This window comes from Vigna unguiculata, chromosome 7 (genome assembly GCF_004118075.2).
Source record: "Vigna unguiculata cultivar IT97K-499-35 chromosome 7, ASM411807v1, whole genome shotgun sequence".
Lineage (NCBI taxonomy): Eukaryota > Viridiplantae > Streptophyta > Magnoliopsida > Fabales > Fabaceae > Vigna > Vigna unguiculata.
Window position 1 is genome coordinate 7,365,542 of NC_040285.1, and position 62,614 is coordinate 7,428,155.

Here is a 62,614-nt window from a genome sequence, read left to right on the forward strand (position 1 = left end):
TCTTACCAAATAATCGTTTATAGTAAATATAAAAAGTAAATGTAATTTTATTTTATTGAGCCTGATTTAATATAAATTTAAACTAAAATTGAACCAAGTTTAATTTCCTTGTGCTATTAAAGAAATTAAAAAAAAGTATTGAATATTTTTAAAATTTTGTAGAAGATATATTTTTACAAAAAAAGAAATGTAAAAAGTTGTTAAATATTTTACAATAAAATCTTATTACATAAAAAAGTATATTGTTATTCTTTTTTATAATTATTTTTATTTTATAATTTTAATTTTATTTCCTATTCTTTAATAAACTACATAATTTTACAATTGAAAATTACATTTTATATTTGTTATCATTAAAAACTACATAAATACTAATTAAAATATACTTAAATTGCAAAACAACTATATATTAATATTTGTTAATTGATAATTAACCCTAAATATATAATATTATATTTAAAAATAATAAATATTTTAGTTCAATTCTGATTGGTTCCTTTTTTCAATCTAAAGTAAATTAATAATTTAGAAAATAGATAATTTTTAAAATAAAATCAACTTTTTCGTGGTTTAGATTGATCTTCGTGAGTTCCTAATTACTTTACAGGTCTTAATTTTTTAAAATCATTTCAATCAATTATCTTCCAAGTAATAATGGGAACTAGAAATATAAATAATACAATTGTTCATAAATTTACCAACAAATTTTTAAACAAATTAATTATCAACCAATCTACCAATCAATTTAAAAAAAAAAAAAATCTGACAGATTTATGATGAATTTTAGCACGATATAGTCAAAACTAAAACAAGAATTTTGTTGTCTATTTTATTTATGAAATATATCGACAAAAATATTCATTTGGAATAAAATTCTAAATTATTAATAAATTTACCGACATATTTATGATATATTCATTATTAACAAATATTTTTGTCAATAATTAAAATCATAAAATTCGTTAAAATTTTTATTTTATCAACAATTTTTTTTTCATCAGTTAAAGTCTATCAAAAATATGGTATTTTTTTGTAACAAGTATTAATTTGTTGGCTTAATATCTCTTTTGATTCTAATATTTATAATAATTATTCGATGTTTTCCTCAATTTTGTTTATTCAATATAGTTATAATATTTATTATAAGGATCCAATATAATCATTTTTATTATATTAATATTAGAGAGTGATGATTCAATAGAGTAACACATTTATATGCAAGAAAAGTCATTATATTTTTCTGCAAAGAAAATACATAGCTTTTATACAAGAAAAACACATGAATGAATTTTAGTACATGAGTTTCACATGCACATTTAACAAAACCTTTTAATAGAGTAATACATTTATATGCAAGAAAAGTACTTATATTTTTCTGCCAAACAAAATACACTAGCTTTTATATAAGAAAAACACATGAATGAATTTTAGTACATTAATTTCACATGCACATTTAACAAAACCTTTAATTAAAGAAATTTTAAATGTGAAAACCTTTAATTCAACATAAAACATGTGAAAAAATTAATTCAGTTAAATTTTGTAGCATCTTTATAATTAATTAAAAATTAAAATATTTTTAAATAATAACAATCATAGTAGTTTTAAAACCACACTAGCAAATTTTGTAGCATCTTTATAATTAATTAAAATATAAATTGAAATAAAAAACAATATTAAGGTATGATGTAATAAAATTGTTGGGTCTTTCGAGAGAAGATCATCGAGGAGATACAACACCAAATGAACATGAGTCCAACTAAAGCGGTAGGTTTATGGACCTTGATCCGTATATGGTGTTTAACTTTTTCATTTTTACTTAATATGAGACTTAGATTCCCAACAATCTCTCCCTTAGGTGTGAGTCCCTTCACATTGGTACTTCCCTTAGCTGACATCGAGGAGATACAACACTAATGAACATGAGTTCAACTCACATACAAGAGATTGACACCACTCTTAACCCAAAACTTTAAGACGATGGGTTTATGAGCCTTGATCCTTATGGTACTCAACTTTCTCATTTTTTCAGTGTAGGACTTAGACTCACTTGAATTCTCAACAAAAATATCAATACAAATATATTTAAAAATTTAAAACAAAATTTAAATAAAATTCAATATAAAGTATAAATTTAAATAAACTTAATTTTGTTAAAAATATTTAATAAAAATATCAATTTTAATAAAAATATTAATATAACATTTATATAAAAATTAAATTTAATCTCAATTTGGAGAGAGACGAAATTCCTCTATTTAAAAATAATTTAAGATTGAATTGAATCAAAATAATAATTATATTGACTAAATTACAATTTTTCACATGACACTTAACATTACTTGCTATTGCCACATTACATTGTCTTTACACATGATTGAATGCTCACTTAAAAACATAACATAACTTTAAAAAAAAAAAATACAATAAAAATTTAAAAATTTAAAAAAATAAGAAAAATAACGAACCGACACATAATACATGAATTAACGTCATTAATAAGATTATCAAAAGAAGTCAAATTGCATCATATATTAAAATATAAAATCCCAATTGAAACCGATAAAAATCAAAATATAAGAAGCTACTTAAAATTTTCGAAACAATACAAAAACCAACCAAATATTTTAACTAAAAGTGAAATTACATATCTAATACTTTGTCACGTATATATTAATCATCACTTAACATTAATTAATAATGAAGGTAAGACTAAAAAGAGTATGAAACATCAGGTCAAAGCATTTTCTTTCTTGAGAAACTAATTAATGCAAGCTGTAAAACAATAAAAAACACTTTTTCATGTCTATATATTCATCTATATGCATATTTACTTGGTCTTTTTTGGAAAAGATTGTCAAAACAAATTAAACCTAAAATATCAACTCCTTAATCCGTCTAAATGAATTAAATTTTATTGCACGATTATCATTCTGTTAATATAATTTATTTGTATTTCTTCTGTGACTAACATATACAATAATGGTTTACAGTTTTTTTAGTTTTTATTTAGTATATGGATTAATTATGGATAATCGATTTAACCATATTTCCCCTTGTAAAATATTAGTAAAGAAGAGAATAGCATGGTTGATTATGTGAAAGGAATGCGACTTATGCGGGTAAGGTATGAAGCCAACGCTTGGAATCCAAACAAAGAAAGAAAAGTGATTCCCATTGTCATGAATGCTTATAAAATATTGCGGTCAAGACGTGCTTTACTTCCTATTCTTACTAATTTTCATGCTTCTACCGTTTGTTAAGCGTCGCACATTTCGCGTTACGAAGTTCAAGAACGTGATTCAATCGCTAAAAGCCAATACAAACAGAAAAAGGTGAAGGAAAATTTTCATTTCCAAACATTCCAATCTGTTTCTATCTCTTCGGAAAGAAAAAATTGGTTTGGTTACTTTTTCGTTTTGTTTAATTTAGACTTTCTATTAAAAAAATATTTAAGCAAGTTTTTCAATTTTAAAAATGAAATAATGTAACTCTTTCAAGGTTTAATCAGGTTCTTCAATTTTTTAAAACGGAAAAAAATTTAACTCTTTCCCGTTTTCAAATTGACATTATTAGTTTTATAAATGGATACTATTAGAAAATATGGTTCTTCATGACTGAATCTGTGATGAAACTGGCAACGTTCAACAGCGTGATAAAAAGGTACATGAGTGAAAGCAGAGAAAAGAGAAAAACAGAGAGCTTGTTATTGATACTTTGGAAACTGTAAAGTAACGTACATAGAAAAAGGGGATGGAACACCTTTTTATAAAGCAAAACAAAAAAGGAAACAGAAGAAGGTGCGAGAAACAGAAAAGGTGTGGCACGTGTGGCTCATGTGAAACTCCGTGTGGCTCTAAGACACTCCCCCCCCGCAAGCGGGCAATATATATTGTGACTGCCAAGCTTGGAATTAATTTGAGAAAACACCCCAGGAGGAAGAGCTTTTGTTAAGATGTCAGCCAACTGATGGTTTGTTCTAATAGGAAGAAGCTTGATGAAACCTTGTTGGATCTTTTCACGAATGGTGTGGCAGTCAACTTCAATGTGCTTTGTACGCTCATGAAAGACAGGATTGTTGGCAATCTTGATGGCAGAAGTATTATCATAGTAGACAGAGGCATGTTGTGCTATGGGGAGATTGAGATCATGCATGAGCTGTGCCAGCCATTGTATTTCACAAACAGTTAGAGCCAAGGCTCTGTATTCTGCTTCACAAGAACTACGAGACACTGTGGTCTGTTTCTTAGATCTCCAAGTGATGAGAGTATTACCTAGATAAACAAGGAAACCAGTCACAGATTTCCTAGTGTCAGCACAGCCTGCCCAGTCAGAATCACTATATGCTTTAATGTGAAATTTGCTCTTTGCATCAATGAAGATCCCTTGCCCAATTGTCCCTTTGAGATATCTCAGAATTCTGAAGACAACTTGATAATGCTCTTTAGTTGGGGAAGACACGTATTGGCTAAGGTGATTGACGACATAGGTGATGTCGGGACGCGAGTTCGTCAGGTATATGAGCTTGCCAATAACCTTGCGATATGAAGGGGGATCAGGGAGCAATTCTCCATCTGCATGAAACTTAGTAGAGAAATTCATAGGTGTGCTTACAGGAGATGAATCAAGCATTCCAGTATCAGTAAGTAAGTCAATGGTATATTTTCTTTGAGAAAGATTGATGCCTTCCTTGTTACGGGCAATCTCAAATCCTAGGAAATAGGTTAAGCCTCCTAGGTTTTTAAGCTTGAATCTTTGATCAAGTAATTGAGTTATATGATTTATGTTTTGAGGGTTATTGCCCGTGACAATTATGTTATCTACATAAATAAGGAGAATAGTGATATCATCATGATTATTGTGTATAACTAAGGAGTGATCTGCATGAGATTGTTTAAAACCATGAAGGAGAAGAAATGATGAAAGTTGTGCATACCATTGCCTACTAGCTTGACGTAAGCCATGAAGAGATTTGTGGAGGAGACATACCTGGCTAGGTTTAGAATTTACCATTCCAGAAGGAATGTCCATGTAAATAACCTCATCTAACTCACCATGTAAGAACGCATTGTTGACATCTAATTGTACTAATTGTACTGGTGCGAAGGTATCATGGAAGTCCATCCCTTCAAGCTGAGTGAATCCCTTTGCCACCAAACATGCTTTATGTCTTTCTATGGTTCCATCAGCTTTATGTTTTAATTTGTAGACCCATTTGCATCCTATAACAGAGCAATTGGAAGGAGGATTGACGATGCTCCATGTCTGATTTTGCTCAAGAGCTGTTAATTTTGCATTCATCGCCTCTTTCCAATTGGGGTCTTGTATGGCCTCTTTGAAATTCTTTAGTTCCCGGTTGTTTTCAATACTGAGAGTGACCTATTGAAAATGAGCCGATAATCTAGATAGAGAAACATATGACTGAATAGGGTATTTAGTGGTCTTGATATGTATATTAGCAAGATTGGTTTCATAATCTTTCAAGTATGCAGGTCTATTTCTAATTCCTACCAGATTTTCTATGAACATCAGAATTATGAACATCAGAATTATGAGCAGGATTATCATATTCATTACTATTAATATCATCATTCTGTTCTTTGTCAATGTTCTCAATAGTAGGTTTAGAAGAATGATCATCATTTGCAAAAATAGAATCAAAGGATTGATTGACAGGAAGGCAAACATCATTATTGAAATCATGGTTGTTGTCTATGTTATAGCAACTGGGAAAAATATCCTCATGAAATAAAACATTTCGAGAGATTTTAATATCATGATTCTTCAGATCAAAAACAATGTAGCCTTTTGTATGCATGGGAAAACCAAGAAAAACACAAGATTTGGCACGTGGCTCAAACTTAGAACGATTGGCAGATAAGGTTTGTATAGAACATAAACATCCAAAGACCTTGAGATTTTTGTAATCATAAGCATTACCATAAAGATTTTCATGAGGGGTGCAATTTTTTAGAAGAGCAGTGGGAGTTATATTGATCAAAAACACAACATGAGTTAGAGCATATGACCAAAAGCAAGTGGAAATTTTTGATTGGAAAATTAAAGATAGTGACATTCAATAAGTGTTGATGCTTTCTTTCAGCGACCCCATTTTGTTCAAGGGTTTCAACACAACTAGTTTGGTGAATTATACCCTTTGAATTGAAGAAATCATCATTTTAAATTCATGCCCATTATCACTTCTAGTCACTTTCACTTTAGTCTCAAATTGGTTTTCAACAAGATTGACAAAGTTAATAACATGGTTTCTAGTATCAGATTTGTTTTTCATTAGATAAACCCAGCAATATCTACTATGATCATCAATGATAGTGAGAAAATAACGATGGCCATGCAAAGAGGGAGTGGGTGAAGGTCCCCATATATCAGTATGTATAACATCAAAACATTTTACAGCATGAGATTCACTAACAGAGAAGGGTAACTTTCTTTGTTTAGACATATGACAAATATCACAGTATTCATTGCCAAAATCAATGTAATTGTATTTATTGTGTAGCACATGTAATCTTTTATCAGATAAATGGCCAAGTCTCTTGTGCCAAACTATGCTACTAACAGAATTGACAAAGCTAACATTACTAGACATATCAGACATGGTGTAAAGACCCTCATGGAGGCTAACTGAACCAATCATCCTTCTGCTCAATTGATCCTGAAGGAAACATCCTTTGTTAGTGAATGTATTATGGACGTGAGAATCCATAATCAATCCAGAAGTGGATATCAAATTATAGTTAAAATTAGGTATGAATAATATGTTATGTAGAGTAATGTTGTCATTCAGTTTTATAGTCCCTTTATGTGTAGCATTAACACATGTTCCATTGGGCAAATTTACTTTAATGTTCCTAATTTTATTATAGGATGCAAAGCATTCAAGACACATGGCAACGTGATCAGTTGCTCCAGAGTCTAAAATCCACTTTTGCTTACTATGAAAAGAGTTGGTGCATGAAAAGATGTTACCTGCATCATGGCCTTTTGTCGTTAAGCTCCCAATGTGACTACCTTTGTTGCCTATTTCAGAATCCTCTCCATGTTTAATGAGAGCCATTAAAGCTTGGAATTGCTGGAGAGTAAGTTTCATATCTTCTTCTTCTTCGTCAGCTTTGGTATCACCATTCTTAGTCTTTGCATTGAAGGTCTTGGGTGGAAAACCATGCTTCTTTTAACATACATCCACAGTATGTCCAGTCTTCCCACAATGAGTGCAAATACGTTTTCCCTTGTTGTTAGGGAAGCCATTCTTCTTATAGCAAACGACCTCAGTGTGGCCACTTTTTTCGCAGAACGAACATGTTGATGGATTCATGACTGCAACAATCTTGTTGTCCGAATGGGGAACAATGTTGCTTCCATTCAACTGTCGTTCTTGCTGTAAAACATATGAAAAAAATTTCGAGATAGGGGGTAAGGGTTCCATCAAAAGAACGTGTGATTTCACATTACCATATTGTTCATTCAACCCTCATAGGAACTGCATCGCACGATCTTCTGCTTTTCTTTGTGCGGTTAATTCTGAAGTTTTGTAAGAACCATTGCAGCATATAGGATCGGGTCTGAAGTTCTCTAATTCATCCCAAATAATTCTCATCTTTGTAAAATATTCACTAACCGTTTGTTCTCCCTGTTTCAATTGCGCACATCTATCTGAAGATCGAATATGCGGAGTAAATCACCTTGAAAGAAACGAACCCTAAGATCCTTCCATATCTCTTCAACATTTTCCATCCATAATATGCTCTTCCTGATCTGTGGAGACACCGAGTGAACGATCCACGAGACAACCATATCATTGCTTCTTGTCTAAGCATTGTGGATAGAATCATCCTTGTCAGGTTCTACGACAGACCCATTTACGAACTGAAGCTTGTTCTTCGCGCTTAGAGCGATAAGCATGGATCTGCTCCATGAGTGGTAATTGGTGGAATCCAGGACGGGAGAAACAACAGAAACGGTTGGGCTCTCCCCAGGATGTAGATACAGATAGCTCTCACTTGTAATTGGAGGCTTTTCATTCTTTACTTCTTTAGCTATGATACGGTCAATCAACAAGAAGATAGAAAGATTATGCAAGAAGATGAAAAAGAAAAGATAAAAGAATCAGAGTAATGAACTAGGCGTAGCAGACCTCTTCAAACAAAGAGCTCTGATACCATATTAGAAAATATGGCTCTTCATGACTGAATCTTTGATGAAACTGGCAACGTTCAGCAGCGTGATAAAAAGGTGCATGAGTGAAAGCAGAGAAAAGAGAAAAACAGAGAGCTTGTTATTGATACTTTGGAAATTGTAAAGTAACGTACATAGAAAAAGGGGATGGAACACCCTTTTATAAAGCAAAACAAAAAAGGAAACAGAAGAAGGTGCGAGAAACAGAAAAGGTGTGGCACGTGTGGCTCATGTGAAGCTCTGTGTGGCTCTAAGAGATATTGTGCTTTAATTAAAAATTATATTATGTGTAAAATAAGATGGTCAATGTTGTTTGTTGACAATTTTAATGTTAAATTAATGGAAATTGATCATACTAGTGTAAAATATAAATTATGTTGTAGAGTTTCTTTGGTCCTATTATCAAAAAGGATGTGACTATATTTTTGCAATTAAGAGTGATTGAGATTTAGGCTATGTTATTTATATAAAGAGTTTTGATAATAATAAATAATGAATGAGATATATTCATGTTATTTTATATTGACCTTTTAATATGTTTCTGTGTAAGTTTTAGTTTACCACAGTATTTAGTGGTTAATTTCAAATGTTAGATGCTAAATCAATTCATATATTTTTAATGATAAAATGAGACATGTAACAAAGTTGTAATCACAATTTGTTGGTATATTTAAAATAAAACATTGATCGGTAAATTTGCGTTATTAAAAAAGCTATAAATGAGTAAGCACGTAAAGTGCAACATCTATATAAATTTGCATTATTAAAAAAACTTCTAATTTTTGTTTGATATCGTTAGTATCTAAGAAGTTTGGTTCTAGAGGGTAAGTTTTTTTTTTTTTTTTTTATCGACAATGTTAGTTGTTAGTGAGGAAATTTGAACTTACAACCTCTCTCACCCTCCCTTCCAACTTTACAACTAAGTCATCCTTATATCCCCTGATTCTAGAGTGAGTATTTTATACATACAACCTATGTAGTTTATGCATATCATTAATTAACCAACTTTCACACTTCTTAAATATTTATCTCATCTTAAGCCTCTCTGGTCTTAATAGTTTTATGAAAAATGTACAAATATCAAGGTGATCATATTACCGAATATAACTTGCATGATCTCACTACCCTCCAATAATTAGGATAAAGCCTTTCATCGAGAGTGGCCAACAAAGCTAGTTGTTTCTCCTCACTTACTAAGTAAGCCAAAGTAAGAGATCCACCATTTGCCAATCCCCAAGGTCTCCATAAACCTTCATAGCCTCATCCCTAGTGTATCATTGTCCAATGTTCACTTTTATTACACCTCTCAATGTACTTTCATGACTCTAAATCATCGATCTTTCTCTTCAAACTTATTTTCTAAAGTTAATATCTCTTTGAAAATAATCCCCATATCATGTGTCACATATTTTGCCCATTCAAATAGAATTATGATGTTAAATCCTTGATACTACCATGATGCTTTAGATGGTACTACTACCTTTCCCTAATTCTACCAAAAGTTTGGTTGCATAACAACTATAGTTTCCAATGGTAAATAAACTGAAACAAACAACACATTGGGGTTTGGTCAATCTTAGTCTCAATCACAACGTGTATAGCCAAAATGACATTATAATCATATAATTATTCACACATCACAAGTAATTTTCTTAGAATCCACACCTTAAAGTGCCAAGAATTGTCTCTTAAAATTCAATATATTGAAAGTGTTTTACAAAAAAGGAAGAATGACAATTTATAGGAGAAGTCATCTTCAAATATAAATGTGTATATAAGAAACCAACAATAGTTACAACAACAATATTAACAACAACAAAACAATGGACTCCAACAAGAACATAAAATACAACAATCACAATCACAATACAATGCAACAATAATAATAACAACGATAACAAAAACACCAGCACTAACAACACCAAAACAAGAGCAACAACAACAATATTGATGTTCAGTGTCATTCTTGTAATCAAAGGTTATAAGTTTTATGTAAAATATGCAATACAAAGTACAACTTAGGTTGATTCTCAAAGGACGCATATTGATTATATTTCATTTTTAATATTATTCATGTACAAATTAATTTAGGGGTTTGGAAATTGAAAAATGTAGAACACAAATTGATAAACACAATAGGAAAAAAAATAAAAAATTAAGATATGTAAAATGATTAATCCACATACTCACAAAGCAAGTAATTCATCTTATCATAGTTCTCTAAAGATTTAAATCAAAGTTTACACAATTAATTGATTCAATTAAATCAATCATCTGAATCAAATCAAAATATCATTCAATGTAATATCAAATCGATATTCAATTGATTCCTAATTTGATTTTTCAAGTCAAAAAAGCAAATTATAATCACAAAGTGAAAAATCAAAATCTGAGAAAAGGACAACGAACTCAGAGTGTTACAAAACTAAATTTGAGTTGTTTCGTTTTTTATTTTTTATCCTTAAGAATTAGTTATTTATTGACAGAAAATAGAAAACAAAATTGAGAGAAGAAAAGAAAAATTCAAAACACAATTTAAAGAAGAAGAAAAAGAAAAGAGAGAAAAGGAGATAAAGAGAGAATTCCTTAATGCGAAAAATAAGCAAATAATTTGTGTGTATGTTTACAGCACATTTACAATAAAGTAAAGATGAGCCTCAATGTGGGCTCTAATTAGATCTATAAGTCTAATTACAAAAGTCCAAACTAAAATAAGAAAATTTTAATCTGTATAACTTTTATAAAAAAAAAAAATTAGCAAATTTGTCTCAACTTAAAAGAATCAGAAAAAATAGTTGAGAAATAGTTTACTTTTTTAACATCTCTTTAAAACATTATTATTAAATTAATATTCAATTATAAGGATTAAATTAATTAAGAAATTATTAAATATTACCCAGGAATAAAACTTGTAAAGTTTATTAAGCATACCAAATCAAGGTAAAACTCACTTAAAATAAAATAGAATTTTGAAAATGTTTGTTATAACACCGTTATATTGAAAATATTATTTAAGTACTTTCTAAAAATAGTAGAAGTACCCATATCAGTATTTAATGTCAACGTTGACTAAAATTTTCCTTTAGATGACACGACGTTTAATCACGATCAGGAAAGTAATTTTGAATTAGTTCGGCAGATGATTTTTTAATTCAATTTTTTAAATGATTTAAAAAACACATTTTATTAATATGTATTTTAGTTAAAAAATAGTAATTTTCTTAGAATATTTACATATAATTTTACAAACAGTAAATTAAACAATTTAGTGAATTTATTTTATAAGGGTATTTTAGTAACCAGCCATTTAATACACATTTAAAAGCAATGCACTCTTTTAAATTTACATGTCAGCATATTAGTTTATCAAACTGAACTAAGAAATCTCAATAAGTGCTACCTGAAAATTAACCGATGCCATAATTGCTTAAAACTTCACCTACGGTCACATTGGTCTTTTAAATTAAGAAAAAATTGAGTAGATTTTCAGACATTTTATTTCACTCTAAGATATTAATTTATTTTTCATTTTGACTCCAATTCAGAGACGAGTGTACTAATAATAATATAAGTTTACGGATAAAATGAAAAAAAAAAATATATATATATATATATATATATATATATATTAATGAATATACCTGACCCAAAATGTATTATTATTGTCAAGTCGAAAATAGTCTAATATGAGATTATTTAAGTGTGAGATATATATGAAATATTAATAATAAAAGAAAAAGATTATAGTTATATCTTGAATTTATTTTATTTTTTGTCATATTAACGGACCCATGGAAACATATAAATATCTTGATGACACGACTAATCTAACTTAATACTCATCTTATATTCAAATATTTGTTACAATCTTTTCCCTCTTTTTTACAATAATCACAAGTTTTGGTATACCCTGGCAGCAAACTTTTTTCACCTCGGATCAATAATGAAAATTTTTTATAGGAAAATGATACTATAACAAAATTTTATTTGAGAAACTTTGACAAACAACTATTTTTGATAAAAAAAAATATAAAATTTTATTACTTTATTTTGAAACATCTATAAAAAAAATTACTATATTTAATAACTTTGTCAACTTTATTAAAAATTTGTTTACCAAAAAATCATTTTTATTTCGGATAAGAACAATTAATTTCAGGATCTTAAAAAAATACAACTTACTTTAATAATAAAATACAATTTCGAGCTATATAATAATGTTTTGTAAATCATATTTTTTTTCCAAATGAGCGACAAAAATTCGAAAGAGAAAAATAAATGATTTAAAATATATATATATATATATATATATATATATATATATATATATATATATATATATATATATATAAAAGAAAGAGAGAAGAATAAATCTTTGTTCCACGATAGTGACAACGACAAAGCGCAACGCGTAGCGGAAGTCATAAGAAAAAGAGACATTAATTTCAGAGCTCCCAACCAAAAACAGCGCAAAACCTCGTTGGTTCCGAAGCTTGAAACAGAACCATGTCCACTAGATTCCGGTAACCCTCCTTGTTTTCAGATATGATTCTTTGCTTTTATTGTTTCTTTTAATTGATTCATCATTCATGTGATGTTTTAGGGGATCACAGGAACACCAACATGGTTCTTCTTCCACCACCCATGATGGACCTGTTGCTACTTTGAAGAATAAAAGGTCTTCAACAAACGTCATATCATTTCTTCTGTTTTCGAAATTTTAATTTTTGTTATGTAACAGTGCATTGACTTTATGAATAATTTGATCTTGTTAAATGAGAGTTTAATAGACATGCAATCTCACTTACAAATCACATGTTTTTTGTACGGTTTTCAAGGTATTTATTGTAAAAATCAACGAATTATTACATAAACCAGTTTATGATAAGATTACGCTGTTACAGTTCGATGTCTTTTAAATATTAGCAATATTAATAATTCCTTATTCTGTTTTTATGAACTTGGCAGTGTTGATGAGTTGCGGAAGCTTTTGTCTAACAAAGACGCATATCAGCAGTTTTTACATTCACTGGAGGAGGTCAAGATTCAAAATCATGTAAGATATGCAGTGATCATGATGATTATTATTCTGAGAATTTCTAGAGTTCCCTTTTTGGTCACTTTTTTCATATTAATTTCATTGTGTTGCTTGTAATATTTTGCCACGGTCTTTGAGGTAATAGAGTATGCAATTTTTTTTCTGGTATCGTGTTGGATACAATGGAGAAGAATTGGGGATATGCATATGAACTTATACGTCAGAATTTCTCCTAGTTGAACGTATTTCTTGATCTGTCATGCTTTATAGATGAAATTGTTGTTTTCGCTGAATTAAGAAAAACAGAAGAAATTGTTGAGGCATGTCAGTGCTATGCATAAAATGGTTGATTGGTTGTAACATACCCTTTCAAAACAAAATGTTTTTGTTAAATTTTCGTTTTCCCTTCGCAATGAGTGAGGCATATTAAGGTCATGTTTGGACACATTTCTCTATAAACTCCTTTTAAGAAAAGAGAGAGAGAGAGAGAGAGAGAGAAATGTTGAATTAATTTCTCCTTAAACTAAAATTAGTGTATACAAAAGTAAAAGTTAGCTTGGATAGCCTTTCTAAATTTTTATTTTTAACTAGTGCATAAGCTAGTTTTGGCTTATGGATAGAAGTTTCACCGTTAGCATAAGCTATTTTCGGTAGTGGCAGGTGGTTGATCCTACAGGTTGAGTTTAAATCCCTGATGTTACAGTAGGGGAGATTGTTAGCCTAATTATGTTAACCTCAATTATTGTTGAGTTTAATGTCCAGAGTCTCGATCCGTAGTGCTTATATTGGGTGCAACACCTCGTTGTTCGATCCATCTTTTGGAATCAAAATGAGGAAATGAAAGTTCCATCCTCAATAGCCTACTTAAACTTTCCTAGAAAGGTTTCTCCTAGCTGTCATTTACTAGTTTTTCAATTTGCATAGTTGCGAAATTGAAGTGTCAGTGTCAGTGTCAGAATTCTGCATTTGTACTACAAGATCCAAACAATTGGCATGTTTTTTAGTAGCACATCTCATAAACTCACTGGGGGTTCCTATCAGACCCAAAATTCAGAGCATTTCTGCAGAAGTTTTTAAATGCTGTGGTTAACTGATGCTTTTAGATGGACATTACTCGATTTTAATGTCCCACCCTCACACCACCACCACCACCAAAGTAAATAAATACCGAAAACTATTGTTCTAATGTTTTTTATTTTTATTATTGTTAGTATTTTGTTAATGGGATGAGTTGAACCAAAAATTTCTTTCACCCTCTCTTCTGACTTTAGCACTAAGTCACTTTATAACTCCTTTATTGCTCGTATTTTAACACGTTTTTACCCCCAATGATTTGATCAGGTGAATGATGAACTTTGCAAGGAGAATCTGCAGCTTGCTGGTGAGTTATTGAATTCTTTTCGTTGTGACGATGCCATCAGATGGCTAGCTGCCAGCTGAATATTTTAGATCATCTCAAACACTTTATTTTAAATTCAGAGGAAAATCTACGAAAAGAACCTCGCATTGTGGAACTCAGGAACCAGGTATGATCATAATCCTAATATTTGTTTGATTATATTCTAAAGTGAGCACGAATTTGACCCCTTTCATATGGAAACAGTATAGAATAATTTGTACGACTGAGTTAGCTGCTGCTCAAGAGAAATTAAACGAGCTTTACAGGGAGAAAGAAAAAATAATTAAGTTGAATTCCCCACTGTACCTTCTCCAAAGGATTCAAGGTATGAATTGACACGGTGACTTTCTCTCATAAACATAACTACTGTAATCACGAAAATTTATCTTTATGACCTGCTTGGTTTCGTAATATCTTATAATGATTCTGCAGATGCTATGAATAAGACAGATGAGGAATCCGAAAATCTGCACCATCAATTCCTTGACAGAGAGATTGAACTTGGAGCCTTTTTGCAGAAATACAAAAAACTACGTAGCGCTTACCACAGGAAAAGTCTAATAAATCTTGCAGCTAAAACATCAAATATCTGAACATCACATAAGAATATCCAGAATTAGGAATGTAACTTGTTTGTAGAGCCTCTAATTGATTTTCTGTTCGTTCTTGCCAATACAGTAGTCATATATGTCAATATTTAAGTAGTTTCAGACCATCTGAAAAATAGTACACAATCTTCTCTTATTTGGCTCCTGCGTTATTTTCATCAATAAGATTTTCCAAAGGCTATGTGTTGTATTGTAATTATCATCGCTATTATAGGATCCAACTTGTGTTTGAAGTGTCTGGACATGTGAAAATAATGCGTTGTGCTTTTTCATAAAGGAAAGTTAAATTTCATCTCTCTGAAAAAAATGGTCTAGATAAGATAATATCATCAATATTGCATTTTTTATTTTGTACTGTAACTTACAGTCCACATCATCAGCAGTCATCTGATGAGGGTTCTTATAATGTTAATCTCCCACTAAAAGACGAACAAGGATTTGGGTACGTGAATCTTAATGATCATGCCCGAGAGATAAAAGGCAAAAGCACTGTATTGCACTGCCATTGAAAAAGCACTATTCCAGTCATCTAGATGGTACAACAAATATCCAGTATATTGAAGCGGGAACAACAGGAATCGTTGTCTCGTACATTTCACTATTTTTTTTTTTTTGGTTTCCTTAGGTTGTACATAGAAAACAGAAGAGGTACACATATCGGGGGTTATGAACCGTATACATATAGCTATAAGCCTGAAAGAGGCATCATAATATCTAAACTAACAGTATCAAGGGCTGACCAGACTAAAACCATTGCTACGAAATTGAAGTAATCAACAATAGTCGAACAGAATAATATCGACCAGTTGATCCTTACCTGCCATGGCCGCCCTCAGGAAAATAAATAGGATCTTTATCTTCTACTATGCGAACCAACTGGCTCAAATTTAAGTAACCACACCAAGTTTCATTTTTCTTCCAAGTAACCTAGCTCTTTCTCCCACTTAAGGCCAAACATTTGGCGACCAAAAGGCACAATGAGGTTATACCGGAAAACCTGCCAAGAAAATGTAGAACCATTACATGAGCATTACAATTATGACTGGAATTAAAAATTTAAAAGGACCAAGAATTCAATTATCCCTTCCATTTCCCAGGAAACATTATGGCAGATGACCTCACCTTATCATTGATTTCTCGTAACTGCAGTTTCAAATTCTCTGAACTTTCGACCCACTCAGAGTGATCTCCTCCACATTTAGTAGCCCAAGCTTTCTTCAAGGACATCCTCCATTCAGATATTTTAGATCTTATTTCTTTGTTAAGCTCAACCCACTCTGGTGCACATCCATTTTTTGACAAGATTCGGTACAGGGTGTCTTCAGCTGGATCTGCATGAGGATTTGTGTCAAGCTTAAGGGGCTTGCCTTTGCCTGGCAAGTTCTCAAACTGGCCCTCTTCCATGGAATGCCATATCCTTTGCTCAACAACGTTAATAATATCAGTCTCTGACCTGTCCAACGCCCGGTTTGTGTTAAACACAAGATGGAGTAAACCAACATAATCTCGCCAAAAGTATTAGACTCAAAATCAATATTGGTAGCACTATCAATCGTACCACTAGTGCACCAGTGCCCCCTCGTCCTGAGGGCAACTTAACTGGCCATTGGGAGATGTTAAAACCAATGATACATATACTATATACAAGGAATGCTGATAGCAAACTGTATAACACTTTCTAATACTTTCTCTTTCATTGGTTGAAAATCACATGTATTCCACTCATTTTGGAAATGAGAATCCCATATTTAATGAGAATTATTCAAATTTCACTCATTAGGACAAAATAGACCAGGAATGTTTTTTTACAACATCTGCAATACAAGTTGCTTATAGCATTATTAAACTAAAGAACCAATTCTTATGCAGTCTCCCCATTATAACAATTGAGATGATCGTGTTTAAATTAGAACTAAAGAACAGTTATTTATACCATCATTGATTCTTAATTGCTCTTAAGAGTGGCGAGACAATTGTAGAACCGGTTTCCAGTTCTTAAATACTGCACCATCAGACAAAAAACTTGTTTAAATTCTTAAATTCACAAGGCATTGTAGAGCCTACTATAAGTGAGTTTAGTAACTCCACCATGGTTAGACGATTAAAAATGTTCTTAAACGTATATTAGTATCATTTCTAATCTACCAGAGGGCACAGTTTTATGCATATGCTTTTAATTCCATTTGCTACATCCAAGACAAGAATGAAAGTTCCACTTCTTTATGTTTCTATTTCAAATGTATAATTTCGTATTAAACTCATGTATTCACCACGTAAGAGAAGATTAATGAGTTACACTCAATTAAATATCAAATAAATACACTCAAACAGCTAAACAATTTACTATAGTGCAGAAGTTTTATCTTAATTTTAACCATTCAAAGAGCTGAATCTATCAATTTAATATTCACTGACATTTTAAACCTAAGGCAATGAAAGTGCCGAGATATAGAGATATATCCGAAAAAGATACAGCCGAACTTTGTTATCGTTGCTTGCTCTGCCGTAAAAGATTCAGAACAGAAAAATTCAATCTCACGAATACACGCACGCGAGCGCGCGTAATCGTGAAGAATTTCGAAAAGTATATTGAAATCAGATTACAGGAATAGCGGCCTTTTCAAACATGTGGACGTGCGTTATTACTACCTGACATTGTTGCGCTGGCCGCGTAGCTCCGGCGGTAGTTTGCGATCATGAACGGCGTCGATAACGGCCGTAAGACGATCCATGAGCTTCTTCCCCGTTTTAGGCTTACCGGAGGACGATGACGACGATGAAGAGGAAGAAGATGAGGAGGAGAATCTAGCGGTGGAAACGAAGAGATCGCGCGAATTGATACTCGTAAATCCCCTTAGGCGAAGACACGTTGCCATGCTTCCTCTCTCACACCACACCACCCTCTCGATTTCTGCCTCTCTCCCTTTCTCCTTCTGCAATAACTTCCATTCACTCCTGTTCACAAATCTAAAATTATAATTTAAATTTATTTATTTAATTGTAAATAAGTTGTATCACCCATAAAATGTTGCGATTGAGTTTCATATTCTTTTAGCATTGATTGGTATTTTGGTAGCATTATTCATTGGATTAATTCAATGTAATTTTGTAATCTTTAATTTAGTCGGTTTTATTTAAAAGATAAGATGTGGTTCCAAAATTAGTGTTAATACAATTTTTGGGAAGTGATTACATGTTATTTTTTGTTATTTTAGTTTATTTTCCTCTCACCACCTTATGTTATGACCTCTTTTTCCTTTGCACATCCCACTCAATGCATTAATAAAACTATTTTTCTTCCGGCAGCATCTCATCGACAATTTCATTAGTTTCTTGATTCTTTGGCTTGCTATTTATGATTCGTATATGTTATAGATGGACAAGTAAAATGATGGGCAAAATTTTCTACTTAATTTTACCTTATGATTTATTATACTAAAAATAATTTTGCATCAATTTTGCATGTTTCTTTGAGAAGATCAAGATCATACAATCTTTAGAAGATAAAGATATTTTTCTTTGAGTAAATAATTTCTATTCTAAGGTACTAATTTTCCTAAGTCCTTAATTTTAAGTTGTCTAAAAAGACTTTCTTTTAAGATTTGTTTCTCGTGTTTATTATTTCTTACAACAATCACATCATCAACATAGATCATGGGTAGAATAAGTTTTCTTTCTAGAGAATTAACGAGTTATGAATAGAGTATGGACACTTTGACTTTATTGATACCCAATAGAGATAATAACTTGAGTGAGTCTACCAAACTAAGCACGAGGTGACTCTTTGAGTTTGTACAAGATTTTCTTCGATCTCCATACTTTATACCTTTTTTTAGTATGTCTAAAACTAGGAGGAATTTCCATGTAGACTTCTTCCTCTAATTGTCCATGCCATAAAGCATTTTTCGTGTCAATTTTTTGTAATTCCCAACCAAAATAAGTTGCCAATGACAGAATAATTATAACAGTATTCATTTTTATCGCTATAGCAAATGTATCCTCATAATCAACACCATAAGTCTTAGTAAATTCTTTAGCAACTAAACTTGCTTTATAACGTTCTAATAAACCACGGGTTTATACTTCACATTATAAACCTATTTGCATCTTACTACCTTTTTATCTCGTGGTCTGTTAATAATTTTCTATGTTTGGTTTTATTATAGGGCACTCATATCTTCATTCATGGTTTGAACCCAATTCTCATCCTTTAATGCTTCTTGAACTAAAGTAGGGACTTTGAGTGCATCAATGGCAAAGAGGAAACTTTGATGCTGCATAGATAGGTTTTTAGTAGTTACAAAATAAGAAATATGATACTTGGTACAAGACCAAGTTTCTTTTCTCAAAAAGCAATGGGTAAGTCATCAAGGTTAGGTTCACAACCAAGGAATTGTCCAAATGTTCAAGGGTGGGAGAAAGAGGAGCATTTAACCTCGGGTTAGATGATTAATGTTCTTTCTGGATCATATTAGTTTGCTTTTGTTCCCTATGATATTGTATATAGAAGAAATTATTTAGACGACTAATTTTTGGAGTTGTCCCTAACTCAGGAATAGAGATGCCCTTATTAGGAGCAACTTAAAAAATATGCTTAATTTATGGAGTTGACCCTAACTCGGGAATAAAAAAATCCTTTATTAGAAGCAACTTCAAAGATATCCAAACGAGAGTGTCAAGAGAAGTATTAGGAGTACTAAGAGTTGTATGAGACAATTCTTGTATGAAATGGGCAAAAGATGACTCGAGAGATTCAAAAGACTCACCTTCCAAAAACATTCTCCTTCTAAGGACATTCATAAAAAAGATTTAGTTTCATCAAAGTGACATTCATGGAGGTAAAAAATATGCATTTAACAACTCTAGGATCTAACTTTCCACAAAACCAACAATGGATATGGACAAATGCGACACATCTAAACACATGACTATGATGACTAGATAAAAAAGGATCAAATGGAAAGAAGGAAGACATGAACTTAATGGGACTTAGACCATCTAGAACTTGAGAGGGTAATCAGTTAATAAGATAGGCAACAATGAGGATAACTTATCTCCAATAAGATTTAGGGACATTCATTTGGAAAATAAGTGTTTATCTCACCTTAAGAAGATGCCTATTTTTCTTTCAACAAGGTCATTTAATGGTGTTGCTGAAAGGAATTTAGATATGTCATGATTTACATATTCTCTCCAATTATCATAACATAAATGTTTAATTCACTTTCCTAATTGTGTTTTTACCATATTGAAGAATTTGACAAATAAAGTAAAAATTTAGATTTTTCTTTCATGAGATAAATTGATGTAACACAGGTACAGTCATTAATAAACGTAACATACATCACATTTGAATTACTATGAGGATATGTGGCACGATAGTGTTTCGCAAGTTAACATACATCATCATATTTAAGTGACTTAACATACTCTAGAAAATAAAGAAGGAACGTGGACTTTAGAACAAAAAAGGAGAGATGTACTAGATGGTTGTGGACAAGCCAATTTTAAGAGGACTCAAAAGTAATGCAAGATTGGAGACATAGGTATTTGTGTGTATTTTTAGTTCCCAAGTTGTTAAAACAACATAACTGGTAGTGGAAAACGACAAGTGCACTGGTTGCACATAATAAGTAATAAATATTGTTCTCTCGGTAGGAATTTGTGTAACACATGACAACTCTTGCAAACTCTATTAGGTATTCAATTTCAGTTCTAGGTTCAAAAGACATTTTTCAACACCTCATGAACCACAAACATGCCATGGATGATCAAGCCACAAAATCATTAAGCACAAAAATCAAATACTAACTTGAATTGAAAAATCATACATATATTAATAACACAAATTACATAAGAATTTAGTTCATTACATTTAATATCAACAAATAGGTTTAGCTCTCCATGGTGGAGAACCTTGGGTTTACAAATTGAAGAAATGAGGAAGAAAATGAAACCAAAGTGAGATGCACGTTCTTTCTTAAGGTTCTTAGCAGCTGCTCCATTCTCCAATTGCACCTACCCTTCGCATCAACACCTCCAATTCGTAGATAATATCCATCATCAACCCCAAAAGGGGGGAAAACACCATAAATGAAAATTGAAACCTTGATGAGGAAATGGGAAAGCTTCCCAGCACCCCAAATAACCTTTAAGGGCCTTTCATGGTCTCTCAAGGTGGAGAGAAAGTGTGGATGGAAGAGAAATTGTCAAACCCTTGCAAAAAACCTAAATAAATACCCTATTTTGACTACTCAACGCCGTTATCGCTCGGCTCCATCTCAGCATCGTTGGATGTTATCAGTTAAAACGCAAAATAGTAGTTTTTGTGAAGCCACTACCCGACCACTACTAGGTCCTGTCAATTAAATTTGTTCTTTGACTTTGTACCGCTGGACCCGATTTCTATGGCGCTCGGCACAAGTATTTGCCTCAACATCAATATTTTCTTATCCAATCAAAGTAAAAGTTAGGAATAGTTGACTTTATTCACTAAAACAAACATACTAAAACACTTAAAAATCAATGTTATCAACAACCCCATATTCCTTAATAGTTCCAATTGTCCTCCCCATGACAAGATTTTGGAAAACACAATGAATTGGAAAGAATTATAGAACACTTTAGGTCATGGATAAGTCTTTTAAAGAAAATAAGATTATTAGAAAGGCTAGGAATATAAAGCACATATTTAAGGTTGATGGATGACAAAGGAGAAACATTACCACATCCAATTATTGAGACACTAGTCCCATTGGCAATAGTATTGTGGTTACCAAAAAGAGAAACATATGATATTAAAAGATATGAATGATGGGTCATATGGTTTATCGCACCAAAGTCAAGAACCCAAGAATCATTACATAAAGTTTTAGAAACATTAAAAGAAGAATTGAAGTTTTTACCACTCATTGTGTGACAACAAGTACAAAAAAATGACTTATTGATAAACTCCATGACATATTTCAATTGTTCAATTTTAGCACATAATGTATGTATCACCGAAGTTAGAAGTTCAACATTGTTTTGTGGAGTTGTCATGCTTTAATAAATAATAGGGATTTCTTAGTCACCTCTTAATTGAAAGCAGGATAATAAGACAAAAATAAATAGTGGCAATGACATTAACAATGACAATTGTAATGGCGGAAGCTTCAAGAAAAAGGTCTGACGATGACTTCAACTAAGATTCGGTGACAACTTTGATTAGGGTCCGACAACAAGTCCTATGATGGTCCAACAATAGGTTTGACGAGGGTCCAATGATAACTCTGACGAGGGTCCAATGACAACTCCAACGAGGGTCTGGTGATAGCTTTGACAAGGGTTTGGTGACAACTTCGACGAAGGTACGAAGACAACTTTGATGAAGGTTTGACAACCAATCCAACTATGGCTTTAGTGGCAAATCTAATGAAGGTCTGGTGGTGGCTTTACGACGGCTCTGGTAGACAACAAACAAAATGTGGCAGTGGCAACAGAACTACAACTCTGGTGCACTTCAAACAATCCAAATATTTAAAGGAAACTAGTGCACTTCAGACAATCTTATAAAAAATTGTAACTAAGATGACAAAGAAAAAGGCAGAAGTCTAACTCGTAAGGTCAAGAGCTTTGATATCAACTTAAAATAATTAATATGAAAGAAAAAAGATTTTTATTCAAATTAATTCATTTAGAATAGTACACCAACATCTATATGTATACATTTATGACCCTAAAATAATAATTACAAAAGTATCTCTAAAACATTTTCCCAACTTCTAACAACCACTATTATAACATTTAAAATCCTACTAACAACAAATAAACTACCTACAATATTTAATAACAAATGAACTACATGCAATATTTACGAGATTATGTCACTAAAAACCTATGATGCACAAATATGATATATGTATCGGATACAACACGTAACTGATACGCTGATATGCTAATTTTGAAAATAATAGGACACGACACGTGATATATGCATATTGAAAAATATACAATTTTTTTAAGAAAAAATGAGAAATATATGATTATTCTTGTGTGAATCCAAATTAAAATCAAATGTATTAAATATTTTTAACATTAAAATTTGGTTAAATTATGCCTTTGGTCCACATTTTTGTAGCAAAATATTGATTTGGTCCTTCTATTTTTTTTTATCTCAATTTAGTCCATGTTTTGGGAAATTTGATGCAATTAAGTCTTTTCCATTATTGGTGCAGTAACGACGTTAAAGGGGTGTAACGTGTCAATTCCTAGATTTTTTAATTTTTTAAAAATTTAAAAATTTGTCACGTGTCAAGCTGATGTTTGTACCACATGGCAGTGACAAAGTGATGTGGCAGTGACAATGCCACGTGCCACTATTATGTTAGATGTCATTTCTTCATTATCAATTTGGTCCCTGTATTTTAATTTTTGTCTCCATTTAGTCCTAATTTTTTGTAAAAATTGTGCAATTTTGTCCCTCTCGAAATTGAAACAAAAATTAATTTTTATATAAATGTTATACAAATATTTTTATTAAATTTGATATTTTTATTCAAATTGATATTTTTATTATATATTTTTAACAAAACTAAGTTTATTTAAATTTGTGTTTCACACTCAACTTTACTTAAAATTGTTTTCAAATTTTAAATTTACTTCAACTTTTACATAAACTAGATAAAATTATTTTTAAAATTCATATAATTGTTATCTTTACACCAACTCAAACATTTATATAGAAATTATTTAACTTTATACATTTTAAAAATATACAATTATTTAAAATATAAATTTAAATAAAAAACAATATAAAAGTATGATATAATAAAATATCAATATAATTTATAATTTTTTTTCTATTAGCATTATTTTCTATTAAAAACTTTAAAACAATTTTAAATAAAGTTCAATGTAAAATATAAATATAAATAAATTTAATTTTGTTAAAAATATTTACTTGAAATATTAATTTTGATAGAAATATTTGTGTACATTTATATAGAAATTAAATTTAGTTTCAATTTGGAGAGAAATAAAATTGCTCAATTTTTTACAAATATTAGAACTAAATCGAGACAAAAATTAAAATATATGAACCAAACTGAATATGAGAAAATGACATCAGGCATAATAGTGACACGTGACACTATCACTGTTACATCAAAGTTAAAACATAAAAGAAAAATCTCCTAAGTTCATTCAAGTATTTCATAAAATAAAATAGAAAGGAAAAAATCATGTTATTAAACATGAATTCAAAATAATAAGATCAAGTTAAAATATCATAATTGGGTGATAAGTTTTTACAATTATAAGAAATTAAAATATATAATATTTTAATTGTTTGTAACTGATTTTTTTCAATTTTTAAATATTTTTTCTGTTAGAGTATTTAAAATAATTTATATTTCAATTTTTTATTAAGTAATTTAATTTTTCTTTTAAGATAAAATTTCATCTTAAAAATATTTACTTTTAAATATAAATTTTAAAATTAAACTTTAAAATTATATCAATTCAATTTAAATATTTGAATAATATTTAACAATTTATATATATATATATATATATATATATATATATATATATATATATATATATATACACGAAAAAAAGGTGATCAATTGTGAATTTTCAATTTCTATCTTATTTTAGTAACTTTTTAATTATTTGAAACACCTATTAAATTTTTTTAAAAATTTTAACTTTCTTTTAACGTTTTTTTCAAACAAATCATTTTACTATTAAAGAAATTAAAATTCATGAAATAAAATTAGCTTATCCTACCAATTTATCCTAATAATAAATAAATACACAATTCACATCCACTAAAATTCGATAAAAAAAAATAAAAAGCACCATTTTTTCATGTGCTTTTTAATATTATCTGTGATGTGAAATAAAATTATGAATGTGAATTGAATATACTGAAATCATTGTCTACTAATTTGTTGTCTCTTTCAACTCCCTATCATTGAAGCAAATCACTGTATCTGCTCACTAAACGTTGTTGCAATTTTCAATCGGAGTTCGTGTAATAAGGTCCCATAATCTGTTCTGGAAAGATAAATTATATATATAAGTAATGTGACAAGTACAGTGTTATATTCTCCCTAAGTTCCACCATATGATATGATATTTGATCCATATATCATGTTTTTGGTTCATACAACAAACTATACAATAATGAAAAAATAACACCCAAGCGTTAAAGGGTCGCTTTTCATATAGATGTATGGATCTCACCAATATCTTTCTCTCACTCTTTTCTTTTTCTTTTTTTATTATTTACCCCCTTAGTTTTTTTCCTATTAGTAGCCGTCAACACCGTATTTACAAATGGAGGTTCGCAAATGAAATAAAGTAATTTCATTTATATGAACTATACTTTATTTAATGCTACTTAGAAACCAAAACTTTAATAATTATATGGAATCTTCAATCCCTTTCATTTGAAAAGTTTGAGAGGCTAAAGCATTGTGTCAGCGTACTAACTTCCCACTAGTTTTTATTTAGCTTTATTCCATTCTTAGTTTTCCTATTTTTATTGGTAATTTGTTTTAGTGGAAATAAAGCTTTTTTCTATTATTATTTTTTATTTTAATGAAACAGTACTAAGATATTTTATTACATTTCAGGTGGAGGAGATATTTTATTGACAAGTTATTCGTTTAAATGGTAACTCAATTATTTTAAGTTTTAAATTTAAATATTATAAATAAAAAATATAGTAATAAATTAACGTAATGATTAGATTCCTACTGTCAGAATATAAAAAATATATTATATAACGGATGGTATATGTTAAATACGGAAATACCACATAAAGATATATATATATATATATATATATATATATATATATATATATATATATATAAAATTATATAGTTTTTTAGTTTTTTTAATTGAAAATTATGACAGTAAATACAGTTAGTAAACCAAATATTCAGGATATTGATAATAATTTTGAAATTGAAGTATAATTAAAATTTGATAAATGAATTTAACATATTTTGACGGTGTGTGTTGTTATTATATGTATTTAAAGACATTAGAAAAACCCAAGTCACAGTGTTGCCCTGTGAGTTAATTAATAAGCAACATGAATTGAGCTGATTTTCCATAATCAGCAAAGAAAAATCTGTGACAAACTTTTCATTTCAATTTTCCTCTGTTCTCTGCGTTTCAACTTTCAATGAACCGAGTCCATCGCCATTCCCATTATTAGACAAAACAAAACCCAAAACCACACGCAATTTAAAAACACTAACAATAATGCGGTGTTGCATTCCTATGCTGTTGGCGGTGATAGCCGTGCTGGTGTCGGCGGTGCACGGCGCTTTCCTCCCTCTGGAGCGGAGCATTCCTCTGAGCCACCGCGCGGAGGTGGCGGAGCTGAGGGCTCGTGACAGAGCCCGCCACGCCCGAATGTTGAGCGGCATAGTCGACTTTGCAGTCCAAGGAACCTCCGATCCAAACACGGCTGGGTACGGGTAATCCATCGAAGTTTCTTTTTCTAAAATGCGTTTATTATTACATGTGGAACACAAAGATACGTTTATATACTTTAGTGCTAAGTTTTGTTTATTTATTTATTTAATTGACTTATTGAGAGTGATATTATTCAATATGGTGGTGATTTTTGTTTGTTTTTGTTCAGGTTGTATTATACCAAAGTGAAGATGGGAACACCTCCTAAAGAATTTAACGTTCAGATTGATACGGGGAGTGATATATTGTGGGTGAATTGCAATACTTGCAGTAATTGTCCTCAGTCTAGTCAACTAGGGGTGAGGATTTTGAATTTGATTTTGATTTTGGTGTTTAATTTGTTGAGTTGAGCTTCTTGTTATCATGCATACTTACTTTATGGTGCTTTGGTGGGAACCAAGATTTTTTATTTGGAGATTAATGTGTTGAGGATTTTGTTGGTTGTGTTTTGTGGAGTGCAGATTGAGCTTAATTTCTTTGACACGGTTGGGTCGTCCACCGCTGCGTTGGTTTCCTGCACGGACCCGATATGCACTACTGGGGTTCAAGGTGCTTCTGCTGAGTGCTCCACGAGGGCTAATCAATGCAGCTACTCCTTTAAGTATGGAGATGGGAGTGGGACCTCAGGTTATTATGTTTCGGATGCATTGTATTTTAACTTGATCGTGGGACAGCCTCCACTTCCACCGGTTAACTCTTCGGCTACCGTTGTTTTTGGGTGAGTCATTATGCTTGTCTATTATTGTGAATAAAGGTGTGTACACTTAATATGAGATTTGGAATATATGAAGAGTAGAACTGAATGTGGGATATGCTTTGTAAGAATGAAAAACGGAGGAGATGGGAAGATGGAGGTTAAATTGGCATTGTAAGATTTGTCAATAGGTTGATTTTTTTTAATAAACTGGGAGAAAAGGTTAATGAATAGGCCTTGCTTAAGTTGATGTTGTTCATTCTTTTTCCTGTGGCTTCTCTTCTGGTTTAATTTGCATATAGTTCCCTGTTTATGCTAATATTTGATATGGATTTTCCCATTTTTGTTTTAAATGGGACTGTTTTGGTTGATTGTATTGGAAATAGGTGTAGCATCTATCAGTCTGGAGATCTAACTAAGGCAGAGAAAGCAGTTGATGGAATTTTTGGGTTTGGCCCTGGTGCTCTATCTGTTGTATCGCAGTTGTCATCACGCGGAATAACACCCAAAGTCTTCTCTCATTGCTTGAAAGGAGATGGTGATGGAGGAGGCATTCTAGTTCTTGGCGAGATAAAGGAGTCAAGTATTGTTTATAGTCCGCTTGTTCCATCACAGTATTTCTCTTCTCTTCTTTTCTCATTTTCTTTCCCTGCTATGTTAATAACTTACCCCAGTATGACAATTTTTAGTAGATTGAGATTTTGTCATTTTTGAACCTAAACTGTTAATTTCTGATGCGTTAATTTGATTTTATTTTATTGCATTTATTCTAATCTTGATTTAGGTTAGTGTTCTTATTATATAATACATATTAATGATCCTGGAAGATCGTAACACATATGGGTTCATGCATCTCACGGGGAAGAAACATCGTTTCGGTTTCTGAAGATAATATTGTCTTGAAGACATCCATGGATCTATCACATGCTCTCCTGTCAAAATCCCTTTAGTTTCTCATCCTGTTTCACTTACACAAGCACAAAGTTTGAATCAACCTAGTGGTAGTATAGACCATTTTAAAATATTTTTTCAGAAGGCAAATATCTATAAATGAATATAATTGAAAAGATAAAATGCATTGTTTCAATTTAATGAAGCTAGTTTTATTCGTAATTTAGCAGAAAAAAAAAAGATATTCAAACTGACAGGAAAAATAGGGAAGAAAAAAAATATTCAAATGGGTAGAAAATAATAGGCGAGAAAATGGTTGAGATGAATCTTCAATTGGAATATATTAACAATCAGATATTTTGTTATATTTTTCAAATCTTTTTATTTCATAAATTGTAAATAATATATTGTTTACTCTTATGTTATTAATACATGTAATGTAACTATACTAAAATAATAAAAAGTTATATATTTTTATATTGATAATAATATTGTACGATCTGAATAGATGTAAGTTTTTCTGAGTTTAGTTAATATTGCCCTCAAAAATGTAATTAAAAATACTTGTATGATGGTTTTATTTCTATCTATAATTTCTTGTCTCTGTCAAATAATCTGTGGTTCTCTATGAGATATATTGCAGTGTATTTGACTGGTTGATCAAATCTCAGGCCTCATTACAACTTGAATCTTCAGAGTATTGCTGTCAATGGGCAACTCCTTCCAATTAATCCAGCTGTATTTGCAACGTCTAATGACCGAGGAACTATAGTTGACTGTGGTACAACATTGGCATATCTTGTTCAAGAAGCTTATGATCCTCTTGTCACTGCTGTAAGTTTCTTGTACCTTGGGCAAAACCTTGAAGTATTATACTGTGTTGGGCACAATATGGTCCTTTTTCTTGTTCATCACGAGAAATTGTAAATACTGAGGATAGTTTCTTACACTGTTGTTTGCATATGTTTTGTTTTATATGTTTTCTAAATATTCTGATTAACATATTTTCCCACTGAGTTCATTTGGATTCTTATACCTTTCTTTTATTATTTTTTTCTGGTATTAAGTTTTGATGTTTCAGTAATAGATTTAGGATAACCCCCCACCAATTAAACATCTTATTAAGGCTCACACCCTTTTCTATATTATATTAATATTATTCTAAAGAAGGGGTTTTCAAGGAGGCAAACAAATTTTTCCTTTTGTTTACTTACCCTACATTTTAAGGAATATTTTTTTACCTTATCTATAACATATATTGATGTTCAAATTCTAAACAAATGTGTAGATAACTACTGCTGTGTCACAATCTGCTCAGCTAACTAATTCCAAAGGAAGCCAGTGTTATCTGGTCACAACCAGGTCATTATGAATACTATAATTGTTGAGACTTTTGAATGACTTTTTTGTCATTAAATTTTCCTATTAGGATTTCGCATAACTCATCAGAGTTTATGTTTTACAGTATAGATGACATTTTTCCTTCAGTCAGTTTAAATTTTGAGGGTGGAGCATCAATGATTTTAAAACCAGAGCAGTACCTTATGCTTAATGGTTACCATGTAAGTATGTCTGTTAAATAACTCGTACATTTGAATAAGGAAGTTATTATTTGAAATTATATGTTGCTGATATGCTGAGGTGCCATCTGCTTAAACAGGATGGTGCTGAAATGTGGTGCATCGGTTTCCAGAATGTACAGGAGGGAGTCTCAATTTTAGGAGGTTAGATGCTAGACATTTTTTAACAGAATAAAATCCGCAGAACGCAATGAAAATAAAACAAATCACAAATCATGATTATGAAATGGTGCTCTTAAACAAAGAATAAGAAAAATGTCTTAATTATGTTTTCTGTACCAGTGGTAAACAGCTAGTGCCATCATATACCATTTAGAACTTATGGCTGGTTGCTTCTGCACAATTTCACATAACCCATTGTTGTTACAAAAAATCTTGAAAAGTAATAGTAGGTAGATGATTTTCTGAGTTCAGCAGCATTCTGGTGGAATACAATATGATCCAGAAAAGGTAGATTGTCTCATTTCATCCTTCAAGTACTACACAAATCAGTGTTATGGTAAAAAACAAAATTATTCTACTTTTGTACTTGAAAGCGTCATAATTATGCTAATCGTAAATTGGCCTGGCCATTTTTTTTTTCTGTAAATAATGCATCAATTGTATCAGATATACAAGTGATCTACCATGATGATTCGAAACTAATCAGAATTGTTTCAACTGGTTTGGCAGATATTGTCCTAAAAGATAAGATAGTTGTGTATGACTTGGCACATCAACGAATTGGATGGACTAACTATGACTGTAAGTTCACCAGAGAAACTCTTTCCTTCAAAGAGTATATATAATTCTATTGGGTCTTGAATTTTTATTTGGTGCTAGGTTCTTCGTCTGTAAATGTTTCTGTGACTACGAGCAAGGATGAATACATCAATGGGGGACAGCTAAGTGTCAACACCTCCGCAATACGATTTCTTTCTAATTTACTATCCGTAAGCATTGTGGCTCTGTCTTTGTACATGATGTTAGTATGAAAAAAATTTAAGTATGTGAAACGTTGGGAATCAAAGTCATCACTCGAGATAATGTAAAATTAAGTTTTCAACATTAATCATGGGAAGGTGATCAAGTGAGAAGTCAAAGATTTATGAATGAAGTAGCTCTGAAGAAATGGGGATTTGATAGAAGCTTGAAAAATGAAGATTTTAATGAAAGTTTCAGAAAGCAAAATTTTGACAGGACTTTGATTAGTAGAAATTTGGATGGAAGTTCAAAGAATGATTGGTTGAAATATCGGTGATTGTACGTACCCAATTTAGACAAGGTAAAACATAATGGTGATTAAAAAGGTTTATTAAAAAAGACTAATTATTTTTAAACGTTTCTGAAGTTTGAATAATTTGTCTATATTATGAACCTTTTATTTCTGTTCGATGACATAAATTGAATTGAACATCAAGTTTATTTCTTTACACCGTGCTCGTTTGAGGTTGAGTAGTAATGCGAAGACGGTTATATAGTAATTTATTTATGTTCGTCTGAAGAAGAGGAAGTCAGTGCATTTTGGATGTGGTTAAAGAAGTGCATTCGATCTCACCTTAAATGGAAAGATCTATGTGTAAAGAGAAAGTGAGAGATCCGATTTCAGATCAAATGGATTGGATCTATGAAAAAAAAAAGAAAAAAAAAAATATATATATATATATATATATATATATATATATATTAATTTATACTCGTTATTATATAAAAGTCAAAATAGTAATTTCACAAATACTTATACTAAAACATATTTTTGTAATTTATCATATCAATCTTATGATGCACCGATGTTTCAACTTGAGTCATGTATCTGTATTCGATACGTATCTGTGCTTGATTCTTTAGGATATTTTATTGATACTTATCAGTAAAATATCTAATTTATGAAGTCGTAATACAGCATAATAAAATATTTGAATAATGACTAAAATCAAGTAGTTATTTATGTAGTAACCAATTTAAGTATCAATTTAAAAACTAAAAATTATTGGCAACTAAAATAGTTTCAAAAAATTATAATTTGTCTCTAAATTAATAATTAAAATAATTTTTATTATGAATTGATTTATAAATTAGTCACTAATATTAACTATTAAGGTTTTGACTACCAAAATAATTAGTTTCAAAATTGGTTACTAACATTAGTTACAAAAGTTTTAACTACCAAAATAATTGGTTTCTAATTAGGAAATTGGTCTCTAACATATATTTTATTACTAAAATTAGTTAGAGTTTTCTTATAGTGATACTTTTATGATGACAATAATTTATATTTTTCTATGTCGACAACTTTAGTACATATAGTTTTAATTTTGATTCATACAATAACAATACTATATTTATTATATTTTTAAAAATTATTGTACACTTTTCAATATTCATATATCATGTATCGTATCGTATTATTTTCAAAATAAACGTATTGACGTGTTAGATACGTGTCGTATCCAATACACGTATCGTATCTATGCATCATAGCATCAATCAAATTTTTCATAAATTTTTACAAAAATTACTTCCAAATTTATTCAAAATCATCTTTAAATTCTTTAAAAAAATAACATAATTTATTCTCAAATTCACTCAAACTCATCCTGTAAGGTCCATTAAAATTGGCTCAATACTTTCTGCCCTAAAGTCAGTGGGCTACCCTTGTAAGTGGGCCTAAGGCCGGCCCAACAGATAAAGTCACTAGGTCTACCCTAAACCTAACTTTTCCCTCATTTCAGAAACTGTTCCTGATCCTAAGAGCTGCAGCCGCACTTCTGCTAGGGTTTTGCTTCCTCACTGTTTCAAGTTCGCTCAAGCCGTTCCTACTCCACGTAAGTGTCCTTTTTCCAGATTTTATGCCTTTCATCGATCTCCCTCCACTTTTTCCACGGTTAAAGTTTAGTAATAATGCGCCCTTGTTCCTACCTTCTGTTTTCAGCTCGTTAGTTCACTCGTAGAGCTGCAGTATCCGTCGTCCTGCCGTCAAGGCTTCTATTGACCCTTTTTACAGGTACGGGAAGTTAGGGTTTGAGCTAGGTTGTTTGTTTTCTGCCGTTCCTTGAGCTTGCGAACTGTTTGTATGGATTTAATCATTGTTCTGGATGTGTGGGCTGTTTTGTGTGTTTTGTTGGGCTAGATGATGAATCTGTTGCAGGTGAGACCAGGGCGAGAACTGATAACCTCGCCCAAGCGAGTCGGACTCGCCCAAGCGAGTCTGGAGGAGGCTCGCCCAAACCTATTTCGCGAAAAGTCGCCCAGGCGACCTGCTCATCAGTTTGAGCGAGCGAACCACTCGCCCAGGCGAGAGGGGTCTCGCCAAAGCGAGATCCCACAGTGGTTCCTGTTTCTTGTTTCGAGCCCTCGCCTAGGCGGAGGGGAACTCGTCTGAGCGAGACTGTCTCGCTTGAGCGAGGCTCTTCCGCCTGAGCGAGGGGCTGAGCGAGACAGAATGTGGTTTGGTTGCTTTGTTGCCCTTGGATTGAGTGGTAATTGCTTGGGTATGCTTGTATGTTGAGATGTATGTATATATATATGATGGACCGCCATGTGTATGTGACATGATTCTTGAATGGAATGATGGGTATTGTGGAAGTTCGGCATGTGAAATTTATGAGTGAGCTGGAACTTATGGGACATGTTATTGATATGAGGTGAGGCCCTATACTCATGGGGAGGTGGTGATAAATGGTATGGATTCAACATGCGATACGAATGAGGTGTTATTTTGTTGAGATTGACGTGGGATTGTGAGCATGATTGCTATTCTCTTATCGTGGTTTTATGCCTGTTGGGTCCGTGTCAGTGCGTAAGTCCTTGGGGATCTCTAGGTGAGATTCTCGGGGCCGCGCTTGAGTGGTCGGGACGTAATTCCATGGCCCCTGTTAGTGGGTGTCCATGGTGGTGCCCCATCTGTATAACTAGGTAAGGATTCAAGTTAAGGTTGCATCCTGACACTCTAAGGAGCCAGTTAGTCTCACTTAGAGTGGATTGACTCCTGTGGTGAGAGTAGCAGGAGGCCTGAAATTCATTAAGGGCTAACCTTATGGTGAGGGAAAATTGATCTATCGTAACACTTGTAACACTTTGCTCGGGGGTGAGCAGCTCGGGGGTGAGCAGAGGTATCCACCACAAGTGCGGGCATCCACTGAATCCGACCAGGTTATATGTATCCGGATAGTGTATTGAATGAAGAGTCATGCTTGGTTGTTGTGTGGGTATGGGATGATAAAAATATAATTGACTGTATGATGCATATGTTATTGGCTCTAGCTTACCCGTTTTGTTGTATGGTTGTATTGTACGTGGTTGTTCTTTCTTGCGATGATCATCAATGTAATTGATGGGAGCAGATGGGCGAGATTCTCGTGGTCAGCAAGGGAATGGAGATTCTGCTGCCTAGTCCGCGTGGATTGGACTATAGCTTCCTTTGGACTTTTCTTTAGGGCTATGGCCCCTGTATTTCGTTGTTACTGGATTGTAAACTTTTAGTTAAACCGTTATCCTGCTTTTGTTGGCATCGTGGTGTGCCTAGTTTTGGTAGGGGAAATATTGAGAACCCCAGGACTGCGTTATTATACTATCCTATATGAAGCGTTTCCTTTAATTACGTTTATAAATTAAATGGGTCGTTACACATCCACCTTCTTTTTCTCAAATCTTTTCACTCAAATGAACATAGACTTGGTAAAGTATTTTGATGGTTTTAACACTAATATATTGACTAACACATCGTAGGTTTTTTTTTTTTTTCATTTACTCATCTCTTTCCGTGCTCTTTGCCATGCAAGATGGCTTTTTGTTGGCCTCACCATTTTAGTGTATTGAGTTCGTTTATCATTCATATATATATATATATATATATATATATATATATATATATATATATATATATATATATATATATATATATATATATATATATATATATATGATTTTCTTGTCCATCTGAATGGACAACTAGGTTCCCTGCTGATAAAGCAAAAACAGGGTAATTAACCGGGTCTAGAAATTTTAAAAGGAAGAGGATAGAAATCCTCAGAAAAGGAATTTATTTTATAAAAGAATTTGAATTGCCTTATGATAAAATTTGAATAAAATATTTGAAAAAAAATTAAAATTTTAGAAATTTAAGGAAGGAAAATAATTATTTAAAGTTATAGGATTTTAAATTCTGTCAAAAAATGAAGTGAGTTTTTTTTGTTTTTTTTTGCTAACTTTAATTGAGGTAAATTTTCAGCAAAACTTATTAAACTGTTAGTTACTGACCATCGATATCAAAAATTAACTTTTACTAATAACATTGAAAAAACAATTTTATTTATTTTTACTAAAATAATTATGGTCAGCATTATTCAATCTTAATTAAGAAATTAATATCGACTAAAAACAACTCTGATTCATATTTTGAGTTATTAAATATTTTTAAATATTAAGATAAAATATAGGATTTGGTAATAATTGAAATATTTTATTTAAATAGAAAAGTAATAGTTCAATAAGTCTGAATTTTTTTATTCAAATAAATTATTTAAAAAATGAAATAATTGTCTATTCAAATATATGTTTACGACTATCTTTTAAATGGAAAGGGAACAGAGCCTCCACGAAAGAAAATCCTTTGGAAGGAACTACACTCGACCTTTTCTTCTTTGTTATTCTTGAAGAACTAGTTCGAGTTATTACACTTCTTCGTGTTAGTCTATAACAACAATGTCTTATTGAGATTCAAGATTAGCTAATGATGAGTCATTTACCGGTAATCGATCATTTGAAAATTAGGGAGAGACCAGTTAACTAATTAGTAGCTTCTGAGTTTCAAGCTCTCAATCATAATCTATTTATGCAATCAGCTCAATCATATAAATGAAGGAATTAGTCCATGGTCTTCAATTAAACATTCCTTGGCTGAATCAAAGAATACACATAAAGAAACAGGACTAACAAAGCATTCATTACAATAGTTAACAACTTGTACCATGATCATTTCCCTTTTCCCTTTATCTGCCGCTGAATACACCTAGTGGAACACCAGCTTTTGTACTCGTGTAATTTTGCATTCAATTTAGATTAAAACAACAAAGTCATGTGAAGCCACCTTCTCCCAAATGCACCAACCATAATTATATTACGATTGTGATAGTTAAAACAACAAAAGTAAGAGTGATATAGATCATAAAAATTCTCCTTCAAGTATTACACCTATAAATCTGCAGACTGCCTAATTTATTTATAAATGTTTCAGACCAAAGGTTTCTAGCCATTAATATATATTTCTTGAGAACTACAGCAATAAATTTTTACTGTAGAATATGATTGACATGCTTTGGTTCAATTTAAGGCCAATTAACAATTAGAGAGCCAAACAATTATACTCCTCAAAATGCTTTCATGTTCAAAACAATTTATATAGCTAAGCCAGTAGCTCAAAATGTTAATGACTTATACCACCATCTGGACCCGCTGTATCTGTCACTAGTATCTATAAAACATTATCTTACTTTACATATATAGACATATATAGTAACTGCAGGAATATATAGGGGACCCTTTAATTTCTTGTGTTTTTAAGGGATTTGATTTCTGTATAATTCATAATAGAAGGCCAGAGAGCCATAGAGTTTTTCCCCTAACAAACTGCATCTTTCACCTTCATCCTTATAGTTTTTGTAGTTATGTTTAATCTTATAGTATTGAACAGTGCCAACATAGGAGCCGCTTCAGTTAGTTTCCTTTGCAAAATACAAATAAAAAATGATCCCAACATTTTTTTATCAGTGTTACCAAATTAGTAGCATACCAGTAAAGAATTTGGTGCATATTACGAGTTTAGGGCTAAATCAGTATTAATTCTAGTGAATGAGACTATAACTGTGTCAGAATTAGGATGCATCGAGGCTAAATTTGAGATTCCAAAATGCCTATAAAGATTGTATTACAGAAAAGCTTGATTTAGTTAACATGATATTCACCAACTTTTATATAGGGATATCGTACGAGCATCTTGTACAGAATGAGAAATACATTTATGAGGATTTGGTGCATATGATGGTGATCGAGTATTAGATGAGATAATTCTCACTTCTTCTGTTTAAAACAACTACACAAATCTATACCAGTAAATTTAACTACTAGATGCCAAGAGATGTATTGAACTAATGTTAGACATGATCCACCATAAGCAAATAATAATATGTGCTCGGCCAGGTAATGTAATCTTGGTAGAGCTGCCCTAACAAGATTAAGAAATATACAGATAAAAATAGGCATCATAAAAACATAAATGTTTACCACAATACCATAAAAAACAAATTCACCAGCAGGAATGAGCCCCTCTCAACTAATGTACTTAATTCTCAAGTTGCTCAGAGTGAAGAAATCAAATTGCAGAAAAGTGCCTGCAGAGGTATTTTCTAAACACACAACTTTTACAATCCAAGTACCAGCAGGTCAACTGAAAGGCTATCAACTACAATGCCGTAAACATAAGCTGTCTACCGTTAAGAGCTATTGAAAAAATAAAAAATAAAAAATGAAAATTTTCACTAATTAATTATAATAAGGGGGTACACTATATATAATCTAAAAGATGTCAGCAATAATGGCCTTGTAAGTGTCATCATATAGCTTTCAGGAATTAAAGTAATATTCTAATATCTTGATGCCATCCATAAAGTACTTTAACCATTTAGGTTTCAAGGTATTTTTATGGCGGCAACATTTTGTTTGGAAGGGATATGTATGCTTTGGTTCTGCCATTGGATAACTTCTCATCAGATTTAATGTTCCACATAGCCGATACTAGAACTGTATTTCCTGTGACAATTTTGGACGATCATAACCTTCTTCCCTCATTTTTACATCTAATTTTCTCAGCATTTCATAAATCTGATCAGATTCACAATGCAATCTATCACCAGCAATGAAACTGTAAACTTTATCCTTTATCTCAACCATGCTTTGACCAACAATCTTCTTCAACCTATTCTCCTTTATCAATGTCCTGACTTTTGCAGCATCAAGCCAATTATTGTCCACACAATATATATTTGATAACAGTATATAATACCCTGCATGATTAGGGTCTAACAGGAAAAGATTCTGAGCTGCAAACTCCCCCATCTTTATATTTTCATGTATACGACATGCACCAAGTAAGGCTCCCCATACATGAGGGCCAGCTTGCATGGACATGCCATTAATCAAGTCCAAGGCCCTATCCAACTCTCCCATTCGACCAAGAAGATCAACCATAATCCCGTAATGCTCTGAATTGGGCATCAATTGATACTCATTCACCATGACGTGAAACATCTTTATCCCATCTTCGATCAAACCTGCATGACTACAGGCAGATAGAATTGAGACAAAGGTTACTTCGTTAGGCTGAACATCTGAATGATTAGTCATCTCATAAAATAATTTCAAAGCCTCTTCTCCTTGCCCATGGAATCCATATGCGGAAATCATTGAGCTCCAGGTAACAACATCTTTATGTGCCAATCCTTTAAAAAACTTGTTAGCATCATCTATGCTACTACATTTTGCATACAACTCTATGAGTGACGCTCCAACAAATTCATTATTTTCAAATCCACTTTTAGTTACAAAAGCATGAAGGCACACAGCTTGTTGAAGAATTCCTAATTCTGAACTTGCAGTAAGAATCTTCACAAGAGCAATAGCATCAGGTCGTGTTCCACTTGATAACATGTTGCAAAAAAACCCCAAGGACATGTGTGCCATTCCAACTTCAGCATACCCACTAAACAAAACAGCCCAAGAAACTACATCTTTATTGGGCATTCTGTTAAAAAGGTCAATTGCTTTTGCAGGCGAAAAACACTTCATGTACATATCAATAAGAGCTGTAGAGACAATGATATCCAACTCGAATCCATAGTTGATTGCCAATTTATGAATATGTGTACCTTCTTCCAAATTTGAACTGGAAGCACAAGCTCTCAATGCACTAACTACTGTAACTCTATTGGGTTCAATTCTTTTATCTATCATTTCATTGAAAAGATCTAATGCATTGGTTTCAGCTCCATTATCAGCATAACAGGCAATCATTGAGCTCCATGATATAATATCCTTATTTGGCATTTCCCTGAACAAATTAGTTGCACTCTTAATGGAACCAAGTTTTCCATACATATTTAGCATAGAATTGGCCAAACATAACTTCGTGTCAAAACCCCTTCGTTTCACAAATCCATGTACACTTCTTCCTGTATTAAAATCAGATAACTGGGCACAAGCAGAAGCAGCGCTAACAAGTGTTACTGGATCGGGACTTACTTGCTCCAACACAACCATTCGGGAGAAAAATGCAAGTGCAAGTTCGGGACAGCCATTCTGCTCATACCCAGTAACTATTGAAGTCCATAAAACGACATCTGGTTTTGAATACTCAGTAAACACGTTCACAGCATCATTCATTTGTTCACATTTTGAGTACAGCTCAATCAGTGCAGACCCTACATACATGTCATTATCTATCTTCCCCTTCTTGAGGAATCCATGAATCATTTTACCCTGCTCAAGCTTCCGCAAACCTGCACACGATTTTAGAGCAATAGACAGTGTGTAATTGTCAGGTCTTTCCTCACTTGATACTGCATTGGCACTCATTTGATAGAACAGAGACAAAGTCTCTACCCATCTTCCCTCCATAAAGTAGCTCCTAAGCAAAGCATTCCACAAATACGCAGTTCTGCAAGTTGTTTCTTCAAACAGCCTATGTGCATGAAAAAGGGATGCATATCTAGCATAAAGAACATTAAGCTTGGTAGCAACAAAACTATCATGGGCGAGACCCACTTTCAAACACTGTGAGTGCAACTGTGTAACTGATATCTTACTACAGCAAGTCCCCAATAGTTTGACTAAAAGATCCCTCCTTTTCATGTACAATGACTGATGACTTCTATAACCTAAAGACCATCTCAACTAATTCATAGCTTCTGAGTTTCAAGCTCTCAATCATAATCTATTTATGCAATCAGCTCCGTTTATAGTCGCTATAGCAATCAGTTGAAAAACCATGTAACTATATCAATTACTTCATGGACTTTACTTAAACATACCTTGGTTGAATCAAAGAAGAACAAACCTAGAGAAACAGGACGAACAAAGCATTCATAATTAACAACTTATGCCATTATCATTCCCCTTTTCCCTGTACGTGAGATGGCAGCAGGAACCACATCACAATCTCAAATTTCCTTTAGCAATATGGCACAAGTTCCAACACATTTGTAATCATTAGTTTCAATGAAAAAATAAAACCCTAATTCGTGTAGAAAGCTTTGATGAAGGAAAGATAACACCTTTTTGGAGACGCTCTTTGAAAACGAAATTGGAATAGTTCAGGGATTGGAAAAGAAACAAATTGGAAATTTTGTAAAATCTATATTTTACAAAATCAGTAGTTTTTGTCCGGTTAATTTACATACACGGCTCAATTTCCTTTTTAATTTACGTGGGGTCTATTTTTAAAATTTTTACGAAATTGAGTGCAGTCATCTATAAAAATATAAAGGAGATCATTTTTTGTGTCCCTTATAAAAATATATAAAGGACGTTACGATCCCTCATTAAATTGACATCGAAATTACTTTTTATATAAATTTTATAATGATATTCTTACTAAAATTGATATTTTTATTAAATATTTGGCTTAAATATATTATTGATCCCAATTTTTGTAAATTTTGTTTCATTTCGTCCTCATTTTTCCAAAATATTCAAAATGGTTCAAATTTTTTAAAATTGTGGTCAATTTAGTCTTTTTTTACATACATAGTTTAAATCGTTAACGGAAGGTGAACAATAAGTGTCACATATCACTTCATGGTTTTTTTTTTTAATTTTAATTTTATTTTTTTAATTTTTTATTTTAAAAATATTGTCCATGTGTCAAGTAGCATTGTAACACAGTGTCAGTGTCACATGTCAAGCTAGTGTCACTGCCACGTGTCAAGTAAGTGTCATTGTCATGTGTTGGTGTTTCATGATTTATATTCAATTTGGCATCAATTTTCATTAATTTTGTTCAATTTAGTCCCAATTTTCATTATTTTTGTTCAATTCAGTCTCAACTTTTTCTCTTTTCAAATTGACCAAATTTAATTTTTATATAAATGTTATACTGAAAATTTTATTTTTATTAAAATTCACATTTATTTTAAATATTTCTTTCATTACTTTTATATCAAACCTAATTATTGGAAGGAAATTATTATATATATATATATATATATATATATATATATATATATATATATATATATATATATATTTGATTCTTGCTACATATAAAAAATATGGTTAAAGTTAGTTTAAAATTAAAGGAAAAATTCTTCATTGTTTTTAAAATTAGAAGGAAAATTCTTTATTATTTTTTAAATGATAAAGAAATTTCTTAATTATTTTTAAAACTAGAAGGAAAGTTCTATATTATTTTTAAAATTAGAAGAAAAATTCTTTATTATTTTTTAAATGATAAGGAAAATTCTTAGTGTAAATTTAAATATTAATAAAAATAAAAAAATCAATATAAAATTTATTTAGAGATTAAATTTGTTCAATTTGGAGATGGACAAAATTAGGATTGATTTGAACAAAAAACAAAATAAAAATTGAGACTAAATTGAACAAAATAAACAAAAATTATAACCGAATTGAATATAAGTGACACTACCTTGACACGTGACAATGACACTAACTTGACATGTGACAATGAAACTAACTTGACATGGACAACATTTTTAAAATTAAAAAAATTTAAAAAGAAATTAAAAAAAAAAATTCACAAAGTGACACATGGCAGTTACTGTTCACCTTTCGTTAATGATTTAAACGACATTTGTAAAAAGGACAAAATTAACCATAATTTACAAAAATTATGACCATTTTGAACATTTCAAAAAAATAAGAACCAAACTAAACAAAGTTTACGAAAATTGGAACCAATAATATATTTAAGTCTAAATATTTTTAAACAAGCTTTTTGTTTTTAGTTTTATTATTAAACAAAGTTAAACTTCAAACTTAATTTCAATAGTTAACCATTTTGTCATTATATATAAAGGTATCAATTGTACCATATTATACAAACTTAGTGAAGATTAAAAATCAAATAATTTGTCACACATAAGTTTAGGAATTAAATTTAAAGTTCAAAACAAAACCACACTTTAAAGTTTTGTATAGAATTTAAAGTTAATTTAAAAATATTTTAAGAAATATTTAATAAAAATGTTAATTTTAGTAAGAATATCACTCTAAGATTTATACAAAAAAGTAGATTGAGTCTCAATTTAGGGAAAGACAATATTCTTCTATTTTTACAAAAATTAGGACTAAATTGAAACTAAAAACAAATACATGGGTCAAATTGAACCATTTTGACTCGTGACACATTTGTGAAATGATATGTGTAAAAAATAAAAAAAAAATTACAAATTTAAAAAAAAAGAACCAAATTGAGACAAAAAAAAAACTTGAAGACCAATTTAACACTATTTGACAAAAACAAGGACCAAAAGAGTAATTTAACCATTTTCTTTTTAATTTATGTGGGGTCTATTTTTAAAATTTTCACGAAATTGAGTGCAATCATAAAAGATAAAATATGTCCACTTTAACATACCTGTAAGAGAAAGTGTCCTATTACCTTTATTTTTTTCAGAGAAGTCTACACACTAATGAGAACTTTAGTTTTATATATTTTTGTGGTTCAATTGAAATAATATTGGGAACGATGACTTTTGTTTTTTTATGAAGTCGTGAGACGCATGAAGACTTCAGTTTAATTTTTTTAAGGATTAAATATGTTTTTGTCCTTCAAATTTAAGTGAAAATTAGAATTAGTCATTCTTTAAAATTTTTACCCAATTTAGTCACTCAACTTTGAAACTGCGTGAATTTAGTCATTTTAACCAAATTTTATTAAGTTTATTTGATATTTCAAATGTGTTTCATGATAGCATTTCAAATATGTCAAACAATATAAACAACTCAAATGCCACCTTGAAATGCACATTTTGAAACGTTAAATAAACTTAACACAACTTGGTTAAAATGAATAAATCCACACAGTTATAATGTTGGGAAACTAAATTGGAACAAAGTTTCGAAAGGTGACTAATTCCAAAAACATATTTAACCTTTTTTTAGTTGTGAACTTATTTTTTTAATTTATTTTTATTATTTATTTAAATATATTATTAAATCTTTTAAAGTAAATTGATTTATAATTTTTATTTTGTTATATTTTAATGATTTGTTTTTTGTTTTTTATTTAACTAATTTAATATTTAAAATAATTTAATTAATTAAATACTTGATAAAGATAATTACGGTAATAAAATTGAGATTACTTAATATAACAAATTTAATAGAGTGCAAATAAATAATACAAAATGATACATCATTGCCTATATGGACAATTTTTCGATTATGACTTTCGTTACAACAATAAGAACATTTTTTTGGCTTATTCTTAATTGATTTATTGAACTTTGTTCATTTTTCTTGAGTAACATGGTGATATCTTTTGAGTATTGATGTCATACCTGCAACATGCATTGTGATTTTATTCATCTTTAACGAACCAAGAATTAGTTCTTTCAAAATTTTTTTAATAAGAGCAATGATCAACAATGAACATGTTCCCTTTAAAATTGAAGTCAAGCTTTCAGCTAGGTTGGTTGTCATATTCTTATACCTCTTGCCTTCATTAAATGCTTGAGTCCACTTTTCTAACACTATTTCATCTATCCATGAGACCGCTTGTGGGAACCCTAATCACATAGCTAATAATTTTTCTTGAATAGTAAATTATTTCATTTGATAACCTGCAAGAATATAGTCAATTAAATAATGTAAATGGTTTGGGATGGAATGTAAGGTGTATGCTGACAAATTTGAATACCTATGTTAATTAGTTGTCTCTTCAACTTTGCATTTTTCAAATTTTTTATTGAAGTTGGATGCAATATGTCGTATGCAATATACTGATTGTAGGCCTTCATCCTCCAATCTAACTTCTTCTGATTGTAATGCTAACAAGATACCTAATCCTTTATCTGTTATGAAGCATAAGTTAGGTTGAGGTGTTACATACTAATGCAAATTTTGGAAGAACCAAATCAATGCATCCTTCATCTCTCCTTCAACAATTATGAATGCTAGAGGGAAGATGTTTCTATCACCATCCTGAGCAATTACAACCAATAAAGTGGATTGATATCTTTCAGTAAAAAATGTTTCGTCTACTTAAACAATTGGCTTGCAATAATTAAAACCTTCAATGCAAGGTTTGAAAGCCCAAAACACACGCTCTAAGATGAAACAAGATGTGTCTTGCTTTACTATAGTGGAGTTCCATCAGGTTGATAGAGTCATGCACTAATTTGGATTTTGTCAATCTATTCCTCCCTTGCCATTGAACTTGGACAACCTTCATAAAGACGATATGAGAGGAAGAATAGAAAGAAATTGGCCCTAATATCATCAACAATGGATAAGAATGTGGAATGATCGATACAATCGTCTAATTGAAGGAGATCAATTCCACGGGAATGACCATTTGTGTGATACTATGCCATATATGCAATGGTACATACAACATATTATCCGTTACATAACACCACAACCTTTATCTAAATTAGGCAACGATGTAAGTTCATTTTCTAATACATTTTAAATGCTAATAATTGACTTTCAAGCTAAATTAACCACTCTATTTGCAACAGTATGACACACTGCAGGAGCCTCAACATCCACAACCTCCTTGACAATTTGATCATATTGGATCTTCTTCTGCTACTGTTGAACAGTTTCAACTGGAATATGGTGCTCAGTTTGGCATATTTCAATTACCCTAAATGTTTGGATACATGGGCAATATTCACAACATGGTTGATCCATCTTCATCTATACGTTAGGTTCCTTCCAAATACACCATCTTTCCATCTGAACCTAACTTCGTTTCAAGTTCATCTCAATATATTCAAAACCTCTCTAACCACACCATTATCTACTTACAATTCAACTCCACCTATGGATTGTTATTGACCTACAATGTCTTTGCAGCCATATGATGACGACAATGGGGATAATGAAGATGAAAATGGTCAAAATGATGATAATATTGAACAATAATTTATCATGTCAGTTGCACTATCATCGCAGTCACCTACCAAGCATGGAGGTCACCAAAGACCTAGAAGACAACGAAAAAGGTCATCATGTGACACTGATTCACATCGACAAATATTTATAATGGAATAATGTATTTCATTTTAGTTATTTTATTTTCATTATTTTTAATTTCCTCAATTTTCTACTAATATAATTAACACTTTTTCTTTATTTTATTATTTTGTCGTGTATTAAATTAATTAAATCTATTTTAAACATTAAATTAGCTAAATAAAAAAAATCATTAAAATATAACAAAATAAAAATTATAAAATCACTTTACTTTAAAAATATTAAAAATACACTTAAATATATAATAAAAACAAATTATAAAGAAGTTTTCAATAAAAAAATCAAACTAAAGTCTTCACGCATATGACTACTTCACACTTTAAAGAAAAAAAAAATCTAAAGTCGTCACTCCTAATACGATTTCAGTTGAAACAGGAAAAAAAATAATTGAAGTTGTCATTGGTGTGAAGATCTTCACACAAAAAAGCCCTATAATGTCGCCCCTATAATGTTTGCCTAAAAAAAACCCAACGTTAAAAATGACTGGTGGCATTTTTGTAAATTATAGGATTTTTTTAATGTCTGTCCATTCCGGATCAGAAGTAATTTAACGTTTGCCCCTCGAAACCCCGACGTTATTTAAAAAAGGACGTCGGCCTAGTCACCCCCAACGTCACTTAACATCTGACCACAGCTAGCACTGACGTTAATTAATGTTGGCTCACACTCCCCCGACTTTAATTTTTAATTATCTCTACGCGAAACGCAGAAACGCTACACTGTTTCCTTACAGCACCATTGCTTCCGCAAATTTTCCCCGACGGCGACCACCATTTCGACCTCCTCCAGGTGAGTTTTGAACGTTTTCTACCACCAAACTTGTTGGGATTTGATTGTGGATTGATTTTAGGCATTTTGAACCAAATATTTTGTATTTCATCCCCATTTGCAGTGTTTTGAGATTCATCTCACTTGCTCTTCGTCCCCATTTGGCCAGCAGTGAGCGGAGACCCTAGCCTCCCTCTTCAAGTTCATCTTTCAATTTGGTACAAGAGATTAAATTTTCATTTCTTTGATTTGTTCTTTATCTCTTATTCATTGGATGTATATAATTGCTTGTATTTTTTTTATTTGCCATTGTAGTTTTAATCTTAGACTATATTTTTTGTCTATTTCTTTTTTATTTGAATTTTTTTAATAATGTTTGTAAAGTTAGGAAATAAAATTATATTTATTGTTAGATGTTGCATGTTTAAATAATTCTAATTGTATTTGATTTTTTAATATTATTGTTGCATTAATTGTTGTTTTATATATGTAGATTTATTATACTTTTAGTATACAGTTTGCGTCATACATTAATGGTAGGTATTTTTTGCTTGTAATATTTTATGAAGTATTATTAATTATTTTGGCTAAGTACTTGTGATTGATGATAGGTACCATTGGCAACTATTGGTCATCATTCCAAGATAATGCACGGTTGTATGGTTTTGTTCATGCCATAGTAAGATTCTACCTGCTTTGAAAAACATGTTACAAAAGTAAGTATTACTTTTTTTCAATGATAACCTATGTATCTACTTAGTTATATTAAAACTAACATATGTTTTATGCTTCCAAAATTTCATTAGAATTGTGGATAAGCCTAGAGGCCAACAACTTAAAAGTATTATATCTAAAGGTTAGAACTCATTCATTTTTAAGTTATTGATTTCTGCATGTCAACTTATGACTTTGATATGTGATTATTTTATTTGTAATGTTTAGTGTAACAAGCAAGAAGATTCATGAGAATGTGGATATTATGTCATGTCTTGGATAAGAACAATCATTTGAGCTGTAATTAAAGATGATTAGATAGAGGTAATTTTATATGTATATATATATATATATATATATATATATATATATATATATATATCATTCACATATTATAAATCATATCAAACTTTAAAGAATGATATTCATACATAATGAAATTGTATTACTTTTTCAGTGGTTCAAGAATTCATCACCTCTACCAGATGACATTATCCACACATTAAGACAAGAGTGGACAACATATCTATTAGAAAGATGAAGTTGATACCACGAAAATTAGAACTCCTTTCAAAAACTTTGTTCGACAAAAATTTCATGTTGAAACTTTTAGTTTGGTGTTATTTGTATTAATTTAGAATGCTAAAGTGTTATTAGATATAACTATAAGTCCTGAATTGTGTTGAAAATATTATGAAACTATTATGGGAATTTTTTTATTTTTCAAGTGTGGAAATGTTGTAAAAACAACCAAATTTAAAAAAAAAACAACATTATTTGACGTCTAGTGGTGCTATGACAGATGTCAAATAACGTCGTCCAAGGTAAGCCCCAACGTTATTTGACGTCTGTCAGAGCATCATCAGACGTCAAATAATACAATTTTTTGGCACCATTCAGCACGAAAATTGACGTCTGCTCCCTTTTGCCTCGACATTGGATAACGTCAGACTCTTCTATCCCCGACGTTAATTGATGTCTGCTATAATTTTTGACGTTATTTTGACGTCTCTCAGTACGATGTCAGTATTTGGGCAAACGTCAAAGGTCGAAAATATTGAACGTTAAAAGTCTTTTTTGTATTAATGAGACTTCTCTAAAAAAAAGATAAAAATAAAAGTCATGACATGTAATACAACTTTAGTTATCACAAGTATGTTAAAGTCGAAATCCCTCTTACAACATCACCCAATTTTGTAATATTTTTAAAAACAAATCCATTTACGTAAATTAAAAACTACATTAACCTATGTAAATTATTCATTTTCGTTAATCCTAATTTTGCATTTTTTTAGTTTTTAATTGATTAAATTATTTTTTATAGTACCTTTAATAAAGATGTTAAAATTTAAAAAACACATAGTGCTAAACTGAAGATTAGGTCGAAGTTAACAAATTTATTTAATTTATAAATAGAAGTATAAGAGAAAAGTCTAGAGTTACGAACCAATATTAAAAAATAGATCAAAATTATAATTTAATGCAATGCAATTTTTATAATATAGTTTACATTTCAATAATTGGTTTATAGCTAGATATTACAACGCTTGCTTTTGCAATATAACTTATTTTTACACGTTTTTGTTAATCTTCTTACATTGTACTATGTACAAATTCCAACTATATTGATTTTTGTTTATATTAGATTTTGGAGTTAAATATGTTTTTGGTCTCTTAACGTTTTTTAGAAGAAAATTAAAATTAGTATATCTTTGAAACTTTAGTCGACTTTAGTCTTCTATCTTTAGAAATGCGTGTATTTAGTCCTTTTAACCAAATTTTGTTAAATTTATTTTTAAAACGTTTTTTAGCTAACATTGAAGCAAAAATGTATCAAACGGTGTAAACAACTCAAATGTTATCATGAGACGCATTTGAAACATCAAATAAATTTAACAAAATTTGGTTAAGATGACTAAATCGACGCATTTAAGTTGTTTATACCATTTGACACATTTCTACTTCAATGTTAGCTAAGAAACGCATTTGAAACCTTAAATAAATTTGGCAAAATTTAGTTAAAATGACTAAATCTACGCATTTTTAAAGTTGAGGGACTAAATTGGGTCAAAATTTCAAAGATGAACTAATTTCAATCTTCACTTAAACTTAAAGATAAAAAATAGGGTTAATTATGTTTTTCGTCCCTCTACTATTATCATTTTTTGGAATTGGTCCCTCTCCCAAACGTTAAACCATTTTTGTCCTCGTGATTTTGGAACTACTGATTTTAGTCCCTAATTTGTGAACAACGTTAAGTTTGTGACTACGTGGCAAACGACGTTCCACTTAGGGTGGTCATCTGACGACACTTGTTCATTCAGATGCAGACATGTGTTAAATGATTTTTTTCTTTATTTATTTAATTTGTTTAATTAATATTATATAATATATTTTTTAAATGCCTCAATTTTAACACGTGCAGTTCTCGTTTTGAATGAGCACCAGCGACATCCTCTTGTTCTTAAGTTAGGGAGAACGATTTTCTCCGCCAAAGGTGCCTTTGGTATGCTGGTGAAAGTGGAATACCAAACGTGTGTGAGTATCTATTCTTGGCGAGCTTGTTTGAAGTTGTTGGCGTAGTGCATGAGTGGCTTTCTCGACGAGGTTGCAAGAGTAGAGCAACATTGGTTGGAAATATAGGGAAGTTTTTTCTTTCCTTTGTCATTCTGATTTAGGGTTTTAATGCTTTTGATTTGGGGGGAAATTTATTGGGTGTTTCCAGTTCCAATTTCCAGCGGGTGTGTTAGTGTGGGTTTGATTTCTGGTTAGATTTGATGGGTTTAGGGTTCTGTTTTGGTTGTTATACAGATGGTTTTTTCAGTGGTGTTCCATCACATGGGGAAGTTTGAAAGATTTAGAGGAAGGATGTTGTGTTACAAAGGTAGAGAGGAGCATGTAGTGCATGGACTGGATCCAGATATATGGTCCTACTTCGAAGCATTGAGTATTCTGAAGAAGGATTTTAAGTATGATGGAGAACTTTATATGTGGTGAAAGCCGAAGAAGGGGAGAATGGATAGAGATCTAAGGCCATTATGTGTTGGAATTGGCCGAATATGCAGAAAATAAAAATGAGGAGGTTGAGATTTATGTGGATCATTTGGTTAGTTCTGCTCAAGTCATTGAACTTGTCGAAGGAGTGAATGGTGGTGGAGTAAATGAAGAAGATTCCAATGCTAGTGTAAATGATATTGGGGCAAATGAAGAGGCTGGTGTTGGGGCAAATGAAAAGGCTAGTGCTGCTGTTAATGTTGGTGTGATACATGAAGAAGAGGTTGGTGCTGTTGTTGATGATGTTTGGGCAAATGAAGAAGAAGTAATTGCTGTTGTTAATGGTGATGTGATAAATGAAGAAGAGCCAAATGTGGCTGTTAATGGTGGTGTGGTAAATGAAGAAGAGGGAAACATGGATGTTAATGATGGTGAGGTAAATGAACAAGAGGCAAACCTGGTAGTTAATGATGGTGATGTAAATGAAGAAGAGGCAAATGTTGGTGCTGGATCTGGTGTTGTTTCAGGTGATGATGAACCTGATGAATTGGATGAGAGTGAGGATGAAAGACATAGAGATGATGATGATTGTTTTAGGTTGGAAGATACTCCACGCAGGAATTTTTCTCAAGTTTTAGACAGGTGGAAAAAATTCAAACAAGACTGGAAAAATAGGAAGAGGTCAAGAACAACTGGTATGGGTACTGCTGAGGGAAACCAAAGTGAAGGTCTGGGTACTTCTAGCACACAACAAAGTACTGATAATCATGAAATAGATGCCAACTACAGCACTGATGAGCTAGATAGTGATGTGGATATTGCTTATGAGGATGGTGGGAGGAAATACCCAATATTCAAGGGCGAAGACATGTGCAAGGAATTCAAATTCAAACTTGGGATGGAGTTTTCTTCCTTGAAACAGTTCAAGCAAGCTTTGATGGAGCATTCTGTGTTGAATGGCAGAGAGGTTAAATTTTTCAAGAATGATGATGTCCGAGTGAGGGCAATTTGCAAAAGGAAGTGTGAATTTTTGGTTTTATGCAGTAAAGTTGGAGGAAGTCAAACTTTTAGGGTGAAGACCTTGATTGATACCCATAATTATGGCAGATTTTTTGTTAACAATAATGCAAACAAGAAATGGGTTTCCAAAATTGTAGTTGATAAGTTTAGGAATGTTGGGAGAATGACAACCAATGAAATTATTGATGATGTCCGAAGATCATACAGTGTTGCAATAACCCCTTGGAGGGCTTGTAGAGCAAAAGAGATTACAATGGACATTCTTGAAGGAGATGGGCAAAAGCAATACAATTTGCTATATGATTATGTTGTAGAGCTAAGGAGAGTGTCTATTGAAACAACAGTGAAGATAAAAATTAATCAACCTCAGCCCACATTGTAGCCACGGTTTGGGTCCTTCTATTTGTGTCTGGATGGGTGCAAGAAAGGGTTCATGAATGGCTGTAGACCATTCATAGGTGTAGATGGATGTCATTTGAAGAATAGCTATGGAGGCCAACTTTTAGTTGATGTGGCAACAGATCCAAATGACCAATACTTTCCACTGGCATTTGCTGTTGTAGAGAATGAGTGCAAGGAGACTTGGAGGTGGTTCCTAACATTATTGTTAGAGGGCATTAGAGATATTCAAAGTAATCGATGGGTATTTATTTCAAACCAGCAAAAGGTAAATTCAAATTTGTGTACTTAATTGTGAACAATTAAATTATATGTATTATTGAGTTGTTGTATATGTACATTTTACAAGGCCTGATGCAAGTATTTGATGAACTATTGCATGGAGTCAAGCAGCGTTTTTGTCTAAGGCATTTGTACAACAACTACAAGAAGAGATTTGGTGGTGGTATAGTCATTAGGAATCTCATGATGGCTGCTGCTAAAGCCACATACTACCAAGGTTGGGAGGCAAGTATGGAAGAGCTAAAGAAGGTCAATCAAGAAGCTGCTGAATGGTTATATGCAATTCCACGTAAATCTTGGTGTAAACATGCATTTAGTGCATATTCTAGGTGTGATGTCCTCATGAACAACTTATTAGAGTCATTTAATAACACTATATTGTTAGCTAGGGATAAACCAATTATAACAATGATGGAGTGGATTAAGACTTACTTGATGAGTAGGTTTGAACATTTGCGAGAAAAATTAAGTGCATTTACGGGTGTTGTAATGCCTAAACCAAACAAAGGGCTAGATAGGGAAATAAAGAAAAGTGAAAATTGGTTTGCTGTTTGGACTGGAGATGGTAAGTTTGAAGTTACACAAGGATTCACAATGGATAAATTCACAGTTGACCTCACAAACCACACTTGCACCTGTTACTTTTGGGACTTAGTTGGCATACAATGTAGACATGCCGTGGCTGCAATCAATTATAGAGTAGAACAACCCTCTGATTATGTGCATGCATATTACAAAAGGGAGGCTTATGAAGCTTGTTATGGGTCACAAATTTCACCCATTAATGGCCAACAACTCTAGCCTAAAAGTAATGGACCAGAAATCCTACCCCCAATATTTAAGACTCCTCCTGGAAGGCTACAAAAATTAAGAAGAAGAGAACCTGACGAAGATATCAGTCACTCTAGGTTGGGGAAGAAGCATCTTAGAATGAAGTGCAGTAACTGTAGACAATTTGATCACAACATCAGAAGCTGCAAGCAGGGAAAAACCAACAAGGTAAATCTGTTTATCATAGTCAAATCATATCTAATATAATTAAGAAGTTGGAACTAATAAGTGTATGTTCTTTACAGGGAAAACAGAAAAAGAAGAAGTCTGCAACAACTGCAGCTGCCATTGCCAATGCATCCGGGAAGAAGACCAACTTAAGATCTGCTACCACCACAAGAAGGACATCTAATAGGAAGGGAGGAAGGTCATCCAAGCCCCCATGCGGCGCACCTACTTTAGGTTCACAAGCAAGTTCAAGCAACCCACCAAGTGGACAACCCATGTGAACAATATTGGGAGTTGTGTTATGTAGTGGTGGTCACATGGATATTTTGATTTAAATGTATTTTTTCTTAGTTGTGATGCAGAATTCTAGCTGTTGTTGTTTTAGCTTTAGCAGACCACTAGGACCACTTGGATCACTGTTTTCAATATTATATGTCATTCTACTGATTTCATGCATTGTTAAGATTTATTTTTTGCTTCATCATGCTTCATTACACTTGAGATGGAATACAACTTTATCATTCATGGGCAGATTATAAATTGAAGCTCTGTTTTGTTTAATCACTGTTATTAGAATATGTAACTTGTGCCTGAATGAATATCACAAATCAAGTGGGAGCAACCTCATATAAAACAACACCAGGCTATTTCTCTGTAACACAGAACCATTTGATTAACCTTTTTCAACTTCTCAAATTGCAGAAACATTTCTCTAGTTATTTTCCACTAAACTATTGGGACGTAACTTTGCTTGCCTGTTTGAAGTAAAATTCTTGGTTAAAAGATACAAAATCATGTGTAAAGAGCAGAATCATCATTGTTTTCTCCCCTCTTTTCTTTTTTCCTTAATTTTTTTTAATGGTGCCAATCATAAATCAGGGAAGCAATGGGAAAAATTCTTGCTCGCGGGCACAGTACAGTTCTTGTCTGTTATGGAAATCCAAAGAATATTATTGGACTTCTACTGGTGTGTGTTTTTCACACTAACTTATTCAAAATATTAGCAATTACTTTTGTTCAAAATATGATACCAACCATTCATTTGATTACTGCTTTCGATATCAATCCAAATCAAGCAAATTCATTACTGCCAATTCACAATGCCATCAACTATACTTGCTTAAACTTCAACTTAAAAAGAGGGCAAGGAAGAAACTAAAACTTGCTTTAAGAAACTTAAATTCAACATTCCATTTCAGAATCTGCAGTTCATAACATTGAAATGAAAAATTGCTAACAACCTTATTCCTTATAATTCGTCTTTAACATAAAGAGAATACAAAGTCTGATAGTAAAACCCCAAGACAAATGAAAAAAAAAACAACTTTATTTCTCCCATTTTTCTCTTCGCCGATAACTTCTTCTTTAGTTTGACATTCTTTTGCACCAATTGAAGTATCATTGTCTCATTGCCGCTTAAATTTTCATTCTCTCCTTCTTCCGTTTCAGGCTTTTGTTCAACTTCAGTTTCCACTGCATCAGCCCATCGGAAGTAGTTACAATGTGATTTAGTCTACAATACAAAGTAAGAAATTTTACAAAATTGAGACATCCCCACAAACAAATTAACGAATCCAAACACCATAACAAAATATACGTACAACCTAATTTCGACACCTAAAGAAAAATCTGTCATTATTCTTTGTAGTAGTTGCTTTAAGAAGCAGTAATTGGTCGCCACACCCACATAATTTTCTTCCAAATTGAGAAGATCCCACTTGCGCAGAAGAAGACGAAGATGATGGACCACCCTTCGACCCAACACTCCTCTTCATTTAGAAACCCTAAAACACAAAAAATTCCCAAATAATCAAATGAACCTACCTTATGTTGATCAACAAATTTTTAGCACTTCAATATTCTATGATGGCGTGGTAATGGCTTTCTAATTCCATTCCTTCAAATTTCAACATCCTCATCACTCTTCCAAACTCTTTCTCTTCGATGGATTCACAAAGCTTCACAAATCTTCTGTCTTCACACTTTAAAACGAACTACACATGTTAAAATTGAGGCATTTAAAAAATATATTATATAATATTAATTAAACGAATTAAATAAATAAAGAAAAAAAATCATTTAACATGTGTCTGCATTTGAATGAACACGTGTCGTAGATGACCAGCCTAGTTGGAATGTCGTTTGCCACGCAGTTACAAACTTAACGTCGTTTAGTGGTTCCAAAATCACGAGGACCAAAATGGATTAACGTTTGGGAGAGAGACCAATTCCAAAAAATGATAATAGTAGAGGGACAAAAAACATAATTAACCCTCAACAATATATTTAATCTTATGTTCAAGAGTGTAAATCAGCACGACACATTTTTAAACTCCACGTAATTTGTAAAATTTGTAATGTTTATAATATTATATTAGTATATGATAATAATGTAAAGTGGTTATAAACAAAATATAATATATATTATACATCATTAAATTACATATTTATATTTTTTTAAAATTTAATTTATTTGGTTCATAAATGAAAAAAAAAAGACATGAAAAAAAGTGAACACCCATAATTATATAAAATAATGAATTTATTTAAAAAAATAATGAATTTGTGGATTTGTCCATATTTCATATAGAAATCAACATCGTCTTTATATATACATGTATTTTGAAGTGCCATTGTTGTGGTTTTGAATTTTCATAATCTTTTATTTAACTTTTAGTAGTTTGTATGGTATTTTTTTTAAAATAAATTGTTAGAATTATGGTGCTTGATTTAGTCCCACATCGCTTAGAATAGTGAGATGTGGTTCTCTATTTTACTATATAAGAGACTCTATGTAAAGCTTTAAGATACACCAAAAATACAAATACTTCCTAGTGTAGTCGTGGACGTAGGCATACACATTGTAGCCGAACCACGTTAAATTCTCTGTGTCTATTTTTCTCTCCTTTATTCTTTCCTTTATTGCCTTGTTCCTAACAATTGGTATCAAGAGCCATTTTTCTTAGTATGCTCTGTGGTTGCAGCATTGTCTGATCTTCCACATCAGAAAAGATTTGGTTTCTATTTTTTCTTCTTGGGGATCTCAGTTTAGAGAAGTAGTGGGAGCTTTGGTCAAAGGCAGCAGGAGCTTTGGTCAAAAGCCGCAGGAGCTTTGGTCAAAGGCAGCAGGAGCTTTGGTCAAAAGCCGTAGCAGGAGCTTTGGTCAAAAGTCGCAGGAGTTTTGGTCAAAAGCAGCAGGAGCTTTCGTCAAAGCAGCAAGAGCAATGGCATTGGAAGAAGGGAAGGTGAGGATTGAGAAGTTTGATGGCAATGACTTCGGGTTCTGGAAGATGCAGATAGAGGACTACCTGTATCAGAAGAAGTTGTATCTACCCTTAACAGGGCAGAAGCCAACTGACATGGAGCAGACGGAATGGGATTTGTTAGATCGGCAGACACTCGGTGTGATCCGGTTGACATTAGCCAAGAATGTTGCATTCAACATCATGAACGAGAACACAACCGTAGATTTGATGAAGGCATTGTCAAATATGTATGAGAAGCCATCTGCAGCCAATAAAGTGTATTTGATTCGCAGACTAGTCAACCTAAAAATGGGTGAAGATGTTCGCAGGAAAAGTTCAGGGGAATCTTCCAGTTCTAGTTCCGGTTCAGCATTGAGTACTGAAACTAGAGGAAGAAGTAGCCAGAAAGGTCGTAATCAAGGCCGAGGCAGATCAAAGTCTAGAGAGAAATCAAAACCAAAATTCCGGAATGATATCACTTGTTGGAATTGTCAGAAAAGGGGTCACTTTACAAATCAATGTAGGGCTCCAAGGAAGAACAACAACAAGAGGCAAGATAGTGATCAATCAGCAAATGCAGCAACTGATGAAATTGAAGATGCACTATTATGTAGTCTAGATTGTTCTATTGATTCATGGATTATGGACTCAGGTGCGTCATTTCATACTACACCTTCTTTAGAACTATTATCTAACTATGTTCCAGGAAAGTTTGGGAAGGTCTACCTTGCAGATGGGAAATCTCTTGATATTATAGGAAGAGGTGATATCAATATTAGAACCTCTAATGGAAGTGTGTGGACTTTGAAGAATGTCAGACATATTCCAGCCTTAAAGAGAAACTTAATATCTATAGGGCAGTTGGATGATGAGGGGCATTACACCACCTTTGGAGATGGACACTGGAAAGTAATGAAAGGTAATCTTGTTGTTGCTCGTGGAAAGAAACGAGGATCTCTTTACATGATTGCAGATGAGGATATGATATCAGTTGCAGAAGTTGGCAACAGTTCCTCTTTGTGGCATCAGAGACTTGGGCATATGAGTGAGAAAGGAATGAAGCTCATGGTCTCAAAAGGTAAAATACCTAACTTGAAGCATGTTGACGTTGGATCTTGCGAACATTGTATCTTTGGAAAGCAGAAAAAGGTTAGCTTCTCCAAAACAAGTAAGTCGTCTAAAGTTGAAAGACTAGCACTAGTGCATACAGATGTTTGGGGGCCAGCTCCAGTGAAATCTCTTGGAGGTTCACAGTATTACGTAACCTTCATTGATGACTCTACAAGAAAGGTATGGGTTTATTTTCTTAAAAATAAATCTGATGTGTTTTCTGTGTTTAAAAGGTGGAAACAGGAGGTTGAGACTCAAACAAGTTTAAAGATTAAATGTTTGAAGTCTGATAATGGTGGAGAATATGACAGTAATCAATTCAAGGAGTTTTGTTCAGAGAATGGGATCAGAATGATCAAGACGGTTCCAGGAACACCAGAACAAAACAGTGTGGCAGAAAGAATGAACAGAACCTTGAATGAGAGAGCAAGATGTATGAGAATCCAGTCAGGATTACCCAAGGTATTTTGGGCAGATGCAATAAGCACAACAGCCTATCTCATAAACAGAGGACCATCAGTTCCTTTAGGCTATCAGTTACCTGAAGAAGTATGGTCTGGAAATGAGGTAAACCTTTCACATCTGAAAGTTTTTGGTTGTGCTTCATATATTTTGTTGAACTCTAATAGTAGAGATAAATTGGACCCTAAGGCAAAGCGATGCTATTTCATTGGCTATGGATCTGACATGTATGGCTACAGGTTTTGGGATGACCAAAACAAGAAAATTATCAGAAGTAGAAATGTTACTTTTAATGAAAACATGTTCTATAAGGACAGGACTGCAGAATTTGCAGATGCAAATAAAAAGCCAGAGCAGGTATCATTAGAAGAAGTTTCAGAAAGTGATGTAGCCAACAGAAGGCAGAATACAGAAGTAGAGCCTGAGTCAGAGCCCGAGTCAGAGTTTGGGTCAGAACCTGAACAGATAGTAGAGTCAGTAACTCCTGAATTACCGACTAGAAGGTCTAGCAGAACCATTGTAGCACCACAAAGGTACTCCCCTTCATTACATTACTTGTTGTTGACTGATGCTGGTGAACCAGAGCATTTTGCTGAGGCTATGCAGGGAGGTGAATCTATTAAGTGGGAGCTAGCAATGGAAGATGAGATAAAGTCTCTTCAGAAGAATAAGACATGGTCTTTAACCAAGCTTCCAGAAGGAAAGAAGGTTTTGCAAAACAGGTGGGTCTATCGGTTAAAAGAAGAACCAGATGGCAGCAAACGATATAAGGCCAGACTCGTAGTGAAAGGGTTCCAACAGAGACAAGGAATTGACTTCACAGAAATTTTCTCTCCTGTTGTCAAGATGACTACCATCAGAGTTATCTTGAGTATAGTAGCTGCAGAAAATCTTCATCTGGAGCAGTTAGATGTGAAAACTGCATTCCTACATGGAGATCTTGAGGAAGAAATCTTTATGGCACAACCAAAAGGTTTTGAAGTACAAGGCAAAGGGAATCTTGTATGCAAGCTTCATAAAAGTTTGTATGGGTTGAAACAAGCACCGCGACAATGGTATAAGAAGTTTAATGAGTTTATGAGAAACTCAGGATTTCACAGATGTGAAGAAGATCATTGTTGTTACGTGAAGAAATATGTTGATAGTTATTGTCAGGTTTTACAGAGGGGGTTTCACTAGGGAGAACAACACCAATGAGATCTGAGCCTAACCACATAAGACACTGACACCACTCTCAACCCAAAACCTTAAGGCAATGGGTTTATGGGTCTTTATTCTTATATAGTGCTCTACTTTCTCATTTCTGGTCAATGTGGGACTTAGACTCACACTTGTATTCCTAACAATCTCCCCCTCAAGGGTGAGTCCCTTCAACCACATTGGTACACCCCCTCCAGCAGAAGCTGCCCAACCACGAGTACTCCTTTTCTGCCCTTTTCTGTACCGCCGTTATTCTTAACGGGACACGCTTTACCTGGAACCCTTATCTGGGACTCTTGCCAGGAAGACTTTCGATACTAGGACCATACTGGTACTACACTCGTCTGAGCCGGCATTAACCATCGGCTCTGATACCACTTGTCAGGTTTTACAGAGGGGGTTTCACTAGGGAGAACAACACCAATGAGATCTGAGCCTAACCAAATAAGACACAGACACCACTCTCAACCCAAAACCTTAAGGCAATGGGTTTATGGGTCTTTATTCTTATATAGTGCTCTACTTTCTCATTTCTGGTCAATGTGGGACTTAGACTCACACTTGTATTCCTAACATAAATGACTACATTTTATTAAAAAAATTTATGAGTATAAATATTTGATTGAAAATTAATAAAAATGTAAATTTCATTAATGGGAATTTTAAAATTAAAAAAATTATTCAATAAGAGGGAGAAAATGTATTTAATCGATAAGATTATATATTGTAATTATTTTAAGACTTAAATACACTTTTTAGGCTTTATGATGTTTAATAAAGTTTCTATAGAAGTTTTATAGCATGCTTGTTCTCCAATTTTTCCACAGCAAACAATTTTAATCTATTGATAAAATGTTTTTCAAACTCATAGAAAACATTAGCATCTTCATAAATAATAAGAGTGTTAGTTATGTATTTAGGTAAAATATTAATATTCCTATTAATTATAAGTTTTAATATTATGGTATAAAATGTTTTTAACATGTGTTAACATTTAAAAGATATATTATGTTAAACTAAAATTGTTTAATTTTGAACATTTTGAGAACCAACTGCTTTATTAAAGCTTTATAAAACCAAAGAATAAAATTTGATCACTATAGATTAATGCAAAAAATAATGCGTGACTCCTCATGTAAAAAATAATATAATTTAGTATATATATATATATATATATATATATATATATATATATATAATAATTTATAAAATAATATGTAAGTTATGTCATTATTATTTGTTTAAAAAATAAGTTACTTAGTTATTTTGAAATGAAAGTAAAGTATTCAAGTAATTATCTTATTAAATAAATAAATTTATTATTTATTATTTATTATTTATTCTAATTATAACACTAACAGAAAGTACAGAATGATATATACTTTTCTCAAATTTTTATAAAAATATGAATCTTATAAAACACCATTCTTAAACTGAAATTCGAAAGAAAATTTAAAAAGTGGGTAAAATGATGAAACTATTTAAAGTATAATACCATAAGAGATCATTTAAAATTAAAAAAAAAAACTTAAATTAAAGTATTATAAAAAGTACAACAAACAGCAATTTTTTAAATGAAGATGTGAGTTATGGTAGTATTAAGAAATAAAATTTAAATAATTTCAACTACAAATTTTAATGAACAACAATATGCAATTTTTCACTTTTTTTTTTCTTAACCATATTCTATCTTTTCTATCTTGTGGATATAGTAATTCGTTACAATGAAGGTTTAACCTGTCATTCATGTTTTTCAACCCCAATTGCAACCTTGAAGTTTTCAATTGTATCCTCTTTTGTAATGAATTGAATATCGCATAATGGTTCTTATTTCTGGAATTGAAGTTTGGTGGAGATATTGCGTGATTGTTTTGGGTTTTAAAATTTTGAATATTTATTTCTAAATTATTCTCTATTATGTACTAGTTTCGTATATAGACTTGTATCAATGAGATTAACTTATATATTTTCTTTCATTCATAATAATAATAATACTTTCCTTTTTTTTCTTTTCACTTTTTCTCTTTTGTATACGGTATCAGAATTATATGTTAAAGTCTATCATAATAAATTTTTTTTTTTGTTGAGTTTATTTTGTCTTTCGATCATGATTTTTTCGACATCTTTCACTATTATATATTGTATCTCAATCCTCTCTTTCCTCCTGTGTTGGGTCTATCGATGTGCATAACCACAAAAAAAACAACAATTACAAGACACTAATGTTATTAAGTTACACTAATATTCTCATATTATTTGTGATAAATAGTGTTATTTATATTTTTTATGACATGTTATAATTATTACCTTACAAAGATATGTATTTGAACTTAAATGAGTGATCGAGTAAATTTCACATTACAATTCATTAGTTCTTGTTAATTACATCTTAAATAATATCATAATTTCTAAAATTAGCTTTTCTTACATAGGAAGAAGGTTATTGGTCTAAACTTAAGCTTGTTAGTTGTACAATAAAGGATAATGACATATATTATATAAATACATTTATTGTTAATAATAATAATTTTGTTATGAATTAATGATTGTTCATTCATTTGATACAGAGTTATTCATATGATATTTATATGATTATATAATTAATTGATACTCATATATATGATTCATTACAAACTATAATTATAATTCATCCTGTCATTCTCTATTTTTTTTTTATACTTTTTTTACTCTATTCTCTATTATTAACTTTATTTTATAACAAATCTAATTATTATTATATAGCAAACTCAAGCCAACCAAACTTTATGCATCGTAAGTAAAATTCTACATAATCTCCTAAAGAATAGCAAAGCAAGTGTAAATGAAGTATTATTGCTATGACATCTATTGTGACAATAATAAATATATCAATTAATAAATATATCAAGCAAAAATATTAGATAATCAAGAAAAAAAGTTTTATGTTTCCTTGCACCAAAGCAAGTACAGCAGCACACAAGAAGTTTCATCAGAAGATTTAATATTGTAAAACTATATTTTAAAAAGTATACCATTTTTAGTTAAACGTAAAATAAAATAATATATATCACGCGCCTACGCTCTTGGACCTCTCTATTTGAAAATGTAAAATGTAAGAGAAAGTAGCATGAAGATACTTTATTTTTAACATTAAAATACACTCTCCAATACAACACTAATGGAATAGAACGATGATCAAGATTAACAACAAAATTTCAAGAATTTCCGTCACTTTATTTTTCTTTTAAAACAGTGCATCATTATTGTTCAATTATATGAAAACATATATAATACAAATGTTGAAGAAGATAACATGATTACTAAGAATCACTGTACATAAATGTACATAAACAATAATGAATATAAATTAAAGCAAGTGCAAAAAAAAGTGACCTATTAGAATTTTAGGTAAGTATACAAATAAAGAAATCAATTTTTGTTCTAAGATTTAATTTTAATATTTTTTTTTTCTTTTGAATAAGAAAAAAGACTATAAAGAAGGAATAAAACTTAAGTATATATACATCTAAATAAAATAGTACTAAAAAAATATATTTAAATAAAATAAAATTTCTCCAAAATAATCGTAATGGGTAAGTTTAAGTAAGAAAACATAAATAAAATCAGACTATCGGTGTTGGTTTCCCCATCAGTCACTTTATTTACAACTTCATTAACAAAAAAGTACAACTAAAACTCATTGGTAGTGTAAAACTTTACAATCATCAATAATTTTTAATTCATCATATTATGGGTAAAATTTTAATGCATTGTTATAAAAAACTTCTAACATCGTCATCATCAATAATTTTTTCTAATTTTTTTTATCATATTCTCATATTGTTCTTGTTCACTCTCAGTTTTAAAAGCTTACAAAAAAAATAGTTCATTAACGATAACGATCAATATGTATAAATATAAATATAATCTAGTTTAATATATTAATATGTTACCTTTCATATTATATTATGTGAACTTTGGACACACATAAATTTTTAAGTAATTTAAATGTAATTTATGTTTCATGTCACACTAATTGTCACATAATGAAGATGTTGAAATCTTAATTAAATTGTGATATTTAAAGCATTTCTAAGTAAAAAATTATATCTTAACTATTATCTATTATTTTTTTGTCTAATATTAAACGCTGAATTCAATCATAATTTAACTTAATTTAATTCTCAATAAAGAATTGTTTGTTAGAAAAGTTGTTAAATTTATTATTATTAACATCGAAACATAACATTAATGAAAAGAAATAAATTTATAATTCCTCCCACAAATATTTATACTTGAGCAT

At 31.5% G+C, this 62,614-nt stretch overlaps 5 protein-coding genes and 1 long non-coding RNA gene across 7 annotated transcripts; 4 read left to right on the forward strand and 2 right to left on the reverse strand.

Moving 5' to 3' along the window:
• The first annotated feature begins 12,585 nt into the window (after positions 1-12,585).
• On the forward strand, positions 12,586-15,474 carry LOC114192494 (vacuolar protein-sorting-associated protein 37 homolog 1-like). Its single transcript, XM_028082233.1, has 7 exons — positions 12,586-12,719; positions 12,800-12,874; positions 13,165-13,252; positions 14,576-14,615; positions 14,714-14,760; positions 14,838-14,958; positions 15,066-15,474. Exons 1-7 carry the CDS (start codon positions 12,703-12,705, stop codon positions 15,224-15,226), a joined length of 549 nt encoding a protein of 182 aa, XP_027938034.1. The 5' UTR covers positions 12,586-12,702; the 3' UTR covers positions 15,227-15,474.
• Positions 15,475-15,715: 241 nt separating this feature from the next.
• LOC114192493 (dnaJ homolog subfamily C member 28) lies at positions 15,716-18,212 on the reverse strand. Its single transcript, XM_028082232.1, has 3 exons — positions 17,891-18,212; positions 16,364-16,694; positions 15,716-16,238 (listed from the first exon to the last, which is right to left on the reverse strand). The coding sequence occupies exons 1-3, from the start codon at positions 18,115-18,117 to the stop codon at positions 16,149-16,151; spliced, it is 648 nt and encodes a 215-aa protein (XP_027938033.1). The 5' UTR covers positions 18,118-18,212; the 3' UTR covers positions 15,716-16,148.
• Positions 18,213-26,307: 8,095 nt separating this feature from the next.
• On the forward strand, positions 26,308-31,115 carry LOC114189623 (aspartic proteinase-like protein 2). Of its 2 annotated transcripts, none has more exons than XM_028078244.1 (10): positions 26,308-26,721; positions 26,889-27,018; positions 27,181-27,437; positions 27,800-28,027; positions 28,976-29,138; positions 29,593-29,666; positions 29,770-29,866; positions 29,965-30,028; positions 30,557-30,628; positions 30,707-31,115. In XM_028078244.1, the coding sequence occupies exons 1-10, from the start codon at positions 26,504-26,506 to the stop codon at positions 30,856-30,858; spliced, it is 1,455 nt and encodes a 484-aa protein (XP_027934045.1). In that variant the 5' UTR covers positions 26,308-26,503; the 3' UTR covers positions 30,859-31,115. The 2 variants fall into 2 exon arrangements, with proteins under 2 accessions (XP_027934045.1, XP_027934046.1); XM_028078245.1 differs by having other exon boundaries at positions 26,308-26,715.
• A 1,486-nt stretch (positions 31,116-32,601) lies between these two features.
• LOC114189959 lies at positions 32,602-34,362 on the forward strand. The gene is made up of 3 exons (XR_003605750.1): positions 32,602-32,688; positions 32,796-32,867; positions 34,207-34,362. It is a non-coding gene; the product is annotated as an uncharacterized LOC114189959 (long non-coding RNA).
• A 2,754-nt stretch (positions 34,363-37,116) lies between these two features.
• On the reverse strand, positions 37,117-40,260 carry LOC114189592 (putative pentatricopeptide repeat-containing protein At3g01580). Its single transcript, XM_028078198.1, has one exon. It carries the CDS (start codon positions 39,764-39,766, stop codon positions 37,655-37,657), a length of 2,112 nt encoding a protein of 703 aa, XP_027933999.1. The 5' UTR covers positions 39,767-40,260; the 3' UTR covers positions 37,117-37,654.
• Positions 40,261-51,068: 10,808 nt separating this feature from the next.
• On the forward strand, positions 51,069-52,117 carry LOC114190409. The gene is made up of 2 exons (XM_028079278.1): positions 51,069-51,267; positions 51,384-52,117. Exons 1-2 carry the CDS (start codon positions 51,069-51,071, stop codon positions 52,115-52,117), a joined length of 933 nt encoding a protein of 310 aa, XP_027935079.1.
• Positions 52,118-62,614: the final 10,497 nt, after the last annotated feature.

What these genes read in the sequence shown, in the direction of transcription:
- LOC114192494 (XM_028082233.1), top strand. An exon ending in TTGTGGAACTCAGGAACCAG is followed by an intron (nt 14,761 to 14,837) that starts GTATGATCATAA and finishes ATATGGAAACAG; the next exon opens with TATAGAATAATTTGTACGAC. An exon ending in CCTTCTCCAAAGGATTCAAG is followed by an intron (nt 14,959 to 15,065) that starts GTATGAATTGAC and finishes ATGATTCTGCAG; the next exon opens with ATGCTATGAATAAGACAGAT.
- LOC114192493 (XM_028082232.1), bottom strand. Translation starts at nt 18,117, where the DNA reads ATGGCAACGTGTCTTCGCCTAAGGGGATTTACGAGTATCAATTCGCGC. An exon ending in GGCCAGCGCAACAATGTCAG is followed by an intron (nt 16,695 to 17,890) that starts GTAGTAATAACG and finishes GGCGTTGGACAG; the next exon opens with GTCAGAGACTGATATTATTA. An exon ending in TACGAGAAATCAATGATAAG is followed by an intron (nt 16,239 to 16,363) that starts GTGAGGTCATCT and finishes TTTTCTTGGCAG; the next exon opens with GTTTTCCGGTATAACCTCAT.
- LOC114189623 (XM_028078244.1), top strand. Translation starts at nt 26,504, where the DNA reads ATGCGGTGTTGCATTCCTATGCTGTTGGCGGTGATAGCCGTGCTGGTG. An exon ending in TCGGCTACCGTTGTTTTTGG is followed by an intron (nt 27,438 to 27,799) that starts GTGAGTCATTAT and finishes TATTGGAAATAG; the next exon opens with GTGTAGCATCTATCAGTCTG. An exon ending in TGTTATCTGGTCACAACCAG is followed by an intron (nt 29,667 to 29,769) that starts GTCATTATGAAT and finishes TATGTTTTACAG; the next exon opens with TATAGATGACATTTTTCCTT.
- LOC114189592 (XM_028078198.1), bottom strand. Translation starts at nt 39,766, where the DNA reads ATGAAAAGGAGGGATCTTTTAGTCAAACTATTGGGGACTTGCTGTAGT.
- LOC114190409 (XM_028079278.1), top strand. Translation starts at nt 51,069, where the DNA reads ATGAATGGCTGTAGACCATTCATAGGTGTAGATGGATGTCATTTGAAG. An exon ending in GGGCATTAGAGATATTCAAA is followed by an intron (nt 51,268 to 51,383) that starts GTAATCGATGGG and finishes ACATTTTACAAG; the next exon opens with GCCTGATGCAAGTATTTGAT.